Here is a 72,089-nt window from a genome sequence, read left to right on the forward strand (position 1 = left end):
ATACCCATTTATAAGGAGTTTACGGCCCAAGCATATGCCTTGGCCGTAAACTCACACAAACCCCCCCAAAAATTATGTTTAAGGTGTCCAAATGCTAAAACCAATATTCTTTAATTCATATCTAAGCTTTGTTTGTGATTTGGAAGGGTTTAAGGTCAAGAAAACCCTAGTTATATGAGTTTATGGCCCAAGCACATGCCTTGGCCGTAAACTCCTTCAAACCTCACAAAATCCATGTTTTAAATGTTTAGAGTCCATATCTTGAAGTCATTTAGCCATATCTAGGTCCCAAAGTTGTCAAGGAGGGGTTTAAGGGCTCAAAACCCTTCAAATTTGGTGTTTACGGCCTAGGAACCTTCCTGGGCCGTAAACTCATATGTTGTGTCCCATTTCATGTTTAAATCTCGAATTTGGAAGTCAAATAAGCTATACAATGAGGTTAGGAGGTTACCTTAAGGATTTGAGACCTTAAAATTGAGTTTTGGACCCTTAAACTTGAATATTTAGGAGAGAGGTTAGAGAGAGAGTAGAGAGAGAAGGAAAAAGCTTCAAATGAAAGGTTTAACACGTTTATATAGTTCCCAAAACTTGGACATGGTGGAATTCTACCCGATACCGGCATTAAACGGGGCTTTTGGTCGCACCCGATTAAGTTTTCGTCACCCGGCGGGAATGTTTCTAACTTTTTAAAATGAATACCTTTGGATTAATTTTATGAGTTCCAAGGGATTTGAACACTCATTAAATTATAATAAACGTATAAATTTAATTAATTAACCCAAAGCGAGAACGAAACGGATCGACTAACGGCGAAATCCCACGGGGAGAACAAGTTTTCGACGATGGAAAACTTCGGGTTGTTCCCTCGCAAAGGAATAAGGACCAGGTCTATCGAAAACTACTCATCGAATAACTGTAGCGAGAATTCCTTATGCACCCTCGCGACCCTGACGGTCCTATCATCGGCTATCTCCACCTCGAGTGGACAATCCAGCTCCCCTGGATCTCTGCTAAACCTCTTTCTAAGTGCAGGAGAGACAAACGATCAGGTAGCCCCCAAATCAAATAACACTATAGCTAAAATGTCGTTCACTAAGAACAACCCTATACACAATGTAGTGACAAAGAACATGGTTTGAAATGCGGAATTTAAGTTTGCATAATTGAACATGGTGATTTGGGTGCTAAAAGATATATTCGACCATAGTAAATGAGTACAAAAAGGGATATAGTCTACAGCTTCATAAATATCTCACTTACTAATCACTATGACTACATCTCTCAAGCACACCTCTACAAGTGGACAAACCCACCTTATATAGAGGTGTTTACATGTCTCTCTCTCTCACTCTAAAATACTCATTAGTCAAAAGGCTAATGCACCACATGAAAGTGGGTTTTACAAAAGTCAAACATTTACAAAGTCAATCATGGATAACTTTGCACTCTAACATTCTTCCCCTCAAAGTTAGGAATGAATGACCCACTTCAAATCTTCCAAAATTAAGCACTACACGGTTCGAGCCTCAAAGGTGACACATGTCGAAACGAACTACAATCTTCAATTCTTCTATGACTCTTCAATTTGGGCTCTAGGATGTGAGACCATACAAACCGAGCAACAATGAATGATCAAGGGTATTCCAAACTCCAAATAATCACCCAAATATTGCTCATAAAAACACACCCCAAAAATCTTCAATAAATCCAAACCCATTTCGAATACATCACTTCCGAACTTCCAATTGCATCATCTCGTGGCTTCAAAACTTCAAGATCACTTCGGTCTTCAAATCCGCGTAATATCAAAAATTCAAGTTCGAATTTCCGTATAAAACTTCTCCCCCTTTTTATAATCAAATTTTGATTATAAAACTTCAAGGAAAAAGAATGTGCTCTATTTAGAATTTTTCGTGTCAAAACTCCCCCCTTAACATGTGGCATAAACTTTGTGCTTCAATCCGGAAAAATCCAAAAAATATTAAATTTTTAGCTTCGTTCGCGGTCGCCTTTGACAAAATTTCTCAAAAATGGGTAGAAATTGTCAATTTCAAAATTCTGCAGTGACCCGTTGCGCCCAAAATAGCAAAATATGCAAAACTCTCCCCCTTTGTCAAATCTGGGTAAAAAGCATCAATTTACACAAACTGCAGGGGCCTGAAATGCACAATGTTAAATTTTCAGCAAAAAATAATCCTTTTTCAAATTTGGGTGCAAACTGCCAAAAATTTGAAGTTTCAAGGACCATTTTCAAAAATTTTACCCTTGTGCACAAATCATACGAAGATTCCCAAAATATTCCAAGCTTCCAAAAATTTTCGAATTTAGGTGAAAAATATCAAATATTCGAAACTTGAGTTAATTTGCGAAGTGACAAAAATTCAAAGGTTCAGGGACCAAATTCGAAACTTGGTGCTTTCTTTCAATTCATTCGAAGAGTAAATTATACGAAGCATACGAATATTTAATATTGAACAGTAACTTCATTCGTACGATTTTGCAATATACCCCCTTCTAATATTCAACATATACCCTTCGTACATTCATCCATATACTCTTCGTACAAAAATAAAAAATGCCCCTTTAATAAAAAACACCCCTTTGTTCAAATGCCAAACACAATTCTTCGTATAAAAATCACAAACCAGGAACCCTTCGAAAGCAAACCCAAATCAAAATTGAACAAAGTTCTTCCCAAATCATCTAACAAAAATTGTCGTCGATTTAACAAAGCATCAAAATCTTCGTTTAAACCACCGACTCCAAATAATCATTCTCTTAGTTCTTCGTTTTTCGTATATTACAGGGACCCCAAAATCGATTTCCTTAAACCCATCTGTTCCCTTCGAATCTTATTCACCCAATTCCAACACAGTCGATCATTTGTTCACAAACATAATTTGGTTTGTTCAACATCAACTCAAAAGCAACATCAAATCCCAAATCTTCGAATCTTAACCCAAATCGATCAGTTAACGAAGCCCTAGCAGCCAAATCAAATCATCGATCATCATTCTATCTGTTTCCATCCAAACAAATACCAAACATCAAAATTGAGTTTCCCAAATCCTTCGAATTCACTTCAACATTCAAAGCTCCATTCAACTCTGAATTATCGATTCCAACTATCAAACACAAGAACACAGAAAACGTCCTTGACCACCGAAAGTTTTGAGTTTGACTTTTTGGTTGACCCCAACGAACACCAAATCTATCGATCTTTAATCTATTTTCGGATCAAACACCCATTTTTAACATAAATCGTAACATTCTTCAACTGTTCTTCATCGTGTTCTTGACCAATTTTATCAAAATCAAATAATCAATTTTTCGATTTCTCAAATTTTAGCTTGACCAAAATCGATTTCATCATATGCCAATCATATGAAATCAAATCTCATTTTCAGGTTATCAATCAACAACAAACGAGAAAATGAAATTGGATCTTAAGAATACGAAATTAACAAACAATTGATGAAAGAACTGAAATAATCTTGGAACGATTGTACAACTCGGTATTGCATATGACGATGACAAATGTTGAACAATCACCAATACGTATTAAATGTATTTAACAACTTGTGGGATAAATAAAATGGTTCGATGAACAGTATTAGATCCTTGATTTGGGTTAACAAAATTGATAACTGATTGATTTTAATAGATCAAAACATTGGGCCATTGAAGAACAGTACCTGGTTAGATTTTGTCATACAATTTGGGCTAACAAGAATTTGATTAGGAACATCTTAAACAATTTGAATTTTGAGCCGACGATGACAAATTCAATTCACATTTGGATAGTATTTGATTAAAATGAATAATTTTGAATCGAATTAAACAATTGTAAATTGAGAATTGAATCAAACAAACAGGTTTTAGAATGAATCGGGCTTGATCAACGAAAAATTTTATTGGATCATAACAAACGGGTTTTTTAAGAAAAATTTGATCCAATGAGTCAAATGATCATGAATCAAGAACGCAACGCACGAATTCAATGAAATTAAGAGAGATCATAGAGAGAGACTCACCAAAATTGTTCAAATTGCGACAAAAATTTGCCAAACCGAGAATCGTTCTTCAACAATCACCTTGGTCTTGAAGACCCGCCCTGATACCAATCGTAGTGACAAAGAACATGGTTTGACATGCGGAATTTAAGTTTGCACAATTGAACATAGTGATTTGGGTGCTAAAAGATATATTCGATCATAGTAAATAAGTACAAAAAGGGATCTAGTCTAGAGCTTCATAAATATCTCATTCACTAATCACTATGACTACATCTCTCAAGCACACCTCTACAAGTGGACAAACCCACCTTATATAGAGGTGTTTATATGTCTCTCTCTCTCACTCTAAAATACTCATTAGTCAAAAGGCTAATGCACCACATGCAAGTGGGTTTTACAAAAGTCAAACATTTACAAAGTCAATCATTGATAACTTTGCTCTCTAACACAAAAACATATAACATTAGAAACAATCAATAATAAATGCAGAGATAAAAGGAAAATACATACCCGTCACCACGTCAGGAGTCGCTTGTGCCTCCTCTGCTGTCATCTGAAAAGCTCTACTCTTCACCACTGGCGCCTCGGCCCAGCCCTGACGACCGTCCGTAATCCTCAATGTAGCAGGGCAGGTGTCGACACCTTCCCCGCTGCAGCTAAGCTCGAGCACTGGGACTTTTTATGTCCCCTCTGATTGCAATGGAAGCAAATCAGATCTGATGTTGCGGTGGCAGTGGTAGAAGCTGTACAATCTCTACTCATATGCCCCGTCCGACCGCACTTGTAGCAGCCGGAACTCCCTGCCTTACACACCCTATCGTGCAATCTCCCACATTTTCCACACCGACTGTGGATCTGCTGACCTCTGGACCTATGATCTGAAACCTTGGGCTTCTTGCCCGAACTCCCTGTACCCGAATCCATCTCCGACTTCCTCTTCTTCTCCATCTCAAGATCAATCTCTCTTTCTCTCTCTCTCTCTCTCTCTCTCTCTCTCTCTCTCTCTCCCTCCCTTGCAATCATATCATCCAACGTCTTACAGATAGATCGGCTCACAAACTGGCAGATATCACTCCGCAACATCTCATGATAACGGGCCATCTTCATTTCCTCATCTGAGGAACAAGAAAGGCCCTCTCTCTAAACTTGGAGGTAATCTCTGCCACTGTCTTTGTAGTCTGAGTAAGGTCCTGAAACTCCCTGGCTAACTGTTGCACCTCAATAACTGGTGCAAACTCAGCTCTGAACCTGGTGGTAAAATCAGCCCAAGTCATAGCATCAAGTGTCGTGTCATCCTCGATACCATGCCCAACCTCCTCCCACCAGTAACGTGCCCTGTCCTTCAGAAAATAGGATGCTAATCTGACCTTGTCCCCCTCGGGACATCTGCTGGTGCGGAACGCGCTGGCAACATCTACCAACCACCTAGTACTCGCAATGGGGTCCCACACCCCATGGTAGTCTAGAGCTCCACAAGCCCAGAACTCCCTTAAGGTGAGTGTGCACGACCCGATAATGGTCGCCATCTAAGCATGAAATGTGCTCAACTTCTCACCCATCAACTCCAAAATACCCTCCTTGATCGAACCAAAGATCACAGGAGTCTGCTCAAGTATGATACGGGTAACCTCTGAAGTGAAAAACTCCCTAGTCTGCTCATCCAACTATTCGGCTCCCGAGCCTGATCCTGATCCCTCCCCGGCACCTGAACTGCCGCCTGCTGGTCTAGGGCGTAAAACCACCATTTTGAAAACACATCACATTACACGTTAGAAACATTGATATATCTCGAGGGATCGCTATTATTACAGGTTTCCTAGTCTCGCCTTGGCCTTCCCTGATTCAAGTATAGATCCTCTGCTTCCAGTAGTATGGGTCCCTACTACCTTCCACATTTATTCGTACTTTCCTCAAGAACTGCCTTGACTCCACCAAATCACTACTACCGCTACTGATCTCTGCTACTCTCATCCTAGGCTTGCCCTAGGGAAATCTCTGACTCAACCAAAACTAGTCCTCGGTCACTAAAGGCCTCCTTGTAATGCCAATTAGTCATCACCTGAATACCATCACACATGACGAGGCTCGGATAATCCTTCTAGTAAGAGACTTGTCCCTACAACGGTTAGACTCAAACGAGATCTGCGCAGTAGGGCCAAATGCAACACTCTGAGATTATTCAACCCTGATCACATGCGATGTGACATATTCACCTAATGGCTAACTCCCATTACTTGGAGTCCCACAAAGCACAAAGCAAGCAACATTCGGACACAGGAAACTACTCAAGCAATTCTATCCTCATAACGAGAAACTGTACTAGCATACAATGCTAAGCTCATACTATCAGACATAACCTAAACAGGCTATCCTACTGCTGTCTACTCAATACTAGAATGCAACTCTTACAAAACTCAAACACATATAGTAGGCACATAAGGCATCTTCCTAGATCCTTAGTCCTATTCTAGCATGCTATTCTACTGAAACTGAAATAGATACTCATAATATAAACTTGTATGGGGAATTTGGGAGTAGTTACTTGAGCTCGGCTGATCGCATGCACTACACCCTTTTCTCGTTTTCAAAAACTCTTTTCTTTTTAAGTCTCCCATTTTTATAAATCCTTTTGAAAACATTTTTCTTTTGAAAATCTTTTTACTATTTCCTTAGTTTGAGTTCAGTCACACCCGTAAGTGTGCCTGAATACCTCAAACCAAGGCTCTGATAACAACTTATAACGACCCAAAACAAGACCCAAATTTTTTCGTTTAAATAGTGCTAAAAGCTAACAATCATACATTATATATATATATATATATATATATATATATATATATATATATAATGAAACCGTACGTCACAAATCCCAAAAACCTATAATAGATGTGTCCTGACAAGAAAACTGTATCAACATATCATAGTATCTGAAACAAACTCCCAGGATAAAAGAACCTGAAGTTGTGGTGTGTGCGATGCCATCAACCCGAGCTCTACCCTTTGCTAGCAGGAGTACCTGAAACCAAAACTGAAAACTATAAGCACGAAGCTTAGTGAGCTCCCCCAAACTACCATATACCATACAATAACATATAAACACATATTGGGCCTTGCCCACTGCATCAGACCAAAGTTCGAAAACTGCATCGGACCGAAGTTCGAAACTAACCAGGGCCTTGCTCTATGCATCAGACCGAAGTCCACAAACTGCATCAGACCGAAGTCCGAAACTGACTGGGACCTTGTCCCCTGCATCGGATAGAAGTCCAGAACTAACTGCATCAGACCGAAATCCGGAACTGACTGGGACCTTGTCCCCTGCATCGAACCGAAGTCTGAAAACTGTCTGAGCATAACATAGCATAGCATAAACATATCAACTAGCACAAGCACATATACTGTGTCAAACCCCAAAACCATTGACGGCGGAAACATTCTGGGGCGGAGGACGTCATGTATAGTATCACAACAATGAAAAGTAATAAACAAGCAACAACATCATCCATTGCATTAATAATATAATCTTAATACAAGTGTGTTCTATCAAATTTTGATAAACACTAAAGCATAAATCAAAATGAAAGATGAGTCTTGAACAAGCTCCATCTTCCTTTCTCCTTGCATCGGTACCTGTCTATGATGACCTGAGGATACAAGTAATTTTGAAAGAGAGTATCAGCTTTAAAGCTGGTGAGATCATAAGTATTTTAGTGTCTTAATTTGTATGAAAATACTTGTATGTATTTGAAATGTAAGTATTTATATGTATACGAATTGTAAGTATTGAAAATATAAATGAACTATAGGTATGAAAATGTTTGTAAAACAACTGTAAACGTTTGAAAAGCCCTAGAAATCCCTATAATTCCTATTAGTAACAAAGGAGTCTTCTACCAAGACTTAACTGATCTCAATGTAGTCTTCTACCAAGACCTAACTGCTCTGAATGTAGTCTTCTACCAAGACCAAGCTGTATTAGTATTACCCTTTGGAACAAGGACAACTAACAATGTTAACCAAAGACATCTGAAGATGTACATTTACCTCTGTTGCTAACAGCTGGGTATAGGAATAGTCAGTCCCTAAAAGTATACCTGTAATGGTATCAACCGTTGACATCCGTGGATGTGCTTTTACCTCTGTAGGTAGCAGAGATTTTAGGAATGGTCAGTCCCACAATGTATCTTTGGGTACTAGGATATTAAATCCATTCTATCTCGTTGATTATGTGATTGAATCACAAGGTAAAGATAAGAATGAGGGTTATATAACAGAATCTATACATATAAAATGTACTAGTAATTCTTGTAAGTGTACTCATGTAAATATGATCATGTGACCATATCTATGTAGTAGTATGGTAATGTACTGTAATGTTCTAGCTAGTATTGTACGTGCTCTCTACCTAGCAAGTATAGTAATGTACTCGTTCTAGTATCATTGTATATGTTCTCTTTCTAGTATAGTTGTATATGTTCTCTCTCTAGTATAGTTGTATATGTTCTCTCTCTAGTATAGTTGTATATGTTCTTCTCTAGTATAGTTGTATATGTTCACATAGTAGTAAGTATCGACTCATGAATGAACTGACTCATAGTATGATATTGTGTTCTAGTAATAGTTCTAGTATCTTCCTAAACTACCCATATGATAGTTTACTAGTAATCTATCTAGTACGTATGGACATGGATGTATACCCTTGCTACCCAAGGGCATGGGATGAACTGGAAGGACCTTTATGAGTATATATGTATATATGTTATATAACTAATATTTAAATGACTTTCGGACGAGTACCCGATATCCCACCAGACCACATCTCAAGTGCAAAAAGGAAATAGGGTAGATAGCCATCCTAAGTCTTTTAAACATTTCTTATATAACTATACATATAGAGGCATGCAATTTATAATATAAAAGCATAAAATAAGTTTTGTAAAACCTTTGAACATAATTATTATCTAAGAAAAGATCGACTTGATGTCAATTTATAAAACGTTTTGAAGGCATGGGTTTGATAAAACAACTTTAGTATAAGGAAACTTTTGTTTGAATCACAATTGTAAATAAGTTTGAAAAGTAATATACAGAGTAAAATGTACAGAGAAATAAGGAGTTTTAAACACATAAAGTGTTTATGAAAGACATTTGAAGGAAACTGTTTAGTAAAACAGCTAATGAGTAGCCAATCATTTGAATGCTGCTTATTAATCACATGTGATTGATATAATAATTAGCATAATTCTATTTGTATCCTCCCCCATAAAACATTTAAAAAACAGTTTAAAACATTGATTAAGGGGTATGAACTCACCTGTAGTGAGTGGTTCTGATGAAAACGTTGGATCTGTTGCTAAGTATCAAGTAGTGGCTTGAGTACACACGCGAATCCTATTTAGCATATATTGGCATATATATGAATATAATTAGTGTTATGAACGACTGAATAATGATTTTGGGACCACCTTAGGGACTAGTAAACACTTATAATGAATTGTTACAATCATATATGATTGTATGAGGGTTTATAAGGCTATACAAGAGGGTGTATGGCCAAAATACACACTATATGTGTGTGTGCGGCCTAGTGTGCTGCCAGCATATGTGTGCGGCCATGTGTGCTGCCATGTGTGCGGCCAGATGGTGTTCTTGGTGTTCTTGGTACCTTATATGAAGATCTTCAAGGAAAATGGATGATAATTGAGAGGATTTCGTGTTTTATGCTTGAAGAAGTGAAGGAAGTGTTCAAAAAATGACTAAGTGTGGTATATATAGGTGGAGTGTGCGGTTGGGAAGGGTGTGAGGCCGCAAACACATGTGTGTGGCCGCACACTCCATGTGTTGGAGTGTTTGGCCTCTTTTTGATTCCTACACTTTGAGTTAACCCATTTCCACACTCCAACCTTGATTATAACATGCTTAGAACGCTCCAATAGACCCTAAATGGTACTACAAGATAGCAAAACGAGTCTATTATTAATAAGAAATGAAGTGTGCAAGCTAGAAATTTTCGGGTTGTCACATACTGCATACTGCATCGGACCAAATCCCGGGACACATAACACAAAACATGCTTGAATCACAAAGACATCAAGCAATCTAACTACTGCATTGGACCGAGATCCGGAACTATTGCTAACTAAACGGATCGACATTGTAGCCGTAGACCCGTTCCTACTGAAAGGAAACTCACCTCATAATGTTGGCTGTTGAGATGCTAACTCTAAAATTGGCTGACTGCTGCTACGGAACTGTCCATCTACAAATCCCAAAAACACTAGATCAGGTACTTATATCGGTCAAAGTCAACTCACTGGTCAAATTCAACTTCCAGTTGACCGAACTTGCCGAGTCAGGCCGCAGACTTGCCGAGTCCCTCCACTACTAACTCTGACTTTAACTCACCGAGTCCCTTCCCCACTCACTGATTCACCCTAAACTCACAAATCGAAGAAAGATGGGGGGACTCGCGACTCGACTCGTCGAGTCCGAAGAACAACTCGCCGAGTCCTAACATGCAGATTTCATATAATCGATTCTAATCCTTCCCAGAGCATCTAACTCGTAGATCTAAGCTCCTGGGGCCATCTGAACACGTAAAGTTGCTAGCTTTACGTGTAACTAAGAAGGAATGAAGCTATTTCGCTCAAACTCTACTTTAATCGGGAAAACTCATCCGACTTGCTGAGTTGTATGAACAACTCGTCGAGTCTAAGGAAATCTTCATCGGACTCGCCGAGTTGCTCATCCAACTCGTCGAGTCCACGGCTACCTTCATATGACTCGCCGAGTCCATTCAGTCCCTTTTCCTTACAGACTTGATTTAAGCCATGCAACGGCTCCAAATCACAGATCCAAGCTTCTAGGGTATGTTTATCACGTAAAGTTGCAAACTTTACGTGTATGCATGGCTTTAAAGGCCTCAAATGCCAAATCTAGGATCTTAATGGGGTTCCAAGCTCAAGAGGGACCTGAATCACGACCACAACTGAAACTTTACACTTCTAGAATGCAATGAGGGTCCAGATCTGTAGTATAACCCGGTCATAAGGCTTTATCACAAAGGATTTGGGGTTTTTGGGCTTAAAAGTAACAATTTGGGGACAAACAAGATCTACTAGATCAATGAGTATGATGGAGACTTTATTACCAGAAAAGATGACCACAAATGAGTGTGTTCTGGATCTACTTCCTCTTCCTTGAACTCTTCAACCTTCTCCTTCTTCTACTTCCTCCCAAAGTTCCTTCACAAAGTAACAATCACTCACACACTCTCTAAGGGGGGCTACGGTTCGGTAAAGGATGCTCTGAGGGTGATGGAGGCGAGGTTGGGGCGCATTAATGCGTTTAAATAGGGTGCAAACCCTTAAAATTAGGGTTTCATCCAGACAAGTAGACTCGCCGATTCCCAACATATGGACTCGTCGATTAGCCAACTCAATTTGAATGATCATCCTGTCTTTACTCGACGAGTCGGGCTACAGACTCGTCGAGTTCCCCTTAAGAAATAGAGATACTTTATTTAAATCACATACCAGAAATGAGGCGTTACATCTTCTCCAAGTTAAGCTTCAATTTTCAAGCCCTAAGTTCTTCCAAGTGTTCTTGAAGTTTTGGTAAGTCCTTTCTTCATCTACTAGTGATTCTACACACTTATATACATGTTTCAACCAATTTATATACATTTCATGTATACTATTCATAGAATCTTCAAATCTTTCAACCCATTTACACATATTTCATGTATTACTATTCATAGAATCTTCAAATCTTCAAAGTGTTCTTGAAGGTGTTCTTCAAGTGTTCTTGACTTAAACATGTTCATCACCAAACTTTCTTTCATCAAGAAAAACATCTAAAGGTGAGTTTATACCCCCCATGTTTTCGGGTGTTTTTTTATGTTTAGGGGAGAATACAAGTAAAGTACTAGTAAGCAAGTATAATATACAAGTTGTTATAAATAATTGCTTATATGTTGTGTAAAATTGCTAAATACATGAAATGATGTGATTATCAAGCTTTATGAACTTATATATACAAAAGTTGGTTTAAAATACAAAAACTATGAAAAAGAAGTGTAAACATGCTAGATGTTCTCATGAAAAAGTCAAAAACTCAAAACCAACGGATGTTACTAAAGTAACCCAATAAACCATGAAGCAAAAGCATATCCTCCATTCCTTCTCCTGTTGATTGTTGATGTTTTTTTTCTTCAGGTTATGTATGACCTTCAACATATGAGACTGCTGATCTGGGGGCCCAACAATACAATCATCACCAGAAACCAATTCCAAAAACACTGGAATGGCCCCTTCTAGATTTCAATCTAACCCGACTTTGATTTTGTTCTTGATCCAATGTGAATGAGAGAACAATGTCTGGAGAACAACAATACTGGAATTTTGATTCCAATTCAATGAAAAAAGTGTATTTTACTATGAAATGCATCGCAATCTAAAATTACCTTGCAAGTCAACAACAACAGTAGTACCCGTTGTTTGAAGCTTTCTTCACTAATCAAACCCGTACCAAAATTCTCTTATATGGTCCAACAATCTTGACGATAAGCTACAAAAAAAAATACGTTAACTATGATGAATAAAATAAAAAAAAAAAATCTGATTTTTGATACATACTGTTTTAAACAATCAAGTAAAGGTGACATATTTTCCTTCCTTTTCCCAAATTTCATATATCAATCAAAAAAATTATAATATAATTAGGTCCCAATAGGCGTGAAGATATGTTACAAGCTTTTAGAAAAATCATTAAAGTAACAATATCCAGATGCTTTACTCTTTTTTTTTTAGCATATTACACCTGGCCGAGTTTATTGCAATGCCACAGAGTTATTGTTTAATCCAAACAACCTTCCAGTGATGCAACATTCACAAATTCTTGTCATTCTCTACTTTTACCAACTTTACCACTGCTCATAATAGGAAAAGGTATTAAGTAGTTTAACAAAATTGAACAGGTTTATTATTATTATTATTATTATTATTTTAATTAGATGAAAATAATAACTATAATTCAAAAATAAAACGTAACGAATCATGGGAAAAAACTTTTATTAATTTGCAACTAATAAGATCCATTATATTATTAATAAACTATTAAGAGAAAAGTATATTAGGATCCATGTTCCATCTTTTCCACCCGAGTAAATGTAACTTTTTTTAATAGAAAAGTTTATGACTACTCTAACATCTTCAAACATTTCTATCCATTTGCAGTTTTCACCATAGCCTCTTCCTTGCACTCTTATGAGTTGAAACCTATTGTAGTTTAAAATATACAAGGTTATAGTTTTTACATAGTTATAAGAATAAAGATTGTAATTTTTTTAAAAAGTAAACGATCCTGAGTAGAGAATTATGTTGATCAGTTGTGTTATTGGTTTCATCAGGAAATAATGGAGGGAATGAAAAGTCATGCTTGAAAGAGAAAAACTATTTTGAAGAAGTGACATGTTCAGCGTACCATATGTCCACATCTGAAGGTATATAGTCTGCTCTTAATATATCAATAGCCTAAAAAATTAACACACAATAACATATTATTAAATCTGTTTTCTTACATTGTTAACTTTTTTGAGTAAATTACTAGTTTAGTCCCTGATATGCAATAAAATGAAACAGCTGGACATACCCCACGACTTCTGGTATACCACAAGGATTAAATTTGTAATTTTGTTGTTTTTGTTATACATACCTGCTCCAAGAAATAACTGGAAACACCGGGGAGCATCTTTAATTCCATTCTCCTCTTGTAAGTGGCTTTCATGGCTGGATGATTCCAGAGTTCCTCAACTACAGGGGTCTCTTTATATAATATTCTAGCCTATTTGAAAATTGTACTTGTACCAGATCCACAGCACCCAATTAAAAGAAGCTTTTGAGGGGCATTTTGGTCAAAATAGTCTAGGATTGATTGAGTAAGTGTGTTGCTCAATTGCTCTCCAGTGGGATAAATTGTCTTGGATGGAACTGGTAGTGATAAAACAACAAAAACCAACTTTGTTCCAGGATGAAATAAAACTTTATGTTTAAAAAAATATTTGAAAACAACATAAAACATAAACATGAAACATATTTATAAAAAGGTGTCACCTCTCCCCATATATATCCTCTGGTGTTTTTTTGTCCCTCTTCTTGATAAGATCCATCATCATTAACCCAAAAGTGAGCATTACCAGCACATTGGACTCCGAATAGCTGCAACATTTAGCAATTCACATGATCAATGGAAAATGGAAATAATAAATACAGAACAATTCAAAGAAAAATCAAGATTAGTGGCTTATAATGACTTGCAACAAATTAAGATATAAAATGTTATGTTGTAATTATAGGAAATCATCTAACAATGTAACAGATCGAGTAAATGATGGACACTTTTCATGAAGAGTGGCTAATCCCGCAAACATATAGACTTCGGTAGATGAACAAATTCTTGCAGTTTATGTAATTTCAATTAACGGAAATTGCATCCAATTTTAGACCTAATTTCAAGCAAAAACAAGTTATCTAACTGTATGTATGTGTATATTACCACCACGGCACGACACCGCCAACTCTTCCGGGTGGTGGCATCCATATGGGTGGGTGGCTATTTGAGTACTTTCATCGAACAATTGGTGTGCAATCTTTCAAACTCCACCTGAAGAGACAATTTCTTTGTGCAAGGACCTACTTTTTAACTCAAATCGGCATACCAAATAAAATTTAATAAAATCAGAAAGAATTAGACAGTATTACTTACCTGATTCGAGATAAAAAAAACCGGAGGCGGAAGAAAAAGCTTATAGCTTGAAAGTGGTGACTGCCAACAAACACTGGCTAACCTGATGCTGAACAGATTCCGGTTGATTACTGAAGAAAGAACGGTCAATTACTGCAGAATATGGTGAAGTAAAGAAATCACGACTCATTAGTAACCATCTATAAGAAATCAATGCTAACAAAAAAAAAAACAAAATAATGACAGTATAGTTGTATACGAACCTTGATAAACAAAAACTTTTGAGTAGAAGTTGTAAGGAACCTTATAACAGAACCAGAGAACGTGGAAGCCCAAACCAAACACGGAAAACCCCTTCATCTATTCCTTTTAGCATGGAACACACAAAAGGAAGAAAGGAGAAGTATAGAGGTGGTGAAGATCGCATCCATGGCGGTACTCTATCGCTGCTAAAGAGAAACCTGACAGAGGGTGGACGGATCAAGATGAAGAAGAAGCAGAAGGAAGACGATAGATAAGGAAATCTGTGGAAGGACCGGGAAGTAAATACCTAACCACTGTGGTCACCCGAGGAACAGCACCCTGGTCGGTCAGGTACTGGTCCTAACTTTCATATCTTTAATATATATAATTAATTTTTGACTAACATTAGTTAAACTATATGATTTTTCTTTTAATATATTATTCTCATAATATATTAATAAATCATAATTAAACCTTTCTCTCCTTAATTCATCCTACATATTGCTATAGTGAAGGCAACCCAAAATGATCATGCTCATAATCGGGTCAAGTACATACCAAAATAGTTATGGACTTAAACACCAATCCAACATAACCATTACCCACTCCCGACAATCGATGATTTATTTGATTAGCTTCAGGGCGCATCGTGGTTTTCCAAGATTGATTTGAGATCTGGTTATCATCAGATGAAGGTTAGAGATGAGGTTATTCAGAAGACGGCCTTAAAGACTCGTTACATACATTACGAGTTTGTGGTGATGCCATTAGGCTCACCAACGCACTAGCAACGTTCATGGATCTCGTGAATCGGATTTATAGGCTGATGTTGATTGATCGGTGATTGTGTTTATTGATGATATATTGGTTTATTCAAAAAATAAGGAGTAGCATGAAGAGAATTTACGAGAGGTTCTAGAGACTTTAAGGAGGGAGAGACTTTGTGTAAAGTTCTCTAAATGTGAGTTTTGGTTTCACGAGGTGTAGTTTTTAGGCCACCTCGTCAACCAGAATCGTATCTTGGTCAACCTGACCAAGATCGAGGCCATAATACAGTGGGAGGTCACGAGGTCTTCATCTAAGATTCAGAGCTTCCTTGGTTAGCAGGGTATTATTGGAGATTCATTTAGAATTTCTGTAATATTGTAGTTCCCCTAACCCGTTTGATGAAGAAGAATGTTACTTTTCCATGGGGGTGAGCAGCAAGCGACATTTGAGACACTAAGACAGAAGTTATGCGAGGCTCCGATATTGATCCTTCCCGAGGGTGCGGATGGTTTTGTGGTTTACTATGAAGCATCAATTTTGGGTCTAGGTGAAATGATTATGTAGATGGTCCATGTGATCACATATGCTTCAAGGTATTTGAAGCCTCATGAGATGAATTATCCTACCTATGGCTTGGAGTTTGGAGCAATGATTTTTTTCCCTTAATATTTGGTGATACTACTTATACGAGGTTTGGTGTACCATTTACACAAAATCATAAGAGTTTGAGATATTTTATAGATTGGCTAAACCTGATCATGAGACAACGCGGGTGGCTTAACGTGGTGAAAGATTATGACTGTGAGATCCCGCATCATCAAGGGAAGACCAACATGGTCGTTGATGCCTTAAGTCACAAGGCGACTGGTGCTCATATCAAAATCCTATGCTTAAGGATGATCCCCACTTCACCACTGTTAGACTTGATCAAAGAGGCGTATATAAAAGGGATCAGGAGAAGGAGAAGACCATGGGTCAGATTTCTACCTTTGCGCTAATATTTACGGTTTGTTGACTCAATGTGGCAGGATGTAAGTTCCCATTTCTGGTAGGGTTTAAAAAACTTTTCAATGCCAAACATCAGAGACCCCACGTGTAACATCCCGAAATATCAAGAGTAGAGTTGAAGGGCTAAAAGAGTAAATTAGGAAAGAGCGACTCGGCGAGTCCATGTGTGGACTCGGCGAGTAGAGTCACGACTTGGTCGCGTGTTAAGTGGCCGACTCGGCGAGTCAGTGTATTGGACTCGGCGAGTAGGCGCTGAGTGGAGAAAACCCTAATTCTCGGGGTTGAGCCTTATATAATGATCATTATGTCTTCCTCCCAGCCTCTTTATCACCCCTTGAGCCCCAGAAAACCCTAAATCGCGGAGAAGCACCATTTTTGAGTGGATTGGAGCTTGGAGAAGTAATGGTTGAAGGAATTTTGGGAAGATTGAAGGCTTGGAGCAAGGGGCTTTGCTTGGATTCGAATTGCATTGCAGTTGGGGCATCACTTAGAGGTAGTATCTCGTTTTTGACCTGTTGATTATGTTGTTTCTTCATTTTGGGGTTTGTGAGAAATTGTCTATGGATGAAATGGGAAGTCTAGAGGTTAGATCTGAGGTTGCTACCTCAGATCTGGAAGGGAGAAGAATCAGAGAGCATGAAAGTCCCTGTGTTGGAGTGTTTAGTGAAGCTTGCATGTCCCAAACCCTAGCCCCAATGTGCAAACGGCTTAGATCTCTTTGGATTCACGTAAAGGTTGCCACTTTACGTGATGGATGAGTGGTAGGAGGCTAGATCTATGTCTTGGAGCAGTTGCATGGCCTGGAATGCTTCGGAATGTATTCAGACCGGCGGTACTCGGCGAGTCACATGGGTGGACTCGACGAGTTGGATGAAGATGGCCTGGAACTCGGCGAGTTGTATGAACAACTCGGCGAGTAGGTTGAAGATAGCCGTAGACTCGACGAGTCTGTTCTTGGACTCGACGAGTCTTGACGAAGAGTCCCAAATATTTCCTGGTTGAGTCGAGAATCGGTGAGTCAAGGGATGACTCGGTGAGTTGGGTGTGAGTGGACTCAGAGTTGTGGGACTCGGCGAGTCTCGTGGTGACTCGACGAGTTGAGTCGCGATATGGGGAAGTTCTGATTATGGGAACTCGACGAGTCACAGGGTTGACTCGGCGAGTAGAGTCAGTCAAGGGTTGACCTAGACTGAGGACTTTGATTTCGACCAAGGGTTGGCCGTTGAGTTTTAGGGTTTGGACAGCGATGTGGCCTTTGGGCCAAGAGAGAGGTAAAATAGTCTTTTACCCGTAAGAGGGTGTTATGAGAGGATTTATTCTAGCCTCGAGAGTTATATTCATGAGAGTATTTGCCTTACGTGTTAGGCGGTGGCGAGTTCGAGATTCAAGTGTGGGGATATCTGCTTTCTGCTTGCCAGGTGAGTCTTCTCACTATACTTTACCTTGAGTAGGTAACCAGAGTTATGTGATAGAGTATGTGTATGCTATGTAAATTATGTGTTGTACTGCATTATTTCTATGTGATTTATGTGGTGCATGTCTATCAGAGCTAGAACCTGAGGGTTCACAGAGTTTGGGTGCACGGACCCACAGAGTTATAGCCTAGAGTGGCTAATATGTGTTGTATATGGTATTTTGGGGAACTCACTAAGCTTCGTGCTTACAGTGTTTTGTTTGATGTTTTACAGGTTTCTTTCAGTATCACGGGACGGCACCGGCTTGATTGTACACACCAGAGAAAGAGTCATATTTTGGAGGATCTTGGTTTTCTATGCAAGTGAAAATGGAGTTATGTTTTGTAAATCGACTATGAATAAGATTTTAAACAAGTGTTTCTAAGAGTAAAATGATTATTTTAAATGAAAAATTTGTCTTGAAATTTACGGTGTTACAAGTTGGTATCAGAGCCTTGGTTTGAGGGATTCGGATGCGCCTTCGGGTAAATCTGGACTCAAACTGAGGAAGTACGAAAAGTTTTTAAAGAAATAATTTTCTAAAAGTGAATAAGAGTTCAAAGAGAAAGCAAGAAGGAGCAGTGTGTACAATCAGCCAGAGCCCGAACGGTGATTTCCCAAAATACCCTTATTTTTGTGTTATGAGATATGTATGATGCACTTTATGAGACATTATTGCATGCTAGAGACAGGCTAGGTATTTCATATGTTAGGACTAGAGTGGCCTGATTTGTGATGCCTTAGCCTAGGACTCATTGTTATATGTGTTATGTTTTAAGTATGTGATGAGTGAGAGTATCCAGTTAGAACCCATGAGGGGTAGAGTTACAGAGTTCGGTGGTACTTTCGCGGATGAGCTGAGAAGGTGGAGTTATCACAGAGAGGGAGTCCTATGTATCCTTCGATGCTCGAATGCTGCTTGCTTTGTGCTTTGTGGAACTCTCGATGATGGGAGTCAGCTACCAAGTGAATATGACGATATTCAGGAGGTAGATGGCTGGCATCATTAGGAGCTCTTCAGCAGCTGAGAGCAAAGAAGTGGGAGGACGACGGAAGAGCCTAGGGAATAAACCTATCCAGATGAGTGCTCTTGTAGAATAGAGAATTTCGCTGGGGAGCGAGCACGCGTGATGGGATTGGTGAAGGAGCAGGTCGAGCAGCTATTTAGAAGCTCTGGGATGGTCTGTGTGGAAAGTATGGGTAGATGTGGCAGGTAGTATGGGCCCGTACTACTGAAAGCAGAGGACCCATACTTGATACAGGGAGTATTCTGAAGGTTCTAAAGAGCAGATTGAGGAGTGATGTTATGGTTTGAGTACCATACATCGGAGCGGATCGAGGAGTGATGTTATGGTTCGGGTACCATACATCAGGGCAGGTTGAGGAGTGATGTTATGGTTCGGGTACCATACATCAGGGCAGATTGAGGAGCGATGTTATGGTTTGCGTACCATACATCGGAGCGGATCAAGGAGTGATGTTATGGTTCGGGTACCATACATCAGGGCAGATTGAGGAGTGATGTTATGGTTCGGGTACCATACATCAGAGCAGATTGAGGAGCGATGTCATGGTTTGCGTACCATACATCAGAGCGGATCGAGGAGTGATGTTATGGTTCGGGTACCATACATCAGGGCAGATTGAGGAGTGATGTTATGGTTCGGGTACCATACATCAGAGCAGATTGAGGAGCGATGTCATGGTTTGCGTACCATACATCAGAGCGGATCGAGGAGTGATGTTATGGTTCGGGTACCATACATCAGGGCGGATCGAGGAGTGATGTTATGGTTCGGGTACCATACATCAGGGCAGATTGAGGAGTGATGTTATGGTTCGGGTACCATACATCAGAGCAGATTGAGGAGTGATGTTATGGTCCGGGTACCATACATCGGAGCGAATTGGGGAGTGATGTCATGGTTAGGGTACCATACATCGGGGCATATTGAGAAGAGATGTCGTGGAAGGAGCACCATGGTTCGTAGTGAATGATGTTTGTGGTTCTTCGGTTATTCGGTCACGAGTAAGTTCGAAGAGGCGTCCCTTGAGAGGGAGATCGAGAGTCCCTCAGAGTATTCTAGTAAGGAGTCAGTGGAAGGGAGAATTTCGATCTGAGTTGAGTGATCAGTCGATAAAGGAGATGTCACCTCCTATGATCGGGGAGGTACTAATTATGTAAGTGTGAGAATATGAGAAGCATGATGTTTTGGTTTTGGGTTTAGGGGTAAACCCTGCAGGTCGTCATTGATGATGATTTCCCCCCAGAGTATCAGGTAATATGTGTGCCGCGAGGCAGTGATCTATCATGAGCAGATAGTCAGTTGGGACTAAGATAGTCGAGGGCCATGCTATACCTAATTGAATATAGTCGGGTGTATGGTAGTGGTATCATTGGGGAGTTCAGTCGAGTTTAGCGGTGCAGAGAGTTTTCTATCCATGGGGTGTTGAATATGGGAGTGGGTCCTTGTTCGTGGAGTTATCCCGGTGTTGGAGCGTTGGTTGATGAGTTGAGGTGAGGGGTACGGTGATTTTATGGTTCAGTCTATGAGCCAGGGATGTTATTGAGCAGTTGATTTGCTGGTACTAGATTGGTAAGATATTTGGAACGACTAGAGGCAGACGTGACGAGAAGTTCTTGAGGAGTTCATCAGAGGTTCAGAGTATATGAAGTCGATTCATTTCCGTAAGGGGGATTATCGGGCGTTGTGTAGCACTTTCCGGGGGCAGGTGCGATTTTGCTGGAGAATATAGTTATGGAATAGTTGTGTGCTATTTGGTGACGGTTTGAACCCTAAGTGGGGGAGAACCGGGTGCCGTATGTAAGAAAGCAGAGATTTGTCAGGAGCAGTTATAAGTGGAGTATAGAGATATGCGGTAAGAAACCATGAGACCAGAGATGTCGGTGATCGAGGAAAGGGGTCGGAGTGAGTTAATGCGGGAAGTACTTGTTTGAGAAGGATGAATGTCTCCACGACAGGTGTTTATTAGTCAGGAATCTGGTATTGGTCAGTGTGGGGGCAAGTAGATAAAGAATGATTGGGCAGCCAACTCCCGAGTCGGTATGCGTATCCTTGTTTGGGTTTTGAGTGGCGGGAAAAAGGGTTTCGGAGAATTATCAGCGTATTTCGTAGCGTTAGCGTTTCTTCGTATTGCAGTTGGGAAATTGAATACACCGAAGTTGCAACTTGGGAAAAATGAAGATCTAGTTATGGGGTTCAGAGGGAATGTATTATTGCATCTATATGGTGCTTGGGGTAGGAAACCTGTGGTTGTGGCAGGATCTTGTGATGATCGGTAGGGGTGTTCCGAGGTATCCGGGTATTGATATCTTTATTTCGAAGTTATTCGTGAATCTTGAGTTGAGACGACTTGTGGTATATCAGGTATCTATGGAACTAGTGATAGCCCTTCGAGTATGGGCATCCAGGGAGATTACTTGGGAGAGTGGATCTTCGCAAGGGTGGGCATCTGTTATGACGATTGCCTCCAGAGTCTGTGATGAATATTCGAGACGAGTATGGGTAGCCGCCTATGATAGTCTGTGGAGCACGAGCTAGTGGAGTCAGAGGGTGTTGTGATACTGCGGGGAGCCGTAGTACTCACTAGTCAGAGGGTGTTGTGATACTGTGGAGAGCCGTAGTACTCACTAGTTAGAGGGTGTTGTGATATTGCGGAGAGCCGTAGTACTCACTAGTCAGAGGGTGTTGAGATACTGCGGGGAGCCGTAGTACTCACTAGTCAGAGGGTGTTGTGATACCGCGGGGAGTCGTAGTGCTCACTAGATGGCAAGAGAGTGTGATGATGGAATGTTCTCCGATCAGTGTATGATGTGGAAGAGTTTTGGGCTTGAGTAGCCCTAGTATTGAGTTTTTGGAGCCTGGATGTTGGACCGGGGGCGAGACTGGGGTCCCCGCCTCTGTCAAGGAATGTGGTGAGATGGCAAGGGATATGCGCAGCAGAAACCAGAGATCAGAGTGGAGACGATCCTCGGTTGGATTGTACTTTCTTGCATAAGGAAAAGAGAATTTCGTGACTTGTGTGTCACGGGGCCGGGATAGTGGTCACGGGGAGGAAGTTAGTGGGATATTTGGATCATGATTTGGGTGACCTTTGGAGGCTCAGCTGTGGAGTCAAAAGCTGACCTGGTGCTCAGTCTCGAAGAGGGATATGTGATGAGCTAGAGCTTATCCTGATGATGTCGGAGGACACCTCAGAGGGAGTGAACGATTCAGACGCTCAAGACATGCTTCGGGCATGTGTATTAGATTTCGGAGAGTGTTGCGGCACGTATTTATCCTTGGTTGAGTTATCCTATTTCAACAGCCATCATTAGTGCATTGGTATGCCACCCTTTGTGCTGTTGTATGGGAGGAAGTGTTGGATCCTCATTTACTGGGGAAAGTGTTGATTCGCGGAAGTGAAAGTTGTAGTGAGAATGGATGATTTGGAGTATGGTGGTCGAACACTGTGTCTGTGACAGTGGTATGGAATGACATCATGATGGGATGTCTGCTGAGGACGCGGAAGGATTCCACGGGTGTAGAGCCAAGAGTCTCAGGATGGATGTAGGGATGGAGTCTGGGACTCCCAACTTGATTCTGATCGAGGGCTGTGTGCGTAGTGGTGGTTTCTCCTGGGGATGTTAGAGACGTCATCATTGTGACGGGTTTTCCTAACCCGAGAGTGCGAAGGTTGGTGCGGCATGGGTGTGTGATTGCAAGAAGAGGACTCATGGGAGTTGCTCTGGGATTTAAGAGTGGGTCTTTCCGTCGTCACGGATTGGATAGAGAGGGGTTCGAATCGGGGATCCGATGGTTCATGTCTTCTAACCCTTATGGGTCGAGTGATTGTTGAGATTTGGGGCAGTGATACTTCATGGGTAATTCTCGGATCGATGTGTGTGGTCATCAGAGGGTACATCCGGTGCCCGGTTCGAGACAATGGTCAGGACACCGTAAGGAAAGGGAAAGTGTGTTCGAGTTTCGATGGGTATGCCTTGTGAGATCTGGTCCGATTAAGGCCAGGTGGCACGTTGTGGGAGTAATTCTGGAGTTGAGTTACTGTAGGCTTCGAGGGCGAAGCCTAATTTAAGTGGGGGAGAATTGTAACATCCCGAAATATCAAGAGTAGAGTTGAAGGGCTAAAAGAGTAAATTGGCAAAGAGCGACTCGGCGAGTCCATGTGTGGACTCGGCGAGTAGAGTCGCGACTTGGTCGCGTGTTAAGTGGCCGACTCGGCGAGTCAGTGTATTGGACTCGGCGAGTAGGCGCTGAGTGGAGAAAACCCTAATTCTCGGGGTTGAGCCTTATATAATGATCATTATGTCTTCCTCCCAGCCTCTTTATCACCCCTTGAGCCTCAGAAAACCCTAAATCGCGGAGAAGCACCATTTTTGAGTGGATTGGAGCTTGGAGAAGTAATGGTTGAAGGAATTTTGGGAAGATTGAAGGCTTGGAGCAAGGGGCTTTGCTTGGATTCGAATTGCATTGCAGTTGGGGCATCACTTAGAGGTAGTATCTCGTTTTTGACCTGTTGATTATGTTGTTTCTTCATTTTGGGGTTTGTGAGAAATTGTCTATGGATGAAATGGGAAGTCTAGAGGTTAGATCTGAGGTTGCTACCTCAGATCTGGAAGGGAGAAGAATCAGAGAGCATGAAAGTCCCTGTGTTGGAGTGTTTAGTGAAGCTTGCATGTCCCAAACCCTAGCCCCAATGTGCAAACGGCTTAGATCTCTTTGGATTCACGTAAAGGTTGCCACTTTACGTGATGGATGAGTGGTAGGAGGCTAGATCTATGTCTTGGAGCAGTTGCATGGCCTGGAATGCTTCGGAATGTATTCAGACCGACGGTACTCGGCGAGTCACATGGGTGGACTCGACGAGTTGGATGAAGATGGCCTGGAACTCGGCGAGTTGTATGAACAACTCGACGAGTAGGTTGAAGATAGCCGTAGACTCGGCGAGTCTGTTCTTGGACTCGACGAGTCTTGACGAAGAGTCCCAAATATTTCCTGGTTGAGTCGAGAATCGGTGAGTCAAGGGATGACTCGGTGAGTTGGGTGTGAGTGGACTCAGAGTTGTGGGACTCGGCGAGTCTCGTGGTGACTCGACGAGTTGAGTCGCGATATGGGGAAGTTCTGATTATGGGAACTCGACGAGTCACAGGGTTGACTCGGCGAGTAGAGGCAGTCAAGGGTTGACCTAGACTGAGGACTTTGATTTTGACCAAGGGTTGGCCGTTGAGTTTTAGGGTTTGGACAGCGATGTGGCCTTTGGGCCAAGAGAGAGGTAAAATAGTCTTTTACCCGTAAGAGGGTGTTATGAGAGGATTTATTCTAGCCTCGAGAGTTATATTCATGAGAGTATTTGCCTTACGTGTTAGGCGGTGGCGAGTTCGAGATTCAAGTGTGGGGATATCTGCTTTCTGCTTGCCAGGTGAGTCTTCTCACTATACTTTACCTTGAGTAGGTAACCAGAGTTATGTGATAGAGTATTTGTATGCTATGTAATTATGTGTTGTACTGCATTATTTCTATGTGATTTATGTGGTGCATGTCTATCAGAGCTAGAACCTGAGGGTTCACAGAGTTTGGGTGCACGGACCCACATAGTTATAGCCTAGAGTGGCTAATATGTGTTGTATATGGTATTTTGGGGAACTCACTAAGCTTCGTGCTTACAGTGTTTTGTTTGATGTTTTACAGGTTTCTTTCAGTATCACGGGACGGCACCGGCTTGATTGTACACACCAGAGAAAGAGTCATATTTTGGAGGATCTTGGTTTTCTATGCAAGTGAAAATGGAGTTATGTTTTGTAAATCGACTATGAATAAGATTTTAAACAAGTGTTTCTAAGAGTAAAATGATTATTTTAAATGAAAAATTTGTCTTGAAATTTACGGTGTTACACCACGACAAGATGTAGCCATTGGACATTCCCATGTAGAAATGGGAGTATACAACTATGGATTTCATCATAAAATTACCAAGGACGACACATGGAGTTGATTCGATCTAGGTTATTGTTGAAAGATTGACCAACAACGGCCACTTTATCCCGATTCATGAAAAGTTCATCAGCTGAGAAGTTAGCCGAGATCTATATTAAGGAGGTATTTGTGTGCTATGTGGTACTAGTTTATGCTGTTTTCGACCGTGATGTCTGTTTTACTTCCACGTTCTGGAGGAGGTTCCACAAGGAGTTGGGTACTTGATTTCTTTTCAGTACTGCTTACCACCGACAAACTGATGGTCAGAGCGAGCAAACCATTTAGACTCTCGAGGATATGCTTATGGCATGTGTTTTGAATTTTAGTGGAAGCTAGGATACCTACATTCTTTTAGTTGAGTTCTCCTACCACAACAACTATCAAACCAGTATTAGCATGCCTCCCTTTGAGTTTCTCTATGGGAGGAAACACCAGACCCTGATTTGATGGGGTGAGGTTGCTCAGCAAGTGTGGGGAGCACTAAGGTGGTGCTCGAGACTACGGAGTTGTTGCAGCAGGTGCGTGGTAGATTGCAGACCGCACAAAGTAGCAAAAGAGTTATGCTGGCCAACGTCATTTTTATCTCAAATTTCAGGCCGAGGATTTCATACTTCTAAAGGTGTCACCATGGAAGGGTGTCATCCGGTTCCAAAAGCGGTGCAAGTTGGGCCCCAGATACATCAATCCTTTCAAGGTTATTTCCCGGGTGGGCAATGTCGCTTATCGGCTGGATCTTTATGTGGAGCTTAGTGAGATCCACAACACCTTTCATGTTTCCCAATTGCTGAAGTGCTTAGTTGATAATTTCGCATTGGTATCCTTGGATGACATTTAAGTCGATGAGTTCCTGAATTATATAGAGCGACCGATTGCCATTCTTGATAGAAAGATGAAGGCCTTGTGCAACAAGGTGGTAGGTTTGGTTAAGGTACAATGGAAATGCCAAAAGGGTTCCGAATGGACTTAGGAACCCGAGGAGGAGATGAGCGAGCATTACCTCAAGTTGTTTGTGGCAACAGATTTTGAGGAAGAAATCTTATTCAAATGGGGGAGAGTTGTAACATTCGTATCTCAGGTACTATACTCTTATGATAATTTAGAAGTCAACTAACTTCCAAATCTGGAACACAAAAAATTACCTTGCTGTTTTGTGTTTATGGTGAGATAGATGAGAGCATATGATCAATTTCAGGTATCAAAAGTATTCACCATTTCCTGGAACATTCATCTTCCTTTATACAAGGAAGATGCCGGTTAAAAGTTTGTTACATACAAATTGGTGCAAAAACAAATGGTTAAAAGGGTGGTTCTAAGATATAACTGATTCTTACATCATAATGATGGTAGAACCTGTTTTTGGCGGGAAACGCATGTCTATACTCTTTTTTGTAATAGAAATCCGTTTAGGTTTCAGGGTGCTACCCCTTAATCCTGTCTGCTAACCGGTCACTGGAACCACCGCTAGGCGCTCTGCACTTAGACCCCGACAAAAACGCTGTCCCTTGGAACTTGGTACCCATGAGCGCTGCCTCCGAATCCTCATATTCTCAAGTTCACATTTATCATTCCGAGTATGCACCCCACACTTTTTGTCTCGATGGATAAATAAAACTCAACATATCTCAAAATTAATAATAACTACATTATATACAAAAATGTTATAACATTAAAATCACCAACAAATTATAGTATATATATCATCTTATTTTCGAATAAATGAAAAAAACACATCTTCTTGATGAAATAAAAATCATCCCCATAAAAGAATCCTATTCCATGAAAAATACTATACTCCATTCTTTCGTGGCATGTTTTTTCATTTCATCATATTAAAAAAAATTAAAATGATCTATCAACTACTATTATTTGTTTTGTTTTGACGGTGAAGTTTCGATCCGAAACAAGTCGCATACGACAGCTGTTCTGTACGATTCTCCATTTAGTTTGTACACATCGGCAAGCTATGGCGGATTAGCCGAAGGCTTATCTGTTCCTCTTACGACGCCGTTTCCCTTTCCAAATTTCTTTTACATTTTCCTTCCGTCTTCTTCAATTAGTTCTCCCTCGACCAATTTTCGAGCTTTTCTTTTTTCTACAAAACCCTAGGTCCGTACTTCTTATCAATTCCCCACGTCTTCTTGTTCTATGTTTTGATTGCTTACTTAATTCAAATTCTTTTTTATTGATTTTCAAAATTTGATCTCTGAACGACTGAATTATGTGAGAGACTGCGTTCTTTTGGTTTGTGCGTTGTACTAATGTTCATGTATTTTGAGTTAATTAGTCGTAATCAGAATCCGTTTGTGAAACTGGAACTATAAAGATCATGTTTTTCGAAGTGATTTTGATGTTCTTGTCGATAATTTGGGAAATCGCGTCGTCTTAGTTGACTCATGTTGACATTAGTCAATGATCACACAATGCACAAAAGAAATGCAGCTTGAATTGTGCTCAGGAACTTGATCCGTTCGACATTGTAGATTTATCATATGGAGTTTTAATATTTTGAAGTTCACAATTTCACATTAGCAGATTGTTCTACATAAGTTTTTAATAGATGAATTATACTTCTTTGGTCATGGATTTGTAAGAAATTGGCACTTATAATGATTTGTACATTGTGAGAAATTGGGATTTTTGATTATGTTTGAGAATTGAGATAGTGATAGGATGATAATGTTGCTTTGAAACAAGTTTTTTCTTTGATAATGTAGCCGAAATAACTTTTAATTATTTTATTGAATCTTGATGGTGTTTCTCTTTCTAATATTACAGGATTGGGTTCATCAAGTTTTTCTTAGAACACTACATTGCTACATATTATACACTAGACAATTTCTCATCCCAACAATTTACCCATTCAAGCAATTATCAGTTCATAGATTGTTAAGTCTATTTAGATCATTGTTTGATAATAGCTTTGAAGGACTTGTGTAGAAGACATTGAATTTGCATATGCTGAAGTAGCTTTGTAGTTGGAGTTATAGCGTATGTCCAAAAGGAACAAAAATGTTACCATGTTGGAATGAGTTGACCATCAAGTTGACCTAGCACCTAAATGTGTTTAGGGTATCTTATGATAACAACAGTTTTATGTTTATGATTTGGAGAAAAACATGGAAGTACCAAAGGAGAGGTTTCCTGTGAATGCTGAGGATTACAAGGTATATGAAGAAGTTGGTGAAGGAGTGAGTGCCTCTGTGTACAGGGCACTCTGTGTTCCTTTGAACAAGATAGTTGCAATCAAGGTTCTTGATTTGGAGAAGTGTAATAATGACCTGGTACGTTGTCTTTTTTGTCCTACCCAAGTAAATTTTTTTAATGAGTGTTGTATACAAGGTTATTGAAATAGTGAAATGATACAACTACCATCAATGGCACCATTGTAATTGCCTTTGCCACATCAACATTGTAAAGGTGCCATAGTTATGGGTATATATTGTTGAACACAACTTTTTTATGGGAAACACCAATACTTTTTATTAAGACCACCCAAGAAAAAATTATAAAACCAAGAGGTTAGGGACTTACACTATAAGACTATTTTAAAACTTTTTTGAGGACACCCTTTTAGAGACTACTACACTTTGCTTTCTTGGATACAAAAACATTGGTGAGGGTGGAGGGTATTTATAATAGAGGCCGCTAGAAAATGTTGATAACACGTTTATCCTCCGTTAGGCTCTTCTAACATGACTAGATATTATTACACATTTCTAGATTTCCCAAACACTTCTACATTTTATTAGGAAGCTTCTAGACGAGCTTCTACTAAAAGCGGGTTACTTAAACTTCTTTATAGTTGGGATTTTACAATTGTTGGACTAGACTCTGTTGGGCTAGTGATGATCTTTTAACACATATTTATCTATTCAATTAAAACAGGATGGCATACGCCGTGAGGTACAAACCATGAGCCTGATCAATCATCCAAATTTATTACGGGCATATTGTTCTTTCACAACCGGCCACAACCTTTGGGTTGTTATGCCGTATATGGCTGGCGGGTCATGTCTTCACATAATGAAAACTTCTTTTCCAGAAGGTTTTGAAGAGCCTGTCATTGCTACATTGCTTCGAGAAGTCCTTAAAGCATTAGTCTATCTTCATGCACATGGACACATTCATAGAGATGTGAAGGTATTGTCACTTGATTCTAAAACAATTTATAAAGTTCGATGATAGTCTCATAGTCATTAGTCATATGCATTTGATTACTTTTATTTCTTCAGGCAGGGAATATATTAGTTGATTTTAATGGCTCCATAAAGTTAGCTGACTTTGGAGTATCTGCATGCATGTTTGACACTGGGGATAGGCAACGTGTTAGAAACACCTTTGTGGGAACTCCTTGTTGGTATGTTTCACTTTTGCCCCTTCAACTTTTCACTTTTTTTATATTTGTCATTTCTTGTGTAGGATGGCACCGGAGGTAATGCAACAACTACATGGGTATGACTTTAAGTAAGTGGTGATTCATATATAATTTACTATTCTACTATATTTCTTTTGGCAGATCATTTAGCTTTTTAGACCTATTTATTTGTAGGGCAAAATGCAGAAAAACACAACTATTTATCTACCAGCATTCAGAAAAACCCTTATATTTTGTTTATATACAGAAAAACCCTTACATTTTCAAATTTACCCTAATATCCGTTTTTTAAAAGAAAACGGACATTGGGGTTAATGTGAAAGGTTAACTGAAAATTTAAGGGTTGTTATGTATATAAACAAGATGTAAGAGTTTTTTTGAATGCTGGTAGATAAATGATTGTGTTTTTTTGTATATTTTTTTCCCCTTATTTATAAACTAAACTCCAAATAATCACATTGTGTATAAACAGAGCAGACATTTGGTCATTTGGAATAACAGCACTTGAACTTGCTCATGGCCATGCACCATTTTCAAAGTATCCTCCAATGAAAGTAATTAATTCACATCTCTTTTTTACTTTTTCAGTTATAAAATTAGGTAGTGTTTGTTATGATGGAATCAGAGAAGGAATGGAATGGCTATTTCCATCGGAATGAAACAATCCATTCCCGAAGGAATGTGATTCCTTCAATTTTGTTAATTAATTTTCATCCTTAGACAGGAATGAAAAAGGGAAATCTCCGATAAAGTCCTAATATTTTAGGCAAATTTACGGTTTAATCCCAACTTTTATTTTTTGAACAGAAAAGTCCTGAGTATTTTATATTTCGTCCAAATTAACGAAACAATCCTAAATTTGACTTTTTTGTTCAAATAAATATTGGGATTAAACCATAAACCGACCAAAAATATTGGGACTTCATCAGGGATTTCCTATGAAAAAAACTATATTACAAAATACAAATACAACCCACTTTTATTGATGTAAATTTTGATGACACAAACTTTTTTTTTGAATTACAAGTTTATTTTTATGAAATAATGCTTCCAAAATTGTGTAATTTCGTTAGGTTTTGCTTATGACTCTACAAAATGCTCCACCAGGTCTGGATTATGAAAGGGACAAAAAGTTTTCAAAGGTTTGTTTAACTTCCAACATCCGATATCCAAATATATAAAATATTATTATGCTAATTTTTATAAAAAATTGCAGTCTTTTAAAGAAATGGTTGCTGCATGCTTAGTGAAAGATCCAAAAAAACGTCCTTCATCAGAAAAGCTTTTAAAGCATCCTTTCTTTAAACAAGCAAGAACACCTGATTACCTTCAACGTAGTATACTTGATGGTCTTCCTCCTCTAGGAGATCGTTTTAGGATGCTAAAGGTGTTTTTTATTTTCAAATTTTTTGTTATTATTATTTTTTTTGACATGTTTGTTGTTTTCAGGCAAAAGAAGCTGATCTTCTTCTACAGAATAGTGAATTAAATGGAAATAAAGATCATTTATCACAGGTGACATGGCGTTTTCATATAAGATTATGACTTCACTTTTTATTAAAATAACTATTTTCTCACTCATCCTAATCCTTTTTTTTTTTTCTTTTATTATTATTATTATTAGCAACCCAATCCAGCACAAACTTGTATTGAAAAATTATTATCATTAGTTAGTTTTTATTCTATGTAAGATAATTAAAGAATGTATACAAAGTATTATTTCATTACAAAACAAATTGAGGTATTCTTTTTTAAACATGAAAACAAACTAAAAGAAATACAAAATTACGAATTTTTGGATTGTACATGAAAATATGCCAATGTTGGTCTCTATTATGGAGAAAAAAAAAAGTATGAACGTTTTTTTTTTTTAATTTTTTTTAATTTTTTAATTTTTTATTTTTAATTTTTTTATTTGTGACCACTAAACATAGTCTATTTGGTAACATGCAGCAAGAGTATATTCGGGGAATAAGTGCTTGGAATTTTAATTTGGAGGACTTGAAGAATCAAGCTGCACTTGTACACAATACTCAAATAATAATTTATCATTTTTTTTAAATAATATGCTTAGTGTTTCTTGTAAATTTTGCTTTTTTTGAGGACAGATTCAGGACTATGATGAAAATTCAAATGCAAATGATCTGAATTCAAGTTCAAAGCAAGAAAATGGATTGAATGATGTTGGATCACCATTAGAAAAGCCATTATCCCCTAAGATAATAATACCTAATCATTCAGATGATGTTGAGGTATCATGAGATAATACTAATCTCAACAAAATTGAATTTATTTTGAGATATTTGAAATCAAACTAAATGATTAAATTACACAAATGGTCCCTATGCTTTGGGGTAATTTGCAAGCTTGGTCCCTAACTTATTTTTTTTAACTCGGAAGGTCCTATTTGTTTTTGTTACGTGTTTGGTCCCTGTCTTACCTAAAAAAACTATTATTTAAATAGGGAAAAATGGTGGGGTATGTAAGGTAAGGTGAGGGGGGTGGGGTTGGGGGTGTGTTTATTTAAATAAATTAAAAAAATCAATGGCAAAATAGTCTTTTTTAGGTAAGACAAAGACCAAACGCGTAACAAAAACAGACACTAGGGACCTTTCGAGTTAAAAAAATAAGTTAGGGACCAAACATGCAACTTACCCTAAACCATAGGGACCATTCGTGTGATTTACTCCTTTTTTAACTGCAGGATGAAATTGATGAAGTTCCTAATTTGGAGGATTCATTCGCATCATTTCCTATGAAACCTCTTCAAGCACTCAAGTAACATCATATTTAGCATATCTAAATTTCAGTTTCATTAATTTGTTTATTATAACATTTTACTTTCATATCTATTTTTTATCATATTATACTTTGAAAATCGAATTATACAAATCTCATATTGTCATATCCAAATATAAAACAATTTTCATTCATCTAATGGCTTAGACTTTTCAAATTACAATGTTCTCATAAGAAAAAAATTTGGGATGCCACAACTAGCTTATAAGCTAAGCTTTTTAAAAAGCTACTCAGACTTATTGGGTTTTTATAACATTCTCCCAAATATACCCTTTATCAGTTACGAAAAAACTCAATCTTCTACATGCCCTTTATGTCATTTTACATACCTTATCAACTAGTTTTACCAAACATCATTTTTTGTCACCTAGCAGATAGCTTTTCATCTAACAGCTAGCCTTGAAAAATACATTGCTATAATAAAAAATAAACTAGTAATTATTAGGCATAAAATATTGTTTTGTTTCTTATAATTTATAATATTTGTATGCAGGGGATGTTTTGATATTGATGAAGATAGTGCAATAGATGAAAATTTATTAGATACTGAAGAAAATGGTGTTGAGAATCAAGATTTGAAAAAATCGTTACAACAACAAATTATTAGTGGTCCAAAAAAACATTCAAGTGGTTCACTTCTACCTGATAATGTCCTCTCTTCTAAGAAGTTAGTTGGCGACTTTGAGAGGTAAAAATAATTAATATATAGACAAATTTACATAAATGGTCCCTGTGGTTGGCAAAAAACACCACTACAAGTCCTTATAATTTTTTTTTAACATGAGGTTTTGAAATCTTGCACTAGAGTTCTTATGGTTAACACGGTTATAAAATAAGGGTTAGTTGCTTGTAAAATGACCAACTTACCCTTCTTATTTTTTTTAAATGATTTACAATTAAAAAGAAATAAGTCAATCAAACCCACCAGAGACATTTCTAATATCAGTATTATTATATTCATGGTGAAAAGATTTGTATTTTGTGTTGCTTTATTTGTAGGGTTAATCTTAAAAAAGACCTTATATTTTGTGTTTTTTCCTGATTAAACATCAAATTTATTTTTTGCCTGAAAAAGACCTTGTATTTTTTTCATTTTTTTTCGCGAAAAACCCCTCAACCTTCTAAATGCTTCCAAATAAACCCTCAACTTTTTTAGTTTATCTCGAAAAAACCCTCACATTTTACATTTGGAAAAAAATGACTAATAGTGTCAGATCGCAAAAAATCAAAAAAATACAAGGTCTTTTTCAAGTAAAAAATAAATTTGAGGTTTAATCCAGAAAAAACACAAAATATAAGGGTTTTTTTATTATTTTTTTTATTTTTTTTAGTTATTATTATTATTATTATTATTATTTTGAGATTAACCCTTATTTGTAACTTTTATTTAAATAAATTTTTGGATAGTAATATATTTCTTGAATAATATGAAGAGAATCTACACAACCGGGATTTCGAGTTGAGCGCAGTTATAGTGGTCCATTACAAAGTCGTCAAAAGAATAACACAGCTAACTCTTTTATTACCAAAGGTACAAAAAAAAAATCTATTTTTAAATCTTGTTAATTAGTTAATTTTTTATTTTCTAATTTTCAAATTTCCGTTTTTTAATAATATAGAGGATGCATCAGAGGAAGCTGTGGTGCAGCGAAAGGGACGTTTTAAAGTCACATCAGCAGATCTCAGTCTCAAGGTATGCAATTACTAATTTATTTTTATAAGACCAAATTTTATAAAAAAAAACCACATTTTTTTTTCTGGTTTTACCACTGAGTTTTTAAAGAACAATCAGAAGATTATTTTTTATAAAATGATTCAAAGTTTTAATGGTTAAATTAGAATATTTTTTTCATTTGAGTGGTTAAACCGAACGAATTCCAAACTCTAGTGTTTTTTATAGACTATAAAGTTTTATGTAGTGTTTTTTTTTTTTTTTATAAAAAAGGGAAAATTCCATAAAAACCACTGTATTTTTTTTTTTTGGGTTAACTACCGAAATAATTTTTTCTATTTTAACCATTGAGAGATTGCTTTTATTTTAAAAAAAAATAACCACTAAACAAAACTTTGAATTCTATAAAAACCATGAGAGTTTGAAAATTGTTTGGTTAAATCACTTGAAGAAATTTTTTTTTTTCGATTTAACCACGAAAGTTTGAATTAAAAAAAAAAACATTTTTCACCCAAAAAATATTCTTCCGTTTGTTATTTGCAACTCACTAATGGAAGAAACCTAGAGTGGTTTTTTTTGGAAAAAAGAAATACAAACTCTTAGTGGTTAAACTAAAAAAAGAATTCTTTTAGTGGTTGAACCAAAAAAAATCCAAACTTCATGCTTTTTATTGACTCTTGCCAAAAAAAAAACCTACAAACTTTTAGTGGTTAAACTGAAAAAAAAAATGGTTTTTATGTAATATTTCCCTTTTATAATTTCAAATTTTACCAAACAAATTTGACATTTTTCTACCATTGCTTAGATAGTTATTGTTAGGGTAAATTACACCAATCATCCCTCGTGCATATGTCAGAAAGCGTGTTCAGTCCCTATTTTCAAAAATTAACTCGGACTGTCCCTCGTTTGCTTAAAACTTGCATGCTTCGTCCCTCTGGACATAAAAAGACCATTTTGCCCTTATTTATTTATTTTTTATATGTTTATTAATTATAAATTATTAATCTATTAAAAAATATTTAATTAAATATAAACATCATCTCCATTATTGATTAAATGACAAAATTCTTCCTGGTTCTTTCTCAACTTCAGCTACCACCACTTATCATCACCTATGACCACCGTCAACCACAACTTATCACCACCAGAAACCACCACTTTTGACTCCTATTTCTCTCCCACCACCTATTTTGGAAGATGTGTCTTATGTCCGATCACCCCCTAAATTTAATAACAAGAACATGAAATCAAAGCTAACTAAACCCTAAACCTGAAGATCAAACTATAAACCTGTAAATAGAAACTCACGAGTTGTAGTATAAGAAAGAGGATTCAAAATCAAACGCATCGGCGGTCACCCCAAACCTCGTTGCTATCGAAGAACCTCAGATCGATGATGCTAACCACCAAAAAACGTGAAGAATCGGACCTCCGACAACCACCCCATCATCACGCACACTTTATTTCTTATGTTACTGATCCCCAAATAGGAGGTGGAGCTCGATCAGAAACCCTAGGTGGCGGATCAAAAACCTAGGCGGCAGCAACGTCTCCATCTCTATGTAGAACCCGTCGGAAACAAAGAGGGGACCGTCGAGAGTCTTGGTCCATACGGAGAGGAGATCACCAGAGTCATTATGATGAGTCTATTTCATCTAAACAAGACATCGAACAAGCAACAATTACAACAAAATCAAAAACCCCTAACCTTCTTCCGTTAAAGAAGCAGATCGAAGATTAGAATCCGAGAAGAGTTATCGATATGAAATTGATATCCTCGTTTATGGGGCTGACGAAATTGGCTGGAGATGGTGATAAATGGAGAGAAAGGTTCACCGGAGGTGGAGACGATGGTGGTGGCCGACGATTTGTGTCTGCACTTTCCTTCTCATCGTATATGTGTGTTTATTTCTGATTAAAAGTGTGGGGAAAGTGAAGGGGCTTTTTTTTTTTTAAATCTAATAATAATAAGGGTAAAAATAAATTAATTATAAAATAAAAACATAAGGGTATTATCGTCATTTCAATTCTGGAACGGACTAAGTTCGCAATAAAATCACTTTTGAGGGATGAAGCGTGCAAGTTGAAACCAAACGAGGGACGGTCCGAGTTAATTTTTGAAAATAGGGACTAAACACGCTTTCTGACATATGCACGAGGGACGATTGGTGTAATTTACCCTTATTGTTATTGTGTAATAATTGCCTTTGTTTTGTACTTGAGGCTCCTGTTAATAATTCAAATTTAAGTGGAATTATCACTAGTCCACCAGCATCAAATATGTCTACTTCACTTCTTCCATCTTTACAAAGCATTTTGCAACATAACGCATTGCAAAGGGTATGTATGTATGCATCTCTTCATCTTAAATTCCATCTAATAACTTTTTCCAATTTCCTTTTTTTTTTTTTTTACTTAAAAAATAAACTGCTTTTGGTTATTCAGGAAGAATTATATAAATTAATCAAGTTCGTGGAGCAAGTTTCTGGTATTGTTGGTTTCCCAATATAAAATTATATGCTATTTTTGGGCTTCTGATATTTGAACCTTTTTTTTTTTTTTTTTTTTTTTTTTGGTATTAAGGCAATTCCATGGAGTATGTGGAGGTGGGACCCAATGAATCATCACAGGTAATAGGCCACTTGTCTTTAGGGTCTTTTTGGGTGGATATATATAATGGAATGAAAAGAGAACGGAATGGAAACCCTAATGTAATAAAATGATTTTTCATAAGATGTTTTTATTTTATATGTCAATCCAATGAATACCTTAAAGCTTAAATTAAAAATAAACGTAACAAACACATTAAAACCGAAAAAAATTAACATAACAAACACATTAAAACTGAAATAAGTTACAATAGGAACCGTAAGAACCTCTAACTTTAGATGTTTATAAAGGGTTTAGGGTAACCTAAACCCTAAACCCTTTATAAACACCCTAAACCCTTTATAAACCCTTTATAAACACCCTAAACCCTTTATAAACACCCTAAACCCTAAACCCTTTATAAACACCCTAAACCCTGAACCTTAAACCCTAAACCCTAAACCCTTTATAAACACTCTAAACCCTAAACCCTTTATAAACACCCTAAACCGGAAACCCTAAACCCTTTATAAACATCTAAAATTAGAGGTCTTACGGTTCTTAACTTTTTTTGGTTCTCATTTGCACCTTTACCTATATATATATATATATATATATATATATATATATATATATATATATATATATATATATATATTAGTTATCTTTAAAGCTTAAATTGTAATTTAAGCAAAACAATGAATTTAAAAAAAAATGTTTTGTTGAATATTGACTACATGTTTGATTTTGAATATCTATTAGCAGACCCCTCTTGCTTCTCCAAGGGAGAAAGAATTACAGTCTCAAGTGATCCAATTACAACAAAGGTATGAAAAACCGATTTACTTTACTCAAGTTGCATTTTTTTATTTTATATATATATATATATATATATATATATATATATATATATATATATATATATAAAATAATCTGAAAATTACTTTAAATTTCAGAAACGGGATTCTGGCTGAGCAATTGCAAAGACAAAAGATGAAAAATGCGCAGGTATCTCCATTTTTTTTACCAATAATAGCAATGTATTTTATTTTTTTTACTCATAATAGCAACACACTTATATTATTTATACCCATAATAGTATTAATATTATTACATATTGCTATTATCAATAAAAAAATTGTAGGTATGCTGTTATTACTATATACTAACAATTGTCCCCTAGATTATAATTACACTTTTGGTCCCTGTAATTTCAAATTTCAATAAAAAAAGATTTAGCCCATGTAGTTTTCCATTTCAATAATTACATTTTGCACCCTGTAGTTTATAATTTGCACTAATTACAGTTTTGGTCCTTGTAGTTTGTTAATCTAAGATAGTTATAGTTTTAGTCACTGTAGTTTTGATCTTATAGATTTAGTTTTTAGTTTGAATAATAGCAATTTCAGTCCCTATAGTTTATAATTTTCATTAGTTACAATTTTAGTCCCTGTAATCCAGGGCGTCTCCACTAGTTACTATCAGTGGTACAACTGTAAAAATGTAGTTACATTATTATCATAGGTAAAAAATAAAGCATGTTGCCTATATTAGTAATTGTAATATCATGTTTTTTTATTTTCGTAGTTGGAAATGAAACTAAGTGATTTAATGAAGAAAGAAAACATCCAAGAATGATTCATGATGACAATAACGATGATTTACATGTTTTGATGCATTCATGTGTCAAACTTTTTTGACACATGCCGAGTGGTAATTTTATCTTGTAAAAGTGTAAAATATTTGTGAATATAACCTTTCCTATTGTTGTAATCATGTTACTTTAAATATTGAAATTCGTTTAGTTTTGGTGTTATAAGACTACCCGTATCATTTTTAATCTTATTCGAAGTATACATTTTAAATTTGATATATGAATCTTATCAAGATGATTTGTTTACCAATGAGATAAATGAGTTTATTACTGCTTCACACTTTTAAGTAAAGTGAGATGATAAAGTTGATATACCTTTAAGGGGCAAAAATCAATTTACTAAAAACTAGAAATTAACCCTGTGTGTAGGGAGTAAAGCTACACACATACAACATTCATGTGGCCAAAGTGTGAAAACAAAAAAAATGGGGACGAATACGGACTTTTATTTATTTATTTTTTATTTTTTTAACGCATTGATTATTTCTGCAAAAAAATAGTTTTTTTGTAGATTACAGGATAATTTTCGTAATTTATTTTTTACATAGGGTAAAATTTGCGAACATACCCAAATGTTAAACATAAGGACTGTTTTGTAAAAAAAACCAAATAGGAACCTTTTTAATAAATTATAAAATTATAGGGACTAAATATGTTAATATTGAAATTTTTTGTAATTGTATTAAGATATAGTATAATACTAGGTTACAAGTGGAGAGTAAAAAAGAAAATGAATATTGATGATTAAAATTGAAAAATCAAAGATTTATAAAAATTTATTAAAATAGTTTATTAAAAATGTGATACGGAATGAGTTATTTCATAAATAATAATATATAAATGTATATTAAACTTATAACAAATAATTAATTAAAACGTTTATATATTGTATATTTAATTTTTAAATATGAATGCAACATTTTAATTGCTGTGAAAATTTTACATTAATTGTAAATTTTTATCTAAATTTTTGTGAAAAATTGTTTCATACCATCTATGATAATTAAGATATTAAAAGAGGAACTATATATGTAAATTATATAAATCATTTTATCAATAAAAATGGTTTGTTTTTCAATGATTGAATTGTTATATTGGTTTTTAAAGTTACAATAGAAAAAATATCTATACAATACAAAAAACTAATAAAATGCTCCATTTGCAAGATGAAATTCACACTAAGTATATTTTCTTTTGATTCCAACACTAGGTTTTTTCCAATATAGTTTTATCAAAAAAAATAAGTTTCCTATTATTAGTCGCAGACACATCATGCTTTTGATTGAAAACACCACTGAGATTGTGGCTGAGATCATTGCCAAGTTCTGGGAGACGACTTTGTTGGTACCGCAGTATGCAACAGATGAGGAGATGAAGAAAGTGAGGTATCATGGTATCATGCGGGATGATATTAGGGAGTTTGTGAGTATTTCAGGATGCAAGACCCTGAATGATATGATCACTAGGGCCCGAGAGAGGGAGATTGATTTGGAGCACATTGGGAAGAAGGGGTTGGATCAGGTGCAGACGTTGGAGGGTCTCGGGAAGAGACCCAAGACTTCTGACCAACGTTTGAAAGGCCAGTAGGGCCGAAGTCAGGGCAGTACGTGCGGGAAACTGCACGATGGAGTTTGTCGCTCCAGGGATTTGGGTTGTTACAAGTGTGGTAGGGTTGATCACATTAGCAGAGATTATCCTCAGGGGCAAGCCCATTATGTTTTCACTTCGATCAGGTGGGCCACAAGAAGGCCGACTGTCCGATGTTGAGGGGAAGAGCAGTGAGCGCACCTGCTCCGGCTACCTTGAGGATCACCGATAGATGAGAAGGTAGGGCAGGAGTCCCAACAGTGAGGAGTTGAGCTTTGGAGTTTCAGACAAGAGGGGATCAGTACTCCAGTAGGCAATATTGCAGTTATGTATCTTTTGCTTTCTTCCGGGTTATTTATATAAGTATTTGTGATTGTTGTTATCTTGTATCAGTTTGGGGAAGTGTATCTCTTGTTTATTTCTTTGATTATGTTTAGGTTCTATTTTCAAGTAATGTCATGTGCCATTTGCATGCCGTGAATTATTAGTGGTTAGTGAAAGGTGGTTTTCTTTTTTTGCGGATTTGGAGTGTTTAGTGTTATATTAGGTTTTGGTAGAGGATTAGTTAAGGGGTATTATGTTGAAGGTCTACGGTCAGGGTTCAGCGGGGTGGTTATCCAACACGTCATGGTTCGGTGGGTTTAACCTTTGTACTTGGATTGGATTTTGGAAGCGTCGAGAGAAGTGGACTATTACTGAGTGTCGGCTATTTGGAATTCAAGATTTGAGTGTGGTATCATTTCAAGGTGTCTGGGGTTATCAGTTTCACTAGGATTCAGGAAGTATTCATCTGGTCTTTAGAAGTTGTGTGGTCCTTTGGGGATTTTCTAGTAATGGAACCCTAGCACGGGTAAGCGCAAGTTTTCAGCAATTTGGTTATTAGAGGGTTAAAAGGATTGGGAATCCTTCAATTCTCATGTATTGTGAAGACTTACTTGAATCTAAGTGGGGGAGAATCGCCCAGGTATTCAAGATCAGAAGCAGGCGTGGAACTAGGGTGAGTTTCGCATCCTCCGGGGAGGAGGGAGGCCAAGTGGTTGTCCGGATTGAGGATTGCGTGAGTTGGAAGTTCGAGAAACTTTCCAACATTGGGTTCGCATTTTCTTGGTGTCAGCTAGCAGGCTTCGGGAGAGGGAACCCAGGGTGGGGTTCCAATCATGATTTGAGTTCGGTTTGGGAGTTTGGTTAGGTGTGTGTTTGAATCTGGGTGACGTTCGGATTGTTAGATTAGCGGTAAGGCTTTGGGTTGTGGTTATGGTTAGTGGGAGTGTTGTAAGACTGCGGGATGGCCCTTAGCATTTACTAGTTTGCAAATAGTGTAGGCATGTTGTATGACTGCGGGGTGGCCCGTAGCATTCATTAGCGGTCAGTTAGCATGAGAAGTGTTGAAATACTACAAGGTGGTATGTAGCATTCACGGGCCCCTGTACAACGGTGAGGGAGTGGCAAACTTTGATTTGCTTGCGATTTTCTTCGAATGGTGTAGGCCAGGATGGGTCAGTTCGCCAAGTTGAGGGAGGGCCACAACATGTTTGGAATCAGGATATGGTAGGCCGTGGCAGACTGGGTATGAGGAAGACTACAGTTGGTCAAGTAGCATTCAACTTAGCATTGGATTAGTGTCGAGATGGTTTAAGTAGTTATCGCCTATAAGGCTTCCTGTCGGAAGTCGCAGGGGGGCGACTGTATGGGAGTCTTTTGGCTCAACAATCGGGCTGGAACCTGATATTTCAGATGACTAGCTGACGAATTAGGATTGGGGAGGTCTCGGTGGATTGTGGAAAACAGACAGAAGGCAGCCTGCTGTTTCGGGCAGTTTCAGTATTCCGGGCAGTTGTAGTGTTTTGGGCGGTTTCTATGTTTCAGACAATATTAGCGATTTGGGTTTTCGGGTGTATGAGTAGTATTTGGGTGTTTGGGTAATGCTAAGTCACTCACAACAGGATTAAATAATCTTAGAGAATTGATTTGACCCTGTTGTGCAACTCTCATTTGAGTCTAACCATTGCATGGATGAATCTTCTACTCGAATGTTTATATGAGCCTTATTGAGTATAAGTGTTATACTGTATATGGTCAGTGATTTTGTTTCCCATTTGAAGCATTTCTTTGGTTCAAAACTCTATGGGGTTGGTTTGGTGGCGGTTTGGTGTGAGAGGTCTGATAGGGAGTCAGACCACTAAGGATGTAGATTTCAGGTCTCAGAAGGTTTGAATGTTATTTTTGAGATAGAAGTTTCGGTTTGGGTTTTGGTTGCCTTGGGAAGGTTATTTTTTTATGCGCATAATTTTCGATCATGAACATCAGGTTGATTGTTTTAATATGGGTGTTAATAAGGAGCGATTTCGAGGATGAAATCTAATTTAAGTTGGAGAGAGTTGTAGCATCCGGAATCTAGAAGGTCAATTATCGAAATAAAACCTCATTTATAAAGGCTAACATGTCGAGTTTGGGGGAAGAAACTCGACATGTTGGAAGTGTTGGTCGTGCGTGTTTTTAAAGACCAACTCGACGAGTTGGACGTGGTTTGGGAAACCCTAATTTTAGGGTTATACATCCTATTTAAACAGCTTAAACCCCATATGTTGGCCTCATTTCTAGCCACCATTGTCCTAAACCTTAACCTCAAAACCCTAGGGCATTCTTGAGTGTTGTGAGCCATTTTGAGTGCTTTCGTGGTGTGTTTGAAACCATTGAAAGGAAGGGAAGCTTGGTGAGAGTTGGTGATACAAGAAGGAGTTGCTAGATCTCGAACCCTTGCTTCATTTTCGTCACTTTTCTGGTAAAAAATCTCAACCTTGCTTTGTGAATTCTTAGGGTTCTTTTGCATGTTTTGGTCCAAGTGGAATGGTTGTTGGGAGTTGGATGTCCCATTTGGACAAACCCTTTTAGATCTAGGGTCCTAGGGAGCTCTTTTGGCATAAGGTGCCAACTTTATGGTCTTAAGGGCTCCATGCATCCATTATGCCTTTCTTCTAGCTTATTTTGAGCTTTCAAGCTTCTTCTAGCCTTGCAAAAGAGTAAAGTTGGAGACTTTACTCATCAATACAACCTTAAGGGACCAGATCTACAATTTGGAGCGTTATCTTGATGATTTAGTGGCTTAATAGATTAAGTGGGTTTGCTGACTGAAGAACTCGACGAGTTCATATGAGAACTCGGCGAGTTGGATCGATCCTTCGCGATTCTGCAATTTGATGAGAATTTGGTGAGTTGAAGGACCAACTCGGCGAGTTGGGTCACCTGAACCGTTGACTTTGGCGTTGACTTTGACTTTTGACTTATGCTTTTGTCCAAGCTTGTCCCAAGGTGTGTTTGAGGTAACTTGAATTGTATTCGAGGAAAGTATGGGCTTAGGATAAGACCCATATGGGATTGGGCCTAATTTGGAAAATTGGGCCATTAGTGGGCTTTTGTGGATCTTATAGTTTTAGGCCTTATTGGTTTTGGGCTTGGGCCTTGGTTGTAAGTCCTGATGGGCTAGGGGTAAAATGGTCATTATACCCGAAGTTTGGATTATGCATCATGGTTTGGATTTTAGTTGTGAATTGGATGTTGTTTGGGTATTGCTAGTTTGGGAAGTCATCAGGTCAACAACTAGGGTGCCATGCAGTGAGCTTCAACATTCGAGGTGAGTCTCCTCATTATTCGTATGGGTCGAAGGCACCAATGCCGACTCATTTGGTTATGTATTGTAGGAAGACTTGGGGGTTATCCCTTGGTACACTGCATGAAAGACCAGGAGGTGGCTCATGGTACACTATATGAAAAACCATAGTATGAACTCTGACAATGATTAGTTAAGTAAGTGTAGACCGTATGCTAGATGTCTTTGTGATGCTTGCATGGAAGACTTGGAGGTGGCTCCTGGTTCTTGTCTGTAAGACCTAGGGTTGTGGCCCCTGGCCTGGCAAGAAAGACCACGAGGTGGCTCGTGACATAATGACAAGACTATGCGCGTTACACAACACTTTTATTGATTATGATATATGAATGATATGTATGGATCACGGTTCTGTATGACATGTATGGATCGTTTGATATGTATGGTATGTCGTATTTCGGGAAACCCTCTAAGCTTTGTGCTTATGGTTTTCAGTTTTGTTTCAGGTACTCCAGTTTTCAAATGAAAGAGCCTGAGACGATCTCAGTGCATACACCTGTGTTTCCACAATATGTGATATTCGAATTTGAAAGAGCTTGGGACGATCTCAACGCATACACCTGTGTTTCCACAATATGTGATATTTGGGATTAGACTCTGCTATTTGTTTTATTTGAAATGCCTTTTAGTGTCTTGAACAAAGTTATTAAATTGTTTTAATTATATTGAAAAATGAAAATTTTACCTTGAATTTTTGGGACGTTACAGTTTTCAACGTTCTTTATATCCACGAAAATGTGTTGAAGAGCTCTAAAATATTATCTAAATATCTTGGGCTAAAAATTTCTCGAACAAAAATCCATATTCATGCAAGAACCCGGCCTATGACCTTTCCCTTTTTACCCTTCGACCCAAAAAACAATTCAAGGGTTAGATCTCTCAGCCATCATTACCTCCTTACACAAGGTCTAATATTTACCTCTTTAAGGCCCAAATTGTTTACACAATCGACTTCCGACCCATGACCATGAAATAAGAAATAACGGGAAACAAGATGTTACATTGATGATGGTCATAGTGCTTATGGGAATATACAAAGGTGGACTTTGTTTCATAGATGGAAGCAATGGGTGGGTTTGAACTCAACAAGTTCCTGGAGTTCTTGGAGGAAGATTCACTTCTTTTGTCCTATCGCGACAACGATGACCTCTCAGAATTGAGGAAAATTCCTTTCAAAGGGGGATGGTTTGATACGTATTTGGATTGCGATTCTCCAACTTCAAGTTCCAATCTGATCTCAAGTGGTTACAATCATAAATTACAACTAGTTCCAATTGCCTTTAGTTGCGAAAACCAAAATATGACTGCAATGTGATGCGATTGTGAAGGGTTGCAATTGGTTGCGAACGAATAGGCAAAGTTGGAGTCATTGCGATTGAATACGAACGACTGTGATCGGGTGCGAACGATCAAACCCTGTCGTATTTATTTGATGGTCGGTGCGATCCGGGTAATAGCGGAGAGGTTCGGTTCGCATTCGCTTGTGACTCGATGTGAGGGAGAGTCTAGATGCGAGGGGGCGAATGGATGTGAAGGCTGTCTCGGTTCCAATAGGACATATGGATGTGAATGATGAGTTGGTTTTTATTTGCTTGGATGCCAATGAGTGGCTGTCCCGAAGAACTTGGATGCGGGGCTGATGGGATGCGAAGGGTGCTTGTTAGATGCGAAAGTAAGTGGGAATTTCAAGGCAACCTTGGAAGTTTCACGCCTTGGAAGTTGTAGCCGCCTTTTCCATTTCTCAAGACACTATCTTCCCAAGATTACTTTTATTATTCTTTTATTTACTGTTTTAATAAGCGATTAATTGGCCTAGTTATTAGAGTGACCTTTGATTAGTTTTAACCAATAGTTTGTAAGGATGGATAAAGCCATTGTCAATCATTTTTAAAGAAGTGCGATGTCGAAAACATAAAGTTGAATTGTTGTTCATATAGAGTTGTTGCGTACAATTCGAAATTGGTCTTTGTTGGGATGCGTTTCCTAATTCTGATCTCGAAGTCAAGTTAATAGGTCTTAACTTGTTTTCACCGAACTCAAATCAATAGGTCTTGATTTATTTTCACCGAAGTTTCAAGTTATAGGTCTAGTTTGATCTTCATACTATCCTTTTATTGTTCTTGTTCTTGTTCTTTGTTCTTGTTTATTGTGTTATTCCGCTGCACATTTGGTTCCATGCTCCCGTTTTCAAATCAATTGTGGTGTTGGAAATCTGAGTCATGTTATGGACTTTTAGAGCGGTCCAAATACGCATCAATTGTCAAAGTAGATAAAATAAAAGAAAAGATGTTTGTCACAAAAGAATGGAAAGGTAATTTTAAATGAATCTCTTATGATTAGCTCATAATAGATAAAAGTCCAAACCAAATAAACAGGTGTTAAAAAATTAACGCCTTAGGAGAATCAAAGTGGAGCCAATAAGATATACAAGAATGAAAGTATAACAAGTAGAAGAAGGATGAGCATGAGGAACAAATAAGGAGCACCCTTAGAAGAAGACAACTCACTTTGTTCTCTATTTGAATAGACCAACTACATCTGATATAAGTGTGTGTATGAGTGTGGTGCTTTTGCAAGGGTAGAAGATGCAGTTGCTTTGGAGATTATAGATGGAATGAATAGCTTTGAGGAGGAAAGCTAGGATTTTGTTGGAAGTAACATGTTTGCTTGAAGTATCCTTTTGTTGTCAGGTGAACAAGTGATGAAACAACAGTTTCAATGTTTATGGTGATGGAAGAGTCTTTATGTGTATTTGGTTTGTTTAACTTGTTAGTGTTGCTGGAATAGCATGGAACAATATTTAAAAATAGTTATTATAAATGCATAAAATTTTTGGTTGAAAATCATAGTTTTACAACGTTTGAACCTTCCTATGTCTAGGGAAAAATATTCAGAACAACACCAAATGCAGCGTCACTGAGTCATGATTAAATCTCAAACGAAAAATTAACTATGTATTGCTCATGAAATCACAAACCAAACATCGATTATAAATTTCCAAAGAAAGAATTTTATATTGATATTTGTGTCTTAATTTAAACAAACTTTTGTTAATCTCTAAAACTCTTGCGCATTTAAAGAAACCTTCAAAACTAAACTTTACTCTCCATGTACATGTCTAATACTCCAATGTCAAACACCAGTGTAAGGAATATGTGTAGAGTCATAAGCAAAATTCCATGACACATATATCACGACCAAATTCCTCACCACCAATGCTATAGCATGTCAACATAGCTATATTATTTAAAGATGCATTCTTCAACACGCTTGCCATTTTAAGAAACCTTGATATTAAAAAATTGTTCTCTATAAAATTATATTACAAGTTCTATATTTAAAAATGTTAAAACAAGTGTATACATGTACAGTGTGTCTGCTACTTATATGCCAAACACCAATAATAATCGTTAACCATCTTACAATCATTTTACGACATCCTATAGAATGGTCTGTGGAATTATATATATATATATATATATATATATATATATATATATATATATATATATATATATATATATATATATATATATATAAGTCTACATTAACTATACGGTTTATCTGCTTGAGAGTTTGGTGTGCTAACAGCCATCGGAGTTTAGATACCATACATCGGTGGGTTTACCAAACTTGTTGATGAGTAAGTCGCATTATAGAACCACATTCATGTCGCTCTTAGCTATAGAATTAATTGGGATGTAAGGATCAAGAAAAATAGTAGATTTGATTTGTTCATCCTTTACTTGGCCATTTTTGTCAAGTACATAAATAAGATGGAAATACATATATAGCTAGCCATGTTTTCACACTTGGATGTACAACTATTAATTGGATAGCAAGAATACAAGCCTTGTCCATAACCAAGAACGAATTAATTTCGACATTTGAAGCTGCTAAGGAAGCTTTATACCTTAAGCAACTTTTACGTGATTTAGGTTTTACACATGAACATCTTTTGTTAAATCCTGATAATCGAAGAGCCATTTATCTTGCTAATTTTTTTGGCATTTAGCTCACAAACAAGCGTTCAAGTCCAATAATCATTTATTGTAACTTTGTATGAAAAAAGAATAACCCTATTGAAAAAGATTCATATCAACGAATCAATCTTGTCAACCACCCACCAAACGATCTTTTAGGTGGATTAGTGTGATCATCCAGCTAAACGCACAGGCACTCTTGTCAGCATAATTGAAAGGTTCGGTTTTTAGGTTTAGCATGTTTTTTCTACAACTGAATGCTTCCTTGAAGTATCATTAACTGAAATACATAGAGCAATCTAAGAGATCAAATTAAAGAGTTTATCATGGATTTTGAATAATTAATATAGGGTTCTAGTTTTGGTTATAATTTCGGTTAGCACCTTTGTAATCACGTTCCATGTATCCTATTATTCTATACATGTCATTTAGAGATGAAGATCCCAACAGAAAAATAACATAGAAATGACCCGTATGAAATAATCCAAGTTATAATGATGTGCGTATTGGAATGAACCACATGGACCGTTTTCTAATATACTTTAATAATAATATTAATGGACACGAAAAATAGAAAGTTATTAAATTCTTATATTCAAGCTAACCGGTGGTTGCTATATAAAGGGAAAACGCTTTACACATGTTGTCAATACTTCTACATTCTGTTCTCAATACTTCTTCTAGCAGCTTCAATGGGTGTCATACGGACAGACGAGAGTCGGAGAGCTGAGATTGAGGAGTTCCGGCGGATGCTGCTATCCTGCTCCGGCGTTGTCGTCAAGGTTAAAACCGAAGAAGAGTACAACCGCCGGCAAGTGCCAGCAGCTAACAGAAACGAATACACAGCAGATCAGAAGCTTGTATGCGTCACAAGCGGCGTCTCTTTCCTTGGCATCGCTATTGTGAAAAAATTATTAGTCAGAGGCTATTCCGTTCGGATCATCGTCGATAACGAAGGTAAAATTAGTGCTGTTACTTTGCATTGTGATTTATTAGATGAGATTTTTGTGCATCTATCTTGTATATTAGTTTAATCATGAATTAACCGGAAGTATTTGGAATTACAGACGATATTGAGCGATTGAGGGAGATAGAAATTACAGAGGAGGCAGGAGGAAGATCGAACATTACAAGCAACAATCAGATCGGAGTTGTTGTTGCGAAGTTCAACGAACGTCGGAGCTTAATGGAAGCGTTCGATGGATGTTGTGCTGTATTTCATACGGCGTCTTTCATTGATCCGAGTGGACTCTCCGGCTACTCAGTGAGTCTCTTATTCTGTTTCCATATCCTTTCCCGATCACGTAGAGACAAAAGTCACTATCGTAGCAGGTCATTGCCAATAATCAATTTTCCACGGAAAAATCAATGCAGACAGCATGTGTTGGTGCAAGATCTGAATGGGTTGTATTTTATAATTGAAAATTGCATATCATATTTGGCTTTTGGTGAATTATTATATTTTCTCTTTCCTTCTAGAACCTTTTTCTATATATACACATTATTAAAATATTCTAGCTATTATATGGTCTAGAATCTTTTAATATCTGCTTCCGTGCACAAGATCTTTTAGCTTAGCAGTATTAAGTATTCTTAGATTCAAGTTTTGTGATATAAATGAAATTACAAAGACTGTTTTCTTTCGTTCATTTATTACGATAATCATTATAAATCAAAATTAATTTAAACATATATTTTGAACAATCGAGCTGATAAATGATTATGAAATTGATAGAAAATAATGGCGGAAGTAGAAGCAAGGGCAGCAGAAAATATAGCGGAAGCCTGTGCTGCCACGTCATCAATTAGGAACTATGTGCTTACATCTTCTCTATTGACATGCATTTGGAGAGACATTTCCGATAGCAGCCTTTCTCATGTAGTGGATCATAATACATGGAGTGATGAATCCTTTTGCAAACGCAAAAAGGTTAATATTGACATTTCACAATCAGATATTTGATTTTATTTTATGAAAAACGTGTAGAAGATAATTATTTATTGGAAATATTGTAGTTATGGTATGCTTTGGGGAAGTTGAAAGCAGAGCACGTGTCATGGAAAATAGCCAAGGAAAAAGGGTTGAAATTGGCGACAATATGCTCTGGTCTTGTAACTGGACCACGTTACTTTTGTGCAAATCCATCATCCACTATAGCATACCTCAAAGGTGAGTTGACTCAGTTATATCTTTGGTAGATTCCAATTTTCTTTAATAACGAGTTAGTAAAATATTATTATTTATTTGTGTAATATAAAGTTTACCTTTGTTTTTTAAGGTAAATAAAGACCTTTTTTAAATAATAATAATAATAATAATAATAATAATAATAATAATAAAGACCTTTTTTAATATTTATATCTTGAAAATCCAAAAATACTTTTCTTATTCTGAATGGTACATTGTGGAAGCTTTAAATCAAAACTTTTTCAATATAACTTGTACATTTTTTTATGTTTTTGGTAGAAGCTTTCTCAATCATCTTTTTTCTTGTTTTTCGTTTATTTTAATGTATTTATTATCCAGATAAAATTTGATGACGTATTAAATTAGACATTAGAAAATTAAAAAATAAAATTCAATGAAAGTACGTTATAGTTTTTATATTTAACCCTTCAAATATTTCATAAACATAGCTGACGTTAATAGGAATATGCAGGTGGTCAAGATATGTACGACTACGGTTTATTAGCAACTGTTAATGTTGATAAATTAGCAGATGCACATGTATATGTATACGAGGGAATGAACAAAAGTGGTGGTGGGAGGTACGTTTGCTATGACAAAGTCGTTTGTAGCCCAAACGAAGTTCAAAGATTAGAAGAGGAAACAGGGATTCATATAAACACAACGTCAAATGATTCTGAATTCCAATTTGTTTTGTCAAATAGAAAGCTTGATCAACTAATGTCCCAAGTTCATAGATGTTCAAACTTATATTAGCTTGTTGGAATTAGATCTAATAAAATGAAAATTACACAAAAATGGGTGGGTTAGTTGATTATTATGTCTAAATAGACAAGTTTTTTGTAAATGGTCAACTGGAGCATCTTTTCTCCCCAAAGTATTGTTATGTTTTTATTGACAGAAGATTATATTAAATATAGCTACATAAATTAAATTACTATGATAGAGTTATAGTACTACACTCATGATATAATGCTGAATAAAACAATTTAGAAGAAACCAAGATATTAGGATTATGTCTACTTCAAATAGATAAGAATACGATATTATTGGAGTGCTGAAGCTTATAACAAAGAATAAAAGAACAAGAACACTATGATATAAGTGGTTCACTTAGTTTGGTGATCAAACTACGTGTATTGGGCAAACCGGAGAGATATTTATTATAAATAATTACAATATTTTGGACGTATCCATCAGAGTTGCAATCGATCGGTATTTATAGAAAGGATTGCCTAGTAATCAATGTCAAAGCAACATGGGCAAACATGATAGGTCATGTCAAAGACCATGTTGTTCGTATACACTACAACAATCGGACCCTGTGGAGACGATAATTTCAGACCCTATGGAGATGACAAGTCGTCGGCATAGGGTATGGCGACGACAAGTCGTCGGCACAGGCGTGTCGGCATAGGTTTGTTAGGTCGTCGGCATAGATGTTGTCGGTATAGCTAGCTCTATTGTGACGACATGTCGTCGGCACAAATTTTGTCAACAACATTTTCAGAGGAAAAAAATAAAGTTTTATTAAAATCCTATGGCGACAACAAGTCGTCGGGATAGCTATGGAGACGACTAGTCGTCTAGACAGTTGAAGCTATTACGACGCCATGTTGTCGCTATAGGGTTTTATCAGTTAACGGTTATGGACCTATAGCGACGATTAGTCGTCGGAATAGCTACTGGTTGGTTTTTTTTTAGCTTTACAGGTTTTGTACATTACAATTGCTGCATTTTTAACAAATCCAAAAAACATTGCAACATATATTAATTGAAATACATTAACTAGGTACCATTGTTCAAATTCAAAACATCAAATTCATGTTTAATATTACAATAAGTAGTTAACTAACATTGTTCATAATACTAAAAAAACATCAATCATAATTATCATAATCTTCTTCTTCTTCTTCTTCCATCCTTTCGGCAAATTGTTGAGAGCTACTTGCTTGTGTGTTATAGTTGAATAGAAAGTTAGGAAATGGTGGTGGTTGGAAGTTCGGAATACAAGCCGCCAATGATGCATTATATTGTTGAAAATATTCTTGCATTTGTTGGGCATCGAATTGGGATTGAGATTGGGGTTGAGATTGAGACGATTTGGAAGTGGAAGGCCGTTCATTTGGAATTAAACCGAAGTTGGTGGTTGGTCTCCTACCCACCCCGCGAGCATGTCCACGTCTCGTCCCAATGGCTCGTTCTAAACATTCTTACTCGTTTACTTCTCCTCCTTCTCCAACCTCGTTTTGCATTTTCTCATATTCATTTTGAATTTTCTCCTAAAATAAAGAAAACAATTAACATACGTTAATTAAAACAAACAATTAAACTTAAACATTCAAAAAATAATAATATTCCTTAAACAAGAAACTATAATTAATAATAATATATTTAAAAAACATATTCATTTCGTTTATCACTTACACAGTCTTCTTCTGCTCGACTTGTACACCAACCCGAACCTTCTTTGTAGCGCATTTGTCTCAAACCCTCAATATGATGCGCCTTGATTCCCATTTGTTCCTATAATAAGTGAAAAAACAATAAATATATTTGTACAAATGTTAATAACAATTTTAAACACAATTCATACATATTTTACATTTTATACATAAACTTTTATACTAATCTAAACAAAGATCACAATCATACAAAATTTCATACCAACCTAAACAAAGATCACATAAAATTTCATACCAACCTAAACAATTTCAATTTCATATACTAATCTAAAAAACATCAATTTCATATAATTTCATATACCAACCTAAACGATATCAATTTCATACAATTTTATATGCCAACATAAACAATATTAATTTCATATAATTTCATATACCAACCTAAACAATATCAATTTCATACAATTAGTTTGTTTAAAGTATAAGCCTAAACAAACAACAACAGAATCACATATATATACAAAACAAACAATACAATTAAAAAAAAACAACAAACAACAACACATATATATACAACAAACAACAATCACATATATATACAACACAATCACATATATATACAAACAACAAACAATTTCAATACAATTCAATTTCAATTTCAATAAAAATTAGGAAAAAAAAACCTTTTGTTCTTGTGATGTGATGTTCCGTTTTTTGGCTAGTCAAAGAAGCAAGTAATACTCCGGTGGTGGCTGGTGGTGGCCACAGGCGGCAACACTAGACGGTGGAAGGGTGAGGCAGTCACTACGTCGGTGGAGCTTTACCACCGGTTCCTACACACCAAAAAACCCCAAATTAGGGGTAAAAATCAATACCAAAACAAAATAAAAAACAAATTAGGGGTAGAAACAACCTTGGATTGGGTTAATCGTCGGATATTGTCGTTGGGTAGCCGATTTCGTTGCTTGGGAGGTAAGAATGCAGAAAGAAGTCGTTGTGTGCAAATGAAAGAAAGTTGCGTATCTGTTTTAGGGTATACCCCGATGCCGACGACATGTCGTCGGTATAGGGTCGACATAAACGACGACGTCTCACTTATTCCTGAAATAAATAAATAAATAAATAAATAAATATATATATATATATATATATATATATATATATATATATATATATATATATATTAAAAACCTTGTGCCGACGACTTGTCGACGTCATAGGGTATTCCAAAACTACGTCGTTCACTGTTTTTGGCACTTGGAATAAAAATAAATGGAAAATACTTTTTTTTTACCTATATCGACGACACGTCGTCGGTATAGATTTTCAACTTACCGCCAACATTTTCGTCGTTCCCGCCAGACCTATGGCGACGACTTGTCGTCGGCACAGATGTAGTGGTCAAAGGAAATTGGTCAAAAGTTTCAAAAGCTATGGTGACAACTTATCATCGGCATACGGTGCCTGTAGCGACGACATTTGTCGTCGCCTTAGTTTAATATCCTTGTAGTGATAAGAGACGTCGTCTCCAGAAAGACATGGAAGTCACACACATCGGGCAAGGCCAACCGACAAAAGTTGCAAATAACATGTCTCTTTGGATTCCCCCAACATTCTACTCCTAGAATTGTATTGTTACTATCATTCCATAGAACTCTGCTAACTGAGAACATGTTCTCTGCTATTAGATAACAGTGCTCAGTTAAATAGCAGTTGATTGTGCCTAGCCTGATGAGCATTGATTCACTTAACATTGCGGATTTGTAATCAGACGCTACACTAACAATCTCCTGTTTGGAGGTGGATTGGACAATCATGTTGTCATCCACGTTGTTACCCCAATCCTTAATTCTCTAGATTGACACTCATTTTTTTATTTTTTTGGACAGGGAACTTCCCTAACGAGGGTTTTCAGGCCAGCTTTCGCGCACCGATTAATCCCCCGCTGCAAACATAAAGCTTTGCTTCATGCCCTGGAGTCACTGCAGGCGAACCTCCATGGCCACAAGGGCTGAGTGGTGTCAGGATTTGAACATGGGTCAATAGGTTATCCACCATATCTTCCACATGTCTTACCAAGTCACCACAACCCAAGTGGTTCACTCATTTTTATAAATACAAAAATGAAAAAGAGAAAAAGAAAAAGAAATAAGGGAAAATCTATCATTTATAATATTTTCAAAAAACTTTGGACCAAAACAGCAGTAAAATTCCTATTTTGGACCAGTGCCTATTCAAAAAATTTCGAACAAAAGTGTCAATTTTCGACATATTTTTGCTGTTGTGTCTTCCATAAACCATTATCTGCATTTTTAAATACTAAAACTAATATTGTAAAAATCCCGACTGGTTCTTGATTAATCTCCGATTAGTTCTTATACGCTACCCGATCGACTAGAAGACGTTTAACAATTAGTATCCTTGCCTACACAATGAGCGAGACAATAAAAAAGCGATACAATTTTAAAACTTCGAAGTTTTATCCCAATATAAATTATTTGGGGAATGATTAGTGTTGTATTAATAATATTAATCTATTTTTTATGATATTAGTGATATTTACGAACTTTGTTATGATATTAATCATATTTAATTTTTTAAAATTTAAATAATTAGTAATTTATGGTCTCTGATTAAGTCTCCGATTAATCTTGTAATCCCACTCCATCAACTAGCTAACCTCAAACGTTTTTTTACAACTTTGCAAAATACTAAGGAATGAGTCGTTTTCAAAAACAATACAAGATATAAGTTAGTAAGCTCAAACCTATTTATTGGCTATTTGACTTTAATAAATAAACCATTTTATTTGTTTAATAAATAAACTCTTTTATTTATTTATTTTATTTAATAAATAACAAAAACATATTTATCTATTTATTATTTTTGATTACTAAATAATAAATTTATTACCTACGATTACATTATTTATTTCATGTGTTTATTGGCTCTCTTTTTGGCCTCATAGTAATATATAATTTGCAATCAATGTTGTAAAAGTTCCGGCTAGGTTCCGATTAATTCTTAGATGCTCGTCGACCGACTAGAAGACACAAATCAATTAATCTCTGCCTACACAATGAATAAATAAGTAGCAAACAATAAAATTTTAACACAATGAAGAAGTTCCATTTCAATAGAAACTATTTGAGGATTGATTAGTGTTATGTTAATAAAACTAGCCTATTTTTTTTATAATATTAGTCAAATTTAATTTTTTGAAATTCAACTAATTAACAATTTAGGTCCCAATTAATCATCTCCTAACTGATTAATCATTTAACCACAGTTTACCAATTAGTCAATGTTGAACGTTTTTCACAACCTTTACAGGTACAACTACTAGTTCGAGAGCAAGAATATAGACTATTGTCGAGAGTGAATTGATTTCGACCTTCGAAGTTGCTAAGGAAGCTTTATACCTTAAGCAACTTTTATTTGGTATAGGTTTACACCGAAACATCTTTTGGTAAATCCTGATAATCAAAGAGCCATTCATCTTGCTAAAAGAATTGACATTTAGTTCACAAACACACAATCAAATCGAAGAATCCTTTATTGTAACTTTGTACGAGGAAAGAATACCCATATTGAAAAAGATTCATGCCAATGACAATTCAACACCTATGTTCACAAAGGCACTTCCTTGTTACTATGTGAGGTATTGCTTTAACCTTATGTGCCAACAAGCTTGTTAGTATTTGATATGACACATTGAGGAGAGGAAACATGGAAGATTTTGGATTTCTAATCATTCATTTTACTTTTCGATACATTTTATACCAATGTATTTACGTGGGAAGGCCATGTTAATCTTGTATTCGTATTTGTTTTTCTATCTTGTTCGAAAGAATTTTGTCATTTGGAGCGAAACTCAAATTTGTTGAAGATTCTCAAACTTGGGAGAACTCATCTTGTTGAAGGATCAAAATCAAGGTGGACTATTGATAATTACCAGTTTGTTATAGATCAACGATAATTATCAGTTTATCATCATCATACAACCACCCACCAAACACGTCCTTCGGGTGGAATAGTCTGACCATCTACCATCTTATTATCGCTAATCGCACGAGCACTCTGGTAATCATAGTTGAAAGGCTCTTTTACAGGTTTGTTTCATATATGGAAGGTTTTTGGGTTTAGCATGTTTTTTCTATAAAAGAATGCTTCCTTATCATTAACCGAAATACATAGAGAAATCTAAGAGATCAAATTAGAGAGTTTATCATGGATTTTGAATAATTAATATATGTTCTAGTTTGGGCGAGAATTTCGGTTCTAGGTATGGTAGCACCTTTGTAATCAAGTTCCGTTTATCCTATTATTCTACATTCTATACATGTCATTAGGGATGAAGTCATGAAGATCCCAACGGAAAAATAACATAAAAATGATCCGTATGAAATAGTCAAATTATAATGATGTGCGGAGTGAACCACATGGACCGTTTTGTAATACATTTTAATAATATATAAAATAATAATAATAATAATAATAATGGACATGAAAATAGAAAGTTATTAAATTCTAACTGGCGTACAGGGAAAGCAGACATGATGTTTATATTTCTGCTTTCTGTTCTCAATACTTCTTCTAGCAGCTTCAATGGGTGTCGTTACTCGTACGGACAGACGAGAGTCGGAGAGGTAAGATCTAGAGTTCCGGCGGATGCTGCTATCCTGCTCCGGCGTTGTCCTCAAGGTTAGAACCGAAGAGGAGTACAACCGCCGGCAAGTGCCAGCAGCTAACAGAAACGAATGCACAGCAGATCAGAAGCTTGTATGCGTCACAAGCGGCGTCTGTTTCCTTGGCATCGCTATTGTGAAAAAACTCTTACTCAGAGGCTATTCCGTTCGGATCATCGTCGATAACGAAGGTAAAAATGGCGCTGTTACTGGTATTGTGATTTATTAGATGAGATTTTTGTGCATATATGTTCTATACTAGTATAATCATGAATTAACCGGAAGTATTTGGAATTACAGACAATATTGAGCGATTGAGGGAGATAGAAATTACAGAGGAGGCAGGAGGAAGATCGAACATTACTATCAACAATCAGATCGGAGTTGTTGTTGCGAAGTTCAACGAACTTCAGAGCTTAATGGAAGCGTTCGATGGATGTTCTGCTGTATTTCATTCGCCGGCTTTCATTGATCCGAGTGGACTCTCCGGCTACTCAGTGAGTCACTGAGTCTCTTTCATCCATATCGTTTTCCGATCACGTCGAGACAAAAGTCTCTATCGTCGCAGGTCAATGACAATAATCAAATTTCCACCGAAAAATCAATGCAGCCAGCATGTGTTGTTCTAAGATCTGAATGGCTTGTATTTTATTATTGAAAATTATGTTAGATTTGGCTTTTAGTGAATTATTCTATTTTCTCTTTCCTTCTAGAACTTTTTCTAAATGTACAATAGATTAAATAGTATAGTTTTTAATTTTTTATATGGTCTAGAATCTTTTAAACAATCCAGTTGATTCATTATAAATAAAAATTTATTGTAAACATACACTACTTTAAACGATCGAGCTCATAAATGATTATGAAATTGATAGAAAATAATGGCTGAAGTAGAAGCAAGAGCAGCAGAAAATATAGCGGAAGCCTGTGCTGCCACGTCATCAGTTAGGAACTATGTGCTTACATCTTCTCTATTGACATGCATTTGGAGAGACATTTCCGATAGCAGCCTTTTTCTCATGTAGTGGATCATAACACATGGAGTGATAATCCTTTTGCAACCGCAAAAAGGTTAATATTGACATTTCAAAATCAGATATTTGATTAGTAATTGCATGCAAAATTATTTTATTTATGAAAAATCAAGAAAATTATTTATAGGAAATATTGTAGTTATGGTATGCTTTAGGGAAGCAGAGCACATGTCATGGAAAATAGCCAAGGAAAAAGGGTTGAAATTGGCGACAATATGCGCTGGTCTTATAACTGGAACAAGTTACTTTTGTGCAAATCCATCATCCACCCTAGCATATCTCATTTCCAATCTTTTCAATTATTTAGTTAAATAAAGAAATATCAAAATAGCAATATTTATTTATTCGTATATTATACTTTTTTATTTTTTATTTGTTACGATATTGAATTATGCATAGTAATGTTATATATCTTAGATATTGAATTATGCATAATATACAGATAATATGCACACACAACACGTAATTTATATAAAATACTTCATATTTATGTGTAAGCTGAAAGTAACTATGCACTCACTTGAAAGGTGGTGACTCAGCACTCGGACAGTGCTTCGATACTATCAAAACAATTTTCCTTCAATAAAACCTAGTACCAATACCACTATGGTTTAGTCTAACGATAACCGCGACAAATTAATTAGTCTGACTATTATTATTGTTATATAAGCGTTAATAACACTCAATATAACTCATAATAATAGCCCAAATAATTATTTTAAGGACCTAATATTATTCCTATAATTATTTGAAAGCTATATTAAAAATTGCGTAAGCATAACTCACTTACATCGGATTTTAAAGAAAACCGGAACTTTATTTGGAGCAACGTTTCGAAACCGAAAGACCATTTTTCTCGGGACTCTGGGAGCCTCGGGGCTTCCTTAGGGTGCTAGGGGATTTTCCTAGGGTTTAGGGGTGGTTTGGAACCTTAGAGAGAGAAAGATTTTAGAGAGAGAAAGGTTTTTGGTGTAATTTGCTCGGTAACCCTCGCAGGTATTTATAGGCGAAGCCTGTCGGATTACGCTGGGCGTCGGACAGGACTACGCTGGGCGTAGTTCGGATAAGCCTCCAGCTCGCATCCAGCTGTTAGCCACTTCGGATCGGATAAGAACCGAGGGTACGCGGGGCGTTCCGGATCTCGTACGTGGGGTGTAGGGTGAGGCGACGTGTCCTTCATCCGAAGCGAGCTGTGATCAGCAAGCGACAATTAGGATTGAGCCACGTCATCGATCGAGCAACAGATTTCACAAATTGCATTCTCGACTTCTAAAAATCATAACTTTTGCATACGAGCTCCGTTTTCGATGTTCTTTATATCCACGCGAAGGTGGGAACGTAATCTACAACTTTCATTTAGTATCCGTCGGCTAATTTGATTCTATTTTAAAAATTATATTATTAACAAGCCGGAACATGATTGGTCCGTTAAATTCTCATAATTTCTTCATTATAACTCGGATTTCGGCGTTCTTTATATCCCCGGAATCCTTCTTTTGACCACTACAACTTTATATAAAGATATCGAGCTTATCTCATACTTTAATTTTGACGCTTATTTTTATTCTTTATTAATTACACATTTATAATTAAATAATAAGCACATAAATACACATAATTCACATAATACTCAAATATTTCATCTTTATTACTTCAAAAGAGTTACAAGAGTTGACCTAGACTATTACATTGTCTAAAAATGCTTAGTCCTGAAACCCGGACGTTACAAAAATTCACCACCAAATTAAATCATGAGTTTGCTATTAAAGAGCTTGGAGATCTCGGTTACTTTCTTGGATTGGAAGTTTGCTACATTGATGATGGTTTGTTCTTAAGTCAGGCTAAGTGTGCTAAAGATGTCCTCACTAAAGCTGATTTACTCGATTGCAAGCCAGTTCCAACTCTACTTTCTCCTCATGAATCATTTAATCCTGATGGGGTTCTTTTTTCTGATTCTACTTTGTATAGGTCCCTTGTTGGTGCTCTTTAATATCTAACAATCACCAAACCTGACATTTCCTATGTTGTTAATCAGACGAGTCAATATCTGCATGCTCCAACAATTTTTCATTTTCAATATGTAAGTGTATCTTATGGTATGTTAAAGATACAATTACTTTTGGTTTTACATTTCGATGTCCACACAACAATGCTATTTTCGGTTATTCTGATGTTGATTAGGCACGATGCCTCAAAACATATCACTCTACTTATGGATATTCTATATTTCTAGGTGAAACTTGGTCTCTTGGAGAGAAAAAAAGCAACCCATCGTCTCTCGTTCTAGCTGTGAGTTGGAGTATCGAGCCATGGAAAATATTGCTGCTAAAATTGTATGGGTCACTCACATTTTGCTTGAACTTCAACCTATGCCACCTGATTGTCCAACATTTCTTTATGACAATAAGAGTGCTTTGTTTACGACTCAAAATCCAGTCTCACATAAACATGCCAAGCACAATGATTTGGATTATCACTTTGTAATAGAACTTGTTGCTTCTAGCTGTAATATCCTGTTTCAGATTGTCCGTGATTAGTGTTGGTGTGCCACGAGTCGGGCACAAGAAGGTTTCGGGTTGAGGTGAATTGCTTGAAACGTATGGGATCTCATTACCTTTCGATATGTATGAGGATTGTGGATTCAAAGTTTTATCTTTGAAGCTATGAAAGTTTGGAGGGTTGACAAGTTAAGTCCTTAATGTCAAGAAGTTGGCAGCGAGGTACGTTGGGCGTACGTATGCGTACGCTTAGCGTACAGATGCACGTGTTTCTTAAGCAAGAGCCACCTAGTACGCTGGGTGTACCAGGGGGTACGCTAGGCGTACTAGGCACAGAAGAAAACCCTAATTAAGTGAAGTGTCCCTATAAAAAGAAAGAGATGGTCTCATTTCTGGCCACCTTCCTTAGTTATTAAACCCTCTCAAACCCTAATATCCATTCTTGAAGTTTGTGGTGGCCATGATGAGCTTGTTTGTGTTCTTGTGGACTTTTGAGAGTTAAGAAGGAGCATGAAAGGGAGTGAAGTCGAAGAGCAAGTTGTGGATCTGAGTTTCCTTGGGGCTAGAGCACCATTTGAAGGTATAAAGCTCCAAGCTTTCCCTCTCTTTTTGTTTTGTGCATTTTAGGGTTTTTGGTCCCAAGCTTGAGACTTTATGAGTTGATGCACTCCAAAGCTTAATAACCTGCCCTTTTAAGTGTATCTAGTGATGAAGAACCATAAAAATGAGATCTTGATCGTGTGAATCTACCCATGCATGAGTTATGAGCATTTTGGGTTAAGAAAGTAAGAGTTTTTATGTGTTGTGACCTCATCAGCCATGCAAAGGCTTAAAGTCGATAACTTTATGGAGTAAGAGATGTTAGGAAGTCCATATCCAAGAGATAAGTCAAGGTCTTAATGGGTTAAGACCCAGAAATTTATTTAAGCAAAACTGAGAGTACGCCCAGCGTAATCCTAGTACGCACCACGTACTGGGCTGAGGTCCCCGATCAAATTTGTGCATGATTGAGTACGCTGAGCGTACCAAGAGAGGTACGCCCCCGCGTAACCCCTCTGTGGGCTTTTGGGCTAGGTGATCTTTTGGGCTTTAAGTGTTGGGCCGGAATCCTTGGGCCTGCTTAGTGGAGCCTGTGATCAGAGAATTAAATTGATGTCTTGGGCCTCATGTTGGGCTTGTCTTGTAGGATGAGGTTGGGCCTTGGGGAAAACTCAATTATTATTGGGCCTTGGTGGGCCCAATGGGTTAGGATCGTAATGGACTGACAGATGGTCTATCTTTAGACCTGGTAGAGTCATAGGATAACGATAGCTTATTCGTATACCTTCTCCCAGTCTTCATGGAAGGAGAGCAGTAGGGTGTTCAGTTTCATCAAGTCCTAGTGGCTCACGGGATGCTTGAAGATGAACCAGAAGGGAATCAAGAGGGAGCACACGACGTCGGACCTGATGAGTACACGGACACCAACTACGAGTTCGAGGAGATCGATGATGACATGGAGGAAGAACAAGACTCAAGCAAAGATCGTGCCGCATCTCCTGTAAGCGAGGTGCAGCAGGACCACCCCGCCCCACCAGTGAACCCCGCAAGGGAGAATCGCCCTCCCGAAGCAGAGATTGCCGCCCTGTGGCAACAACTGTTTGCCATGGAAGCATGTGCAGTGCAAGCTGAGCATGAGAGGGATGAGGTCATTGGAGACATGACTGAGATGGCTCAGCTGTTGGCTCAACACTTCGGCATATGATCCCACCGCTATATTAAGACGTACCACGAAGTGTTAGGGATAGACTTACCTTACTAGGTCATTAGGATCTATACTATGTACTTCAACTCTATGTTTAAGTGACTACACTACTCATAGAGCTGTTATGCTGTCAAACTAGTATCACTCATGTATGCTCTCACGAGCAAAATTTTCATGTATCAAATGCGGATAATATTAGTAAAACTTTTATGTGTTTTATTATGACATTACAAATTGCTATATGTTGCAAATCTATGATTGGATGCTAAATAGTAGAAGTACTCAAGTTCGTACCATGCACCTAGTCAGTAGGATCACAATCTCACGGAACCCGCATATACTCAACATCTTTCCGTTTCATGACAGAAAGATTCCTCCCCGACCTACTCGCGGAAACCCGGGACCAACCCCACCCGAAGTTGACTCAGCCGCATTCCAGGCAGCGGTATCTGCTGCGGTCACCGCAGCAATGGCACAAATTCATCAAGGAAACAATGGAGGAGTCAACGGGCAAGGGGCCGAGAGTTTGAACAACGGAACGAATCAAGGACCCACCAAAACATGTACCTACAAGGACTTAACAAACTCCAAACCATGAACCTTCAACGGCACTGGAGGGGTGATCACTCTGAAACGATGGATCGAGAAGGTGGAATCGGTATTAGAGATATGCGATTGTCCTGAGGAGATGAAGGTGAAGTTTGCAGCATGCAATTTTGTTGACCAAGCGCTTACTTGGTGGAACGGACACGTAGAAGCCATGACACTCCCCGTAGCTAACTCCATGCCATGGGTAGAAATGAAAGAAATGTTGATGGCTGAATACTGCCCTCGTGGTGAGGTTCAGAAAATGGAGCAAGAGCTGTGGAACCTCACTGTACGGAATGCTGATATCGATGCCTACATATCAAGATTTAGTGAACTATCTATGTTATGTCCGGGCATGATCACTTCGGAAGGAAAGAAGATCGAACGATTCATCTGGGGACTAACCTCTCCGATCCAAGGAAACGAGATAGCTGCAAACCCCGAAACTTTTGACAGTGCCAAGAGATTGGCGAAGAAGCTGTATGAACACAACAACAAGAAAGGTGAGAGGCCAGCGGAGACTCAGACCAAGAAGGAAAGTGATGGCAAGAAGGGGAAGAGCAACAAAAGAAAGGGGCGTCAAGGCTCCGAGACTTCCAAGAAGCAGCAGACAGTGGCGGTTAATGCTACCACCGCGCAAGTTCCAGCTACACCACATGCTCCATCCTCAGCTGCTCCAAATGCTCCTAGACCTTATTCCAGTAATCTTCCCAAGTGTAACAAATGTGGTTTCCATCATAATGGAGAATGAAAGGAGCTACAGTGCACCAGTTGCAATCGGAAGGGACACATGGCAAGGTACTGCAGGACTTACCCCCCTTAGAATCAACAGCAGGGAAGCCACAACAATAACAACAACCGCAACAACAACAACACCAACACTGGCGGCAACAATGCCGGGCCTAGCCACACATGCTATGGGTGTGGAAGGATTGAGCATTTTCGTCGCGATTGCCCTAACAAGAACAATCCCGGAAATGGAGGAACCGGAAGAGTGCTGGCGATGGGCCAGGGAGAGGCAATTCAGGATCCCGCTGTTGTTACCGGTACGTTTCCCATAAACCACACTTATGCATGCATCCTATTTGACACCGGAGCCGAGCGAAGTTTTGTGAGCAATAAGTTTAAACATTTGTTAAAACAACAACCCCAGAAGCTCAATGAAACCTTTACGGTGGAAATGGCCAATGGGAAAACCGAATCCACCGGGGAAATCTACATCGGATGTACCCTAACTCTAAATCAACACGTCTTTCAAATAGACCTGGTGCCTGTTTCCATTAGGAGTTTCGATGTGATTATTGGCATGGACTGGTTAAGCCCCCACCATGCTGAAATTATGTGTCACGAGAAGGCCGTTCGCCTTCACTTCCCAATCACGAAACCCTAGTTATTTACGGAGACAAACCTAGCACGAACCTTCGCATTATCTCGTGCGTCCAGGCACAGAAACATCTACGAAAGAAAGAATTGACATTTCTGGATCACATCATGGATAAAACCAAGGAAGAGACTAACATTCAAGACATTCCACTAGCACGTGAATTCCCAGACGTATTTCCTGAAGATCTTCCTGGAGTACCCCCAGAGAGACAAGTTGAGTTCCGAATTGACCTCGTTCCAGGAGCAACCCCTCTCGCTAAATCGCCCTACCGGCTAGCTCTTGCTGAAATGCAGGAATTGTCCTGTCAACTCATCGAACTCCTAGACAAGGGATTCATCCGACCTAGTTACTCGCCATGGGGAGCTCTGGTATTCTTTGTCAAAAAGAAGGACGGATCTTTTAGGATGTGTATCGATTACAGGGAGCCAGCTCCAAGGGGCTAATTACTTTTCTAAGATCGATCTACGGTCCGGATACCATCAGCTTAAGGTCCGAGAAGAAGATATTCCCAAAACAGCTTTCCGAACTCGTTACAGACATTATGAATTTGTCGTAATGCCCTTCGGTCTAACAAATGCCCCTGCCGCATTTATGGACCTGATGAACCGAATCTGTCGACCATTCCTTGACAACTTTGTCATCGTCTTCATCGACGATATTCTTGTCTATTCTAGAAGCGAAGAAGAGCATGGCCGATATCTCCGATAAATCTTAGAAACCCTACGAACGGAAAAGCTCTACCCAAAACTTTCTAAGTGTGAGTTCTAGCTCCGTAGCGTGAACTTCTTAGGTCATGTTGTTAGTCGGGAAGGAATTCATGTGGATCCTTCTAAGGTCAAAGTCGTCGAAGGATGGGCAGTCCCGACAATTCCCACAGAAATCCGCAAATTCTTAGGCCTAGCAGGCTACTATAGGAGATTCATTCAAAACTTCTCTAAGATCGCCAAGCCACTTACCTCACTCACACAAAAGGGCGTGCCATTCAAATGGATGGACAAACAAGAAATTGCATTTCGAACCCTGAAGCAAGCCCTTTGTAGTGCCCTGGTACTATCTCTACCGGAGGGAACGGAAGATTTCATGGTCTTCTGTGACGCGTCAAATCAGGGCTTAGGTTGTGTCCTCATGCAGCGTGGAAGAGTGATAGCTTACGCATCCCGCCAACTAAAGACACACGAAGTGAATTATACAACCCATGATCTGGATTTGGGAGCAGTGGTCTTTGCTCTGAAGATTTGGAGGCATTACCTTTATGGTACGAAGTGCACCATCTTCACGGACCACAAAAGTCTCCAACATATCTTGAACTAGAAAGAGCTAAATATGAGGCAACGAAGATGGGTTGAATTATTAAACGATTACGAGTGTGAAATCAAGTACCACCCGAGCAAGGCCAACGTGGTAGCTGATGCATTGAGCCGGAAGGAGTACTCTAATCGTCGTGCGAAAACTCTTTCAATAACCATCCAATCTCACCTAACCACTCAGATCGGGGTAGCCCAGTCAGATGCCATGAAGACTGAAAACAGAGCCAGCGAAGCATTACGCGGAATGGAGAAGAATCTAGAAGTAAAAGAGGATGGAGTATACTACTTCATGAACCGTGTTTGGGTCCCTAAACTCGGAGGGTTTAGACATGCTTCGCGCATGTGTGATAGACTTTAGGAAGTCTTGGGATACCCACTTGCCCTTAGTGGAGTTCTCTTATAACAACAGTTACCATTCGAGCATCAAAGTCGCTCCTTTCGAAGCACTATATGGACGTAAGTGTAGATCACCGTTATGTTGGAATGAGGTGGGTGACACCCAGCTAGAAAAAGCTCTCGCATCAGACAAGGCGTTAATGGGACCGGAAATCATTCGTGAAACCACGGAAAAGATAGTTCAAATCAGAGCCCGACTACAAGCGTCGCGCGACCGACAAAAGAGCTACGCCGATAAACGGCGAAAGCCCTTAGAGTTTCAGGTCGGAGATCGAGTGTTGTTAAAAGTTTCATGTTGGAAAGGAGTCATTCGTTTCGGAAAATGAGGAAAACTGAACCCACGATACATTGGGCCTTTCAAAATCGTTGCCCGAATAGGTCCAGTGGCGTACAAACTGCAGCTACCCGCGGAGCTAAACAACGTACACCCCGTGTTCCACGTCTCCAATCTTAAGAAGTGCCTATCAGATGAAACACTCGTCATTCCCCTTGATGAGATTGAGATCAACGAGAATCTCCTGTTCATTGAGGAACCAATCGAAATCATGGACAGGGAGGTGAAGCGTACTAAGCAAAGTCACATCCCGATCGTGAAAGTACGGTGGAACGCGAAACGTGGGCCATAATTCACATGGGAACGCGAGGACCAAATGAAGCAAAAGTACCCCCACCTATTCTAGCATTCTCAAATCTAGCTTTCAAAAGAATTTCGGGACGAAATTCCCTCTAACGGGGGGATGATGTCACAATCAGGAATTTTGTGCCTTGTAACTACAACACTTAAGTCAAACTATGAATCAAAAAAATAAGAGCATGTATGATGCTTACTCTATGACAACAAAAAAGTTTCAATCAAACACCCCATGCAATACAAATAGTTGTTAAACAATTGGAAACCCTAGAAGTTCTTGTTAAGGCCATTTTTGGACTAGGACTTCTTTAATGGGCCCAAAGGACCAATAAGCTTCCAATTTGGCTATCTTGGGCTTAGAACTCTTAAATAGGCTCTAATTGGACCCATTTCCATTTAATTCCATATTTTGAGCCATATTGGGCCTAGAATGAAATAAAACACCTTAATGGACCTCATTGGGCCATAATTAACCTAATTATCCCTAATAGACCACAAGAATCATAATTGTATTTAATTGGGCCGTGAATTACCCTAAAAGGGCCAAGGGGGCGAAAACTAATAACTTGGACTCCATATTATGGGCTTAAACATATAAAGCCCAAATCTCCATCTCTCTTATCCAACTCTCGGCCCAAAATACAAACCCAAGAGTAAGGGGTTGACTTCACTTGCCACATCATTTTTATATGGGGGATATCTAAGCTTTTGCACTCCAAACATCCATGCAATCTCATCCTCCCATGCAAACACCTCTCTTTTTCTTTCTCCCTCTCATTCTCGGCCGATTTCAAACGCACACACACACATTTCACTCACTTTTTCTCTCAAGAAAACTCCCTCATACTCCCTCCATAATTTCGAGATCTAAGAAGGATTCAAGGGGAATTCTTACACAAATTCTTCATCAAACGTAAGATAAAGTTTGGATCCATGATATAAGTTCTTTGTTTTATCAAAATCTCCTTCTAATCCATGTAAAAATCATGATCACTCTCTTAGAGATCCTCTAAGTTCTAGATCTTCCAAGGAGGGGTACTAAGGCCGAATCCTCTTCTCATTCTCCTCCAAAAACCGAAACCACACCCGAAGGTGAGCTTCATACCCCTATTTTTCTGTTTTATAAGTTTTTTTTGGGGAGAATACAAGCAAATGTGTAAGATCTATGAGTTTTATGTATGTCTTGTGTGATTCTATGCATGTATGTATGTTTTTTATGTGTTAGGTGATGATTATATTAGCTAATAATACCTAAGAACCAAGATATACAACATGACGAATGAAATAAACATAGCTTATACCATTCTACACTAATCAATACAATAAAAATGAGTTATTTATTTAGAATGAACATTTTTGGACACAAAACCCATTTTTGGGCCCAAAATGTCAAAAATACAAAACTAAGGGGCCCAAAATGACAAAACAGAATTTCTGGAGGTTGAAACAAGTCCAAACAGTCTTTATGATAATTTTTCTGAATAAAACCACTTTGGAGGGGCTTAAAATGTAAATTTTAAACCTAACGGGCTAAAATTGGGCTTTTCGGCCCAATAAGCCCCAAATTGCGAAAATCCGGAAAATAGAGGGGCTGAAACTACACATTTACGAAAAAAGGGGATTACTAGTGCAATAAAACTATTTCAAGGATCTAAAATGTTTTCAAATTAAAAAGGGACTAAAAATGTAAACATTTTTCCTTTTTGGGCCAAAATTGTAAAAAGTGCGAAGATGGGGTTTCAACCGAGAAAATGTCATTTTGAGGGACCTAATCTATTTTCTTTTTAGTAAATTGGTGCTAAAAATGTCTTTCCAATAAGTTTTGATACTAATGTGTCAAGAAAAATAGTTTAAGGACTAAATTGGAAATTCTTTTATACACAAAGGGTTAAAAGTGTAAATTATATCCTAGGAAGGGCTTAAAAAGATAAACTCACATTCTTAAACCAATAGATCCCTTAAAATAAAAGTACAAGTACTACGTCTACCTGCGAAATGTGAAAATAAATACACCCTCAATACCAAAAATCGTTACCAAACAAGTCGATTCGGTCTCGAATCAATAATGAATCAAAAATCAATATACTACGACACTACAATACACACGCGGTAATATGCGAGAAGTCAATACACATTCTTTGGGCTCAAAAGTTTCAAATCGTGCTTGTTGGGCCTAGCTAGCTCAATGACATGATCTTTAGGCCCGAAGGGAACACGCTTACATGTTATTGGGTCTTATATGACCTAATTCCTTGTAAAAGGACTTTCAATAGCCTTATTGTGATGTTGGGCCCCAAGAGTCCTTTGGTACTGCTAGCAAAGTTGAGAAGTCAAATGCGAGTTGGACCCAGTGCCTTTCGCATTCACGATAGCCTTGAACGACTTATGGAATTAACGGAGGCTTCATACCCTCTTTCCTCCTCGGTCGTGGGGCTATGAGAGGTCAGGGTGGTTGGATTAAGTGAGTTGTACGGACGACGCCTAAGGGATCATTTGTAAAGTTGTAAACTAGTCATTTTCATTAATGCGTGCCTATAACGACTCACAACCCATAATTAATCCAATGTCACCTGGAACTATAGAATACAACGTCATATCGGAATAATACTAACTAAGCCATGTAAATTGATGTATTAGGAAAACATCGGGTTTTCCTAGGGAATTCAATACTTTCACCTATGTGATGCATACAAAGTCGAACAATTATTCACACTTACAGAAATCAATAAGCATACTTACGGATCTTCACGCTTTTTCTTACTTATAATAATCTTTTCAGAAAATATCGGATTTTCTGGTGTTTTTCAAAATAACATAAATCATTACTTTTCAAATATTACTTATGAACTCACCAACATTTCATATGTTGACGTTTTTCCAAAATACTTGTATTCTCAGGTAACATGTAAATCGAAGAAAATGTATCCAGTGATATCATGATGTTTTGTTTAATTAATATCGAACGGTTTATGTTTTGAAAATGTAATGTTGCAAAACAATGTACTGAATGTAAACACTGATGGTTGTAATATTTCAATGCATGGTGATGAATGATGTTATGATTCATGTATATTCATTGTGATGGTATTCAATTAAGTCACAATAGCCCTCGGACGTTTCCTCCGTCTGGTTTGGGGGTGTGACAGATTCTTAGTGCCAGGTGAGTTTTCTCACTATACTGTACCCGGAAGGGTTTTATTTTGTGACCCGAAGGTCGGATATGTTATGAGATGTATGCATTGTATATGATAAGTTAACCGTTTGTATGTGCTATGTATGCTATACTTGATATGGGTCGGAAGACATTATGTTATGGGCCGGAAGGCATATATGTTATGGGCCGGAAGACGTTGTGATGTGGACCGTAAGGTTGACGCGGGTAGGACCGAAAGGTTTACCAGGTCGGGACGGAAGTCCCCTGAGACACATGGACCGGAAGGTCAGGGTCTGGAAAGGCGTATGTGCGTAAGTAATATTTTGGGGAACTCACTAAGCATTTATGCTTACAGTGTTATGTGTTATGTGTTTCAGGTACCAGTGATGATCGCGGGAAGGCGCCGACTTGATCAGTACACACAAGATTTTTATGCTATGAGATCTTGGGATTTATATATGTTATGAATTGAGTTTCAAACAATGATGTTTTTATGAATAATAAATGAATTATGTTCTTTATAAAATGCAAAAAATTATTTTGAAAATTTACGGTGTTACACCAGCAATCTCTACACTAAGTTCGTCTCCACCAAGCTCTAAGTGGCAGATATATTTACTAAACGTTTACTGCATTCTCAATTTGAAAATTTTCATGCCATGCTACATCTTGGTCCGCCACTAATTCACTTGAGGGGCAATATTCGATAATTATGATCATGTATTTAGTATTTGTGTTTGATTTATCTCTCCTTAATTACAGGATATTATTGTTATAATCTATAATTATAAATACATATATCACACTCGATTATAAAGTACTTTTGAATCAATCTCATCTTACACCTAGTCGTTATAATGACCAAATCTCTAGGATGATATGGTACTTGACCGTTATTCTGGAAAAAACTCTCAGAGAATACAACATCTGATCGTTTTTCTGACCGTTTCTCTAGGTTAATGTAGTACCTAGAGCTGATCAAATATGAGGTATAGTTTTATACCAAATCGTTATGCCAGACTATTTCTCTAGGGTAACATAGTACCCGGTGCTATCCAAGGAAATAACATTGTATCAAATCGTTATATTAGGCCAATCCTCTATGGTAACATAGTACCTAGTTGATTGATGACTAAAATCTTTCGAATAAACATCATTCCATATCAATTCGTACGGAAATAGAAATATATTAGGCCGTTTATGCGTTCGACCTAACAGGATAATTGTAGTATGTTATGCCCTAACTCATCTTATATAATAGTTATATTACCACTCATCCAGTTGGCTATACTAAGAATATCTATTTAAAAATATAATAAAACATGGAGATTTTATTTACGTCATAAGCAAAGCTATATAGGTTGAGGTTGGATGGTATCTGATTAACATATATTGAGTATGAATGCTCACTCTTAGTTAGTTTGTTCCATAGATAAGAGTATACTCATTTCCATAAGTACATTCCTCGAACGTGAATGTATTAAAAGTATATAAGAGAAATAAGAATTAACAAAACCGTAATAACTATAAAAACTAGAATACTACTTTTAAACTAAAATATTTTTACAACCTAACAAAGTTACGTATAAAATTATATTTTTAAAATATAATAATCAAACATGTGAACTTACCAAAATTACTTTGATGTTTTTCAAAACCTCATTTATTCCTAGGCAATGTTGCAAAACTTATTAGATATTCCTAGAGTAGACGACTAGCGCCTAGCGAGTATTCGGTCTAGGTGGGGAGTACTCGGATTGAATAAATTATATGAAATTAATTTTTGTAATATATATATATATATATATATATATATATATATATATATATATATATATATATATATATATATATATATATATATAGGGTTTAGGGAACATGTGGCTGTCATGTACCTAAGGTTATATATAGAACCCTCCAAACAAGGTAGTTTTGATCAATTTATATCCAAAATAATCATGCTATCACTTTTACTATTATTCCTTAGTCATGTGACTTACTAAATTGCTAAAATTTATGTTCTTTTTATTTGTTGTGTCTAAAAACTTAAGACATTAAAAGTCATGACCATTTAATCAACCATACTAAATTCTAAATGAAAATTAATATAATAAAAGATAAAAGAAGAAGAACATGTCATAACTCAAACAAGCTTTTCACATAATCATTGGATATATTTTTTCAATTAAAAGACAAAATGCTTGATTTATATTCGTTAAAAAATATTGGTTTATTACTTTCTCTATAAACTTCAATAATTATTTGCAATAAAAATACATATATAATTGACCATTTTCATTCCATAATTGAACTTAATTTAATGGTATTCTATTAAAACAAAACTAAGAGAAAATGAAATTGAATTTGTTTAGTTTAAAACTACGTCATTTAAAAGGTTCTATACCTAAGCTTAGGTACATGACAGCCACATATTCACTTTTCCCATATATATATATACTTATACTACTTTATATGTGACAACCCGAAATTTGCATTCTGAACAAACCATATCAAGCCAATAG

General features: G+C 37.4%; 3 protein-coding genes and 1 pseudogene across 13 annotated transcripts; 3 read left to right on the top strand and 1 right to left on the bottom strand.

Annotated features, from left to right (window-relative positions):
* Positions 1 to 12,009: 12,009 nt before the first annotated feature.
* On the bottom strand, positions 12,010 to 15,372 carry LOC145037238 (extra-large guanine nucleotide-binding protein 1-like). 8 transcript variants are annotated; one of them, XM_078985855.1, is made up of 9 exons: positions 15,310 to 15,372; positions 15,023 to 15,220; positions 14,571 to 14,912; positions 14,129 to 14,233; positions 13,731 to 14,005; positions 13,500 to 13,549; positions 12,837 to 13,294; positions 12,481 to 12,584; positions 12,010 to 12,394 (listed from the first exon to the last, which is right to left on the bottom strand). In XM_078985855.1, the coding sequence occupies exons 5-7, from the start codon at positions 13,800 to 13,802 to the stop codon at positions 13,114 to 13,116; spliced, it is 303 nt and encodes a 100-aa protein (XP_078841981.1). In that variant the 5' UTR covers positions 13,803 to 14,005; positions 14,129 to 14,233; positions 14,571 to 14,912; positions 15,023 to 15,220; positions 15,310 to 15,372; the 3' UTR covers positions 12,010 to 12,394; positions 12,481 to 12,584; positions 12,837 to 13,113. The 8 variants fall into 8 exon arrangements, 4 of the variants coding, with proteins under 4 accessions (XP_078841981.1, XP_078841983.1, XP_078841982.1 ...); XM_078985857.1 differs by lacking the exon at positions 15,310 to 15,372 and having other exon boundaries at positions 14,571 to 14,678; positions 14,781 to 14,912; positions 15,023 to 15,302; XM_078985856.1 differs by lacking the exon at positions 15,310 to 15,372 and having other exon boundaries at positions 14,571 to 14,693; positions 14,781 to 14,912; positions 15,023 to 15,302.
* An 11,739-nt stretch (positions 15,373 to 27,111) lies between these two features.
* LOC145037240 (serine/threonine-protein kinase BLUS1-like) lies at positions 27,112 to 38,466 on the top strand. Of its 3 annotated transcripts, none has more exons than XM_078985859.1 (21): positions 27,113 to 27,333; positions 28,003 to 28,508; positions 29,113 to 29,367; positions 29,460 to 29,584; positions 29,647 to 29,691; positions 30,075 to 30,156; positions 30,676 to 30,744; positions 30,819 to 30,989; positions 31,052 to 31,117; positions 31,556 to 31,624; positions 31,711 to 31,854; positions 32,307 to 32,380; positions 32,895 to 33,089; positions 33,835 to 33,932; positions 34,021 to 34,094; positions 36,297 to 36,413; positions 36,519 to 36,561; positions 36,657 to 36,703; positions 37,425 to 37,489; positions 37,619 to 37,670; positions 38,250 to 38,466. In XM_078985859.1, exons 2-21 carry the CDS (start codon positions 28,344 to 28,346, stop codon positions 38,298 to 38,300), a joined length of 2,007 nt encoding a protein of 668 aa, XP_078841985.1. In that variant the 5' UTR covers positions 27,113 to 27,333; positions 28,003 to 28,343; the 3' UTR covers positions 38,301 to 38,466. The 3 variants fall into 3 exon arrangements, with proteins under 3 accessions (XP_078841987.1, XP_078841985.1, XP_078841986.1); XM_078985860.1 differs by having other exon boundaries at positions 27,114 to 27,333; positions 37,428 to 37,489; XM_078985861.1 differs by lacking the exons at positions 36,297 to 36,413; positions 36,519 to 36,561; positions 36,657 to 36,703 and having other exon boundaries at positions 27,112 to 27,333; positions 37,428 to 37,489.
* A 9,717-nt stretch (positions 38,467 to 48,183) lies between these two features.
* LOC145037241 (NAD(P)-binding Rossmann-fold superfamily protein) lies at positions 48,184 to 50,585 on the top strand. The gene is made up of 5 exons (XM_078985862.1): positions 48,184 to 48,507; positions 48,618 to 48,814; positions 49,286 to 49,480; positions 49,567 to 49,720; positions 50,211 to 50,585. Exons 1-5 carry the CDS (start codon positions 48,243 to 48,245, stop codon positions 50,492 to 50,494), a joined length of 1,095 nt encoding a protein of 364 aa, XP_078841988.1. The 5' UTR covers positions 48,184 to 48,242; the 3' UTR covers positions 50,495 to 50,585.
* A 6,102-nt stretch (positions 50,586 to 56,687) lies between these two features.
* LOC145035984 (cinnamoyl-CoA reductase-like SNL6) lies at positions 56,688 to 57,954 on the top strand (annotated as a pseudogene). The gene is made up of 3 exons (XR_013678416.1): positions 56,688 to 57,022; positions 57,132 to 57,334; positions 57,707 to 57,954. The product of XR_013678416.1 is annotated as a cinnamoyl-CoA reductase-like SNL6 (transcript).
* Positions 57,955 to 72,089: the final 14,135 nt, after the last annotated feature.

Source organism: Lactuca saligna, chromosome 3, assembly GCF_052625555.1.
Source record: "Lactuca saligna cultivar CGN05327 chromosome 3, ASM5262555v1, whole genome shotgun sequence".
NCBI classification, from domain to species: domain Eukaryota; kingdom Viridiplantae; phylum Streptophyta; class Magnoliopsida; order Asterales; family Asteraceae; genus Lactuca; species Lactuca saligna.

What these genes read in the sequence shown, in the direction of transcription:
- LOC145037238 (XM_078985855.1), bottom strand. Translation starts at nt 13,802, where the DNA reads ATGAAAGCCACTTACAAGAGGAGAATGGAATTAAAGATGCTCCCCGGT. An exon ending in CCAGTTATTTCTTGGAGCAG is followed by an intron (nt 13,550 to 13,730) that starts GTATGTATAACA and finishes TTAATTTTTTAG; the next exon opens with GCTATTGATATATTAAGAGC. An exon ending in CCTTCAGATGTGGACATATG is followed by an intron (nt 13,295 to 13,499) that starts GTACGCTGAACA and finishes AAACTACAATAG; the next exon opens with GTTTCAACTCATAAGAGTGC.
- LOC145037240 (XM_078985859.1), top strand. Translation starts at nt 28,344, where the DNA reads ATGGAAGTACCAAAGGAGAGGTTTCCTGTGAATGCTGAGGATTACAAG. An exon ending in TGAAGAATCAAGCTGCACTT is followed by an intron (nt 31,625 to 31,710) that starts GTACACAATACT and finishes TTTTGAGGACAG; the next exon opens with ATTCAGGACTATGATGAAAA. An exon ending in TTAGTTGGCGACTTTGAGAG is followed by an intron (nt 33,090 to 33,834) that starts GTAAAAATAATT and finishes AATAATATGAAG; the next exon opens with AGAATCTACACAACCGGGAT.
- LOC145037241 (XM_078985862.1), top strand. Translation starts at nt 48,243, where the DNA reads ATGGGTGTCATACGGACAGACGAGAGTCGGAGAGCTGAGATTGAGGAG. An exon ending in GTGGACTCTCCGGCTACTCA is followed by an intron (nt 48,815 to 49,285) that starts GTGAGTCTCTTA and finishes TGAAATTGATAG; the next exon opens with AAAATAATGGCGGAAGTAGA. An exon ending in CACTATAGCATACCTCAAAG is followed by an intron (nt 49,721 to 50,210) that starts GTGAGTTGACTC and finishes AGGAATATGCAG; the next exon opens with GTGGTCAAGATATGTACGAC.